Source organism: Rhinopithecus roxellana, chromosome 2, assembly GCF_007565055.1.
Source record: "Rhinopithecus roxellana isolate Shanxi Qingling chromosome 2, ASM756505v1, whole genome shotgun sequence".
Taxonomy (NCBI): Eukaryota; Metazoa; Chordata; class Mammalia; order Primates; family Cercopithecidae; genus Rhinopithecus; species Rhinopithecus roxellana.
In genome coordinates this window covers 169,881,074-169,953,162 of record NC_044550.1, presented here as the reverse complement: position 1 = coordinate 169,953,162, position 72,089 = coordinate 169,881,074, and the positions used below count along the sequence as shown (strand labels likewise).

Sequence of the window (72,089 nt, the reverse complement as noted above, 5' to 3'; positions counted from 1 at the left end):
CCATCTGAGACCACCTCAGCCTGGACTTCACTGTTCATATCACTGTCAGCATTTTGGTCAAAACGATTCAACAAATCTGCAGAAAGTTCCAAATATTCCCTCATCTTTCATCTTCCTGTCTTCTTCTGAGCCCTCCAAACTGTTCTAATCTCTGCTGGTTACCCAGTTCCAAAGTCACTTCCACATTTTTGGATTATCTTCATAGCAGTACCCCACTATCCCAGTGCCAATTTTCTGTATTAGTTTTGATCTCACACTGCTATAAAGATATACCCTGAGACTGGGTAATTTATAAAGAAAGGAGGCTTTGTTTTTTTTTTGGAGATGGAGTCTTTCTCTATTCCCCAGGCTAGAGTGCAGTGGCGCAATCTTTGCTCACTGCAACCTCGGTCTTCCAGGTTCAAGTGATTCTCCTGCCTCAGCCTCCCAAGTAGCTGGGGTTACAGGCACCCACCACCATGCCCAGCTAATTTGTTTTTGTATTTTTAGTAGTAACGATTTCACCATGTTGGCCTGACTGATCTTGAACTCCTGACCTCAAGTGATCTGCCCGCCTTGGCCTCCCAAAGTGTTGAGATTATAGGCGTGAGCCACCATGCCTGGCCAAGAAAAGAGGTTTAATTGATTCACAATTCTGCATGGCTGGGGAGGCCTCAGGAAACTCATGATCATGGTGGAAGGGGAAGGGGAAGCAAGCACTTTCTTCACAGGTATCAGTAGAGAGAGAGTGAGGAAACTGTAAAACACTTTAAACCATCAGATCTCACTCACTGTCATGAGAACAGCATAGAAGAAAATGCCCCCGCCAGGCGCGGTGGCTCAAGCCTGTAATCCCAGCACTTTAGGAGGCCGAGATGGGCAGATCACGAGGTCAGGAGATGGAGACCATCCTGGCTAACATGGTGAAACTCTGTCTCTACTAAAAATACAAAAAAAAAAAAACTACCCGGGCGTGGTGGCGAGCGCCTGTAGTCCCAGCTACTCGGGAGGCTGAGGCAGGAGAGTGGCGTGAACCCAGGAGGCGGAGCTTGCAGTGAGCTGAGATCCGGCCACTGCATTCCAGCCTGGGTGACAGAGCGAGACTCCGTCTCAAAAAAAAAAAAAAAAAAGAAAATGCCCCCATGATCCAATCACCTCCCACCAGATCCCTCCCTCTACATGTGGGGATTACAATTCAAGATGAGATTTCAGTGGAGACACAGAGCAAACCACATCAAGCAAAGAAGGATTTTCCCCCAGAGCCTTCAGAGGGAGCATGGTCCTGCCAACACCTTGATTTCCAACTGTGCGGGCATAAATTTCTGATGCTTTAAGCCACTCGATTTGTGGTAATTTGTTATGGCAGCCCTAGGAAACTAATATAGGTTTCAAGGGTTGAGCCACAGGCCTTTCTGCAGGCCCAGACCTGTTCACTCCATTCTTTCTCTCTGCCACAGGTTTAGGGATTTGGCTTATTTTCCTTTTACTTCAGCAACTGCCATCACTCACTCTTTCCTCTCACCCAGTCCAGCAGCAGAGTGGTACACGTTGTTTCTGAGAAAGGATCTCACTCTGTTGCCTAGGCTGCAGTGTGGTGGTACAATCACAGCTCACTGCAGCCTCAACCTCCCTAGGCTCAAGCCATCCTCCCACCTCAGCCCCTCGAGTAGCTGGGACTACAGGCATGCACCAGCACATCCAGCTAATTTTTTTTTTTTTCTTTTTGTAGATACAGGGTTTCACCATATTGCCCAGGCTGGTCTCAAACTCCTCAGCTCAAGTGATCCTCCCACCTCAGCCTCTCAAAGTGCTGGGATTATAGGCGTGAGCCACTGTGTCCAGCCTATATAACTTGTTAAACCTCAGTTCCTGCACTCTAGTTCCTGAATTTGTCCAGCATATGAAATTAAATTAGCCTTGGATATTTTAGTTTTCTGTTAAAATGAAAAACAAACAAAAATTGAATTATATACTTATATAGTTATAAAATTTTAAAACGTCCTTAAAAATAATATAAAACAGCACAAGCTGTATAATACCAATGCATTATAATTAAGTACATACATTTTTAATCACCACCATAGCCTCACATCCCATGAACCTGTTCTCATCACAGACCAGGATTTTGCCTGGCAAAGTCCCTGATACACAATAGGTGGTAGATACATGTTTAGTTCAGTGGAAAGAAAATCCTCCGCTTTAGCATTTTGGTACCCTTTCTCATAGTGTGGTTGATTAATAAGCCAATCAAACAGAGGACAGGTGAATTTTTTGTGCAGAGGGCAAATGGAAGGTGGAGAAAAGTCACATCGTTGAATATTGTCCAAGCAATGCAGCACCTGTGGGTATGTATGAAAATCAAAGTGCTCTGAGTTGATGGGATGTAACTATGTAAAAGCAAATTAATCATGGGCTCTGGAGGTATAAAGACACCTGGATTCAAATCCCAATTCTTCTGTTTACTGGCTATGGGAAGATGAGTGAGTTATTTAGCTCCTCTGAATCTCAGCTTCCTCATCTGTAAAATAAAGATGATAATTACCTGTCGGGGTTGGGTAAAGATGGAGGCAATATAACAAAGTGTGTGTTTGTTGTGTTGTAGGGTCTTTGTAAATGCTTGGTGCTGTCGTTCATAATTTCTCTTCTTCCTGCAAATCATTTTTCATATCAGAAGAACACATTCACTTTGTTGTTGAAGGTCATTCCCAGATTGTAATGATGGTAGATTGGATATCAAATATCTGGAAGAAAACAATCTAATTTCCCTATGACCAGGGAGTACATTGAGTTGACTGGTATTCCTGTTTCTTAGAAACTTCAGGTATAAATTAGCTAGGAGTGGTTGCAGGTGCCTGGAATCTCAGCTACTTGGGAGGCTGAGGCAGGAGAATCGCTTGAACCTGGGAGGTGGAGGTTGCAGTGAGCCAAAATTGCACCATTGCACTCTAGCCTGGGCAACAAGACTGAAACTCTGTCTCAAAAAAGAAAAAAAAGAAAAGAAACTTCAGGTATGAATTACCTTCAACTTTCACTAGCAAAGGATGTACAGTTGACCCTTGAACAAAGTGGGATTTAAGGGCACCAGCCTTCCTCACAGTTGTCAAGCTGAGTATAATTTTTGACTCTCCAAAAACTTAAATACTAACAGCTACTGTTGACCAGAAGCCTTACTGATAACAGTCAATTAGCAAATATTTGGTATATTATGTGTCATATACTATATGTATATGTATTTTATATGTATTACTGTATTCAGTACATTCAATACTATATGTATTACTGTATTCTTACAATGCAGTAAACTAGAGAAAAGAAAGTGTTATTGAGAAGAATCATAAGGAAGAGAAAATATATTTACTACTCTTTTAAGTGTAAGTGAATCATCATAAAAACTTTCATCCTTCTTGTCTTCACATTGAGTTGGCTGAGAAGGAGGAGAAAGAGGAGGGGTTGATCTTGCTGTCTCAGGGGTGGCAGAGGTAGAAAAAAATCCACATGTAAGTGAACCCATGCAGTTCAAATACATATTGTTCAAAGGTCAACTGCACTTTCTGATTAAGATGTTTGATTTTTAAAAAAAATGTATATTTACTGAGAAAAGAACCTACCTAGTTTCCCACATCTAACTGCATGAACTTTACTATTTCAGTGTCTTCACTGGTATAACTTTACTATTCTAGTAGACTCTTGTCTAGTCAAATCACTTAATGTTCATTATAGAAACTTTCTGAATGACCTACCAACTCTTCAATAAAAAGCATCGGAAGGCCAGGCACAGTGGCTCATACCTGCAAACCCAGCACTTTGGGAGGCAAAGGCAGGAGAATTTATTGAGCCCAGGAGTTCAAGATCAGTCTGGGCAACATAGTGAGACTCTGTCTCTAAAAACAAACAAACAAACAAAAAAACAAAACAAAAGAAAACAAACAAACAAAAAAGATAGTGTGAGCCCTAAAATTCTTTGAATCCTTTGTCTCAAAAATCCTTGCCTTGCTGTTTCCGTCAATCCTAATCTAGGCCTCACATTGAAAGACCTACCTGAACAAAACTCCCAATAACATTCTGACCTTGCCCTTTCTTCTCTGGGATGCTGCCAAGTTTTACCAAGATGGTGGTCTTCCTTACCATGGTAAGCAAAAACTCAGCTTGGCCTTATTGATAGGTTGTGTTGCAAAGAAAAGTTAACACAGCAGACCTGAGACTGCTATCTTTAGAAAGGCCAGCTTGGAAGGGTTGTCCCTGGCTGCAGTTGTGAACTTGAATTTTAGGAGGGTTCCCACCATTCCTGATAAAAATGGCAAACTGTGCCTAAACTGTGCAGATCTTATGATTTATGCTAAACACTTGCCTTGCTTCTGGGGGTCTGGAATTTTGGTACTGCTAGGTAAAGTGTGCCTACATTACCATCTACAATAAAAACCCTGGGTACTGAGTCCCTGATGAACGTCCTTGGTAGACATCATTTCACATATGTTGCTACAAATTGTAGTTTGGGGAATTAAGAGTGTCCTGTGTAAATCAAATGGGAGAAGACAACTGGTTTCCTCTGGACTTAGCTTCATGTGCCTTTTCCCTTTGCTGCTTTTCTTTGTATTCTTTCACCATAGTAAGTCACAGATGTGAATATGACTATATCTGAGCGCTGTGAGTCCTTCTAGTGAACAACCTTGTGGTTGTCTTGGGCACCTCCAACACAGCTTGTCTTGGTGCTATTTGGGCAGCACATATCAACATTACCAAAGAAAAGTTGGAGGTGGATGCTTTCACAATAAAATTTATTTACAGAACTCCTTTAAGTACAATTTTACTCATTATTCATTTTCTCATTCATTTAGTTATAAAACTTTTGTCAAACACACACTATATTCTGGTTACTCCCCTAGGAACTGAAGGAAATGAGACAGAAATACAGAGAGGAGAACATCAGATTCCTATTTACAAGGGGATCACAGTTTCAAGACACCTTCTGATAGGGAAATAATTAAACTTCAGTGGGAGAGTGTTCAATTAAAGGTCAGAACAAGAGTTTGCAGAGCACACAAGACAGAGACAAGATCTGCTTAGGAAACTGGAGACTGCATTCCAAAGAAATTGACATGAAACTAGGATTTAAAGACTAGGTAGATGTTAGTCAAGTGGAGAAGAAGGTAGGGTATCCTGAGAGCAAGAACAAAGACACAGAGACCTGAAATAACTTGTTCTGGAAATAGGGCATTTAGGGTGGCCTTGGTTGGAAATAAGTGAAACAAAGGGTTATATTAGAGATTAGCGTTAGAGATTTAGCGTTTAGACTGTACATTTTTAGATTTTTGGTTTTTTTGTTTGTTTGTTCGTTTTGTTTTGTTTTTTGGTGAGCAATGGTGTAACATTAGAATAAGTTACTGATAGCGATCAGAGTTGTGATTGAAAAACAACCTTCCACTAGTTTCCTAAGTGAAGGGTATAGCTGCCTAATAGAATGGCTAAGAGAATAGAGCCAGACCACCTGTGTTTCAACATTACCTTTGCCTCTTATATCAGGTTGATCAGGGACAAATTACTTAACTTTTACGTGCTTTAGTTTCTCTCTTTGTGTAGCGGGGTGTATTAGTCCATTCTCACACTGTTTATAAAGACATACCCAAGACTGGGAAATTTAAAAAGGAAAGAGGTTTAATTGACTCACAGCTCAGCATGGCTGGGGAAGCCTCAGGAAACTTACAATCATGGTGGAAGGGGAAGCAAACATGTCCTTCTTCACAGGGTGGCAGCAAGGGGAAGTGCTGAGCAAAGGGGGAAAAGCCCCTTATAAAACCATCAGATCTCATGAGAACTTACTCACTATCACAAGAACAGCATGAGGGTAACTGCCCCCTTGATTAAATTACCTCCCACCAGATCCCTCCCATGACATGTGGGGATTATGGGAACTACAATTCAAGATTAGATTTGGGTGGGGACACAAATAAATCACATCAAGGGGATAATAAGAACCCCTGTCTAAATAGATTGTTCTCAGGGTGTACATGCTAGTAAACTTAAAGTGCACAGAACAGAGTCTAGCTCTCAAGAAACTAGACTTCATCATTACTACATGCAGCATTTGTTTCACAGGCATTTTGTTTGCACCTAAGGATACTGCTTAAAGCAAGATCCAGTATTAGTGTAAAATAAATTCTGGAAATGACAGAAAACCAGGTATTAAGTTTTTTCTAAATGTATCTATATTTAAATCACAACACATACATGTAAATATTAAAAATAGGGCAGATATAAAGATTGGCAGGCTCATTCAGAGGACCTCTATAGTTTCTTCAAGAGCAAGGTAACAGTAGATTCCTATGATCAAAAGTCCACTGCAGCTAGCTGAACAAAGCCAATAAAGACATCATCCAAGGGGTATTATCAGATTTACTCAAAGGCTAGTGTTCTCTCTGCTCTCCCTGCTTACAAGTTGAATCACAGCCTTAAAAAAGCCACCACATCTGTCCAGGTACAGTGGTGCATGCTTGTAATCCCAGCACTTTGGGAGGCTGAGGCAGGAAGATTGCTAGAGATCAGGAGTTTGAGACTGGCCTAGGCAACATAGCAACACCCCCATCTCTTTAAAACAAATTTTTAAGTTTAAAAAAAAAATTAGTCAAGTATGGTGATGCACACCAGTAGTCCCAGGTACTTGGGAGGCTGAGGTGGGAGGATAGCTTGAGCCCAGGAAAAATATCAACCACATCTAATTAAGACTTTCGGCATAGTTAAGTAGTTCTTATTTCTTTTTTTCCCTCCAATGCTATAAAAACCTTTTACTAATATTATTTTTAGGCTGGGCATGGTAGCTCACACCTGTAATCCCAGCACTTTAGGAGGCCAAGGCAGGAGGATTGCTTGAGCCCAAGAGTTTGAGACCAGACTAGACAACATAGTGAGATCCCATACATAAAAAAAAAAAATAGCCGGGCATGATGGTGCATGCCTGTGGTCCCAGCTACTCAGGAGGCTGAGGCAAGAAGCTCACCTGAGCCTGAGAAATTGAGATTGCAGTGAGCTGTGACTGCTAGTGGACTCCAACCTAGGTAACAGAGACCCTGTCTCAAAAATAAATAAATAAATAATTTTGATGTGTTTTTTTTTTTTTTTTTGGTTAAAAAAATTAAGCACTGCGAAAATATATGCAGAAGTAGAACCTCCACCATTCCAATATAGAAGGGATTTAAAGGCAACAATGTGTGTGGAATGTTCTTCCCCCATGTAGCCTAATAGCCCACTTCTGTACTTATGTCAAGACTCTCTTCAAGTGCTTGACTATAGTAATGAGTTTCCTGTGGCTGCAGGTGCTCTTTGGCTTCCCTGGCTTGTGGCCATATCACTCTAATCTGTACCACATCTTCATATCCATCTCTGTGTGTGTCTTCTCCTCTTCTATGTGTCTCAAATCCCCCTCTACCTCTCTTTTATAAGGACACTTGTCATTGGATCTAAGGCATACCATGTTAACCCAAGATGATCTCATCTCAAGATTCTAAACCTAATAACATCTGCAGAGGTCCTTTTTTCAGATAACATTAATAGGCTCCAGGGATTTTACATGAACATATATGGATCTAAAATTAAGTTAAAATTGGCTAGGCATGGTGGCTCATGACTATAATCCCACCACTTTGGGAGGCTGAGACAGAAGGATTGTTTGAGCTCAGGAGTTCGAGACCAGCCTGGGCAACATAGGGAGACATAGTCTCTACCAAAATAAATAAATAAATAATCAAATAAATTAATTAATTTTAAAAAAGCACGGCATGGTGGCACATGCCAGGAGTCCCAGCTACTGTTGCAGGAATGAAGGAGGACTAGAGAGACCGTGGGGTGAGATAGGAGGATTTATTGAGTGCACTCAGAACCAGCAGATTAGCAGCCGAAAACTGGGTCCAGAACAAAGACGGCACTTGACTTTTATACACACTTCTAAAAGGCGGTGGGCTAGCTTGAAACAAGCTTATAGTGACACAAAGCGGCACAAAAGCAAGGATACAGAGGCAGAACAAAGGCAGTTAATCAATTGTGACAGTTGACTGTTGCTATGCAGCCCAGATGGCTGTTACCTAGGCTTGCTCAAAAGAGCCTTGCAATGGCTTATCGCATAACCTTTGCTATGGCACCCAGATGGCTGCAGCCCAGGCCTGCTCAGGTATGTCTTATAACCTTCACTGTGCTGCTTAGATAAAACGGAATACTTAAAGTTACTAGCTACAAAAAACAGGAATCTATAAACTCATAACACTTGCAAAGCAAGGTACAATCACATGGAAGGGGGTGGGATTCAAGGGGGAACTTCACTTTTTCTTATCCTTACGTTGAGGGAGTGCTGGGAGAGTCTCCAGAGCACATCTCTTTGGGCCCTGGCTTCTTTGAGAATGTTATTGAGACTTCGCCTGGATTCAGGCTTTGCCTGTTACTGCCTTTGGGATGAGTCAGCCTAATATAGAAAGTTCGTTTTTCTCTTCTTAATTTTATGTTTGTTTAATTTCCTGCCTCACTACAAAGGAGGCTGAGGTGGGAGGATCCCTTGAGCCCAGGAATTTAAGGTAGCAAGAAACTATGATTGTGCCACTGCACTCCAGATTGAGCAACAAAGTGAGACCCTGTTTCAAACAAACAAACAACAACAACAAAAAGTCCCACTGAATTTCCAGTTAAATCCAACCTCTGTTGACTCATATGTTCCAGCTCTGTAAATCCCCAAGATCTCTAACATCATCATTTTGTGCCATTTTTCACCCTATAGGTTCTAGCTAGTGGGTAGAGGGGTGATCAGGATCTTTAGCCAAAAGGCTGAAAATCTTGACACAAGAACTATATTAAAGATGTGAAAACAAGTAATAGAAAATTTAAACTGTTGGAGCCTTAATTTATTATGAGCCTTAAAAGAAAGTGATTATGGGAACTGGGTCACATTACAGGCACTTATAACCTAGGCAGCTGTAACTTTTGTTTCTCTGATTGTGGATTAGCCTTCTTCCTTACCTACATTGTGTTGTAAAATGTAAATTACTAAAGGGTGCCAGGGAAGACCCCTTCCATATTTACTGTTGTATTGGTCCATTTTCACACTGCTGATAAAGACATACCTGAGCCTGGGTAATTTAGAAAGGAAAGAGGTTTGACTCACAGTTTGATATGGCTGGGGAGGCCTCACAATCATGGCAGAAGGCAAGGAGGAGCAAAGTCATGTCTTACATGGATGGTGGCAGGCAAAGAGAGGGAGAACTTGTGCAGGAGAACTCTTTATAAAACCGTCAAATCTCATGAGACTTATTCACTATCACAGAACAGCATGGGAAAGACCTGCCCCCATGATTCAATTACCTCCCACTGGGTCCCTCCCAGGACATGTGGGAATTGTGGGAGCTACAATTCAAGATGAAATTTGGGTGGGGACACAGCCAAACCATATCAACTGTTAATCTTCATTATAGATTAACTTCCCATTTTTCCTCTCACATAAAAACTTCATGACTATTAGGTTGTCTTAAGATAGAAGATTAAATATTCTCTTTTAAATTAGAAAGGAAATGAAAACAAGCCATAAGAAAAAGAAAACAAACTGTAACTAATTAAATTGTTGTAGCTTATAAACATGCCTTTTATAGAAAGTATTATAATCCTACTAAATGTCTTTGTTTCCTGCCTATATAAGTAAGACTTTAACTTTTAACTTGAAAGCACTGACCCCATTCTCTTGGAGTGTGTGTTACCTGAATGACTATTCTCAGGTTTGCATTTGAACAACCTCTTCAAAACTGGATTCTAGGCTGAGCGCAGTAGCTCATGCCTGCAATCCCAGCACTTTAGGAGGCCAAAGCAGACAGATCACGTGAGGCCAGGAGTTCAAGATAAGCCTGGCCAACATGGTGAAACCCCATCTCTACTAAATATACAAAAATTAGCCTGGCTTGGTGGCTTGTGCCTGTAATCCCAGCTGCTTGGGAGGCTGAGGCAAGAGAATCACTTGAACCTGGGAGGTGGAGGTTGCAGTGAGCCCAGATTGTGCCACTGCACTCCAGCCTGGGTGACAGAGTGAGATTTCGTCTCGAAAAACAAAAACAAAACTGGATTTTAATCCTCTGGATTATTTCAGGTTGAGAAAGAAAACACAGTGAGGCCCTGGACCACCTCTTGAAGCTTATGCTTCCCGCTCTGGTCACCAGAGAGCTCCAGGGAGCACTCTTCAGAGCCTTTGGTCGTCTCTGCCAGGAGTACTCTTCCTTCTTTTTTTTCTTTTCTTCTTCTTCTTTTTTTTTTTTTTTTTTTTTTTCATAAACTGCTCTTTCTCATCCTTTAAGTCTCTACTTACATGTCATCTGCCCCTTGAAGCCTACCCTGACCATTTATTTGACCAGTAAAAAGCAACAACTGAATTTCTGAAAGAAATGATCCAAAATTTCAGGTGGAGTTTGACTTCAGTCACGTCCTTCCCCTACCTTTGTTTCATCTTTGTTAACTCTCTTTCCTGATCCTCCCAAATCTTGGTCCATCTTCTATGCCCTCTTGGCAGCCCCTACTTCCTCTACAGAGCATTTATCTTACTGTATTGGAATCACCTGTTCATTGGTCTGTAAATCCCATCTCATCGAAATCTTCATGAAGGCAAGAACCTTGAGATCTTTACTGCATTCTGTGAGTCATTCTACCAAATTGTCAAATCTGGGGGGGTCAGGCTTGATGCCTGAATTTGTATCTAGTTGTTCATAAGGGGAGGTGGCCAGGGGACCCCAGAAACATGGCTGGCATCTGAAATGAGGACAAACTTGTGGAGAACTAAATGCTTAACTTGTGGGTTCTGTACTAACTCTGGGTAGTTTGTGCCGGAATTGAATAGCAGGGCATGAGTTGGTGTCAGAACACCTGTTCTGAATCTTCCAATGGCTTTTTGCCCCAAGGTGTAAACAAACCCGAGGCTCCCACCAAAGGCTGGATTTGAAATACAGGTGTTGGCAAAGCCTCTTTAACAAAGGTTCCCTAAAGTAGCAGCAGTGTTTTCTTTCTTTTTTGTTAAATAAATATTCCTTTGTCTGTAATCCCAGCACTTTGGGAGGCTGAGGTGGGTCAAGAGATCAAGGAGGTCAAGAGATTGAGACCATCCTTGCCAACATAGTGAAACCCCCCCATCTCTACTAAAAATACAAAAATTAGCTGGGCATGGTGGCCTGTAGTCCCAGCTACTCAGGAGGCTGAGGCAGAAGAATCACTTGAACCCCGGAGATGGAGATTGCCGTGAGCTGAGATCACGCCACTGCACTCCAGGTTGGCGACAGAGCAAGACTCTGTTTCCAAAAAAAATTCCTTTAAAGGTGACAGTGGCATTGGACATTGTGCATTTAGGCCTATGTTAGGATGTTCTGAATACTAATATGTATTGTAGAGAGAGACTGAAACCACCTTTGCAAAATTATGACAGTGAGAGATATCTGATATAGCTAATTCCATCTTGCTTCTGACCTCCAAGCTGTCCTTGGTCATTCCTAGGGGTAGGCAAAACTAACTTTGGGAGGAAGTTGCTGTACAGTTTAACTTAAAAGCAAGGTAATAGTCCCTCCCTAAAACTAACTCCTTCCTTGCTCAGGGACCAAAACCATTTTAATAAGACTAATGAATGGCCACAAGAACAGGATTATGGGAGGGCCCTAAACTCTACTAATATGAAGTTTCTACATTCCCTTACTGCTCAGGAGTCACGTAAAATCCCTTTCTGCTCAGGACGTCACAAGATGTGTGACTTTCCCAATTGCACCTCTAGATAACATTACTATTGAAGAAACTGATATTGTTTTCTTGAAATATCTTTCAGACTGACCCCACCAGGACTCATGACTCATGACTCAACTGATCCGGTGGCCCCACCCAGAGGTGGACTCAGTGCATGAGGACTGTTTTCCATGCCCCTGTGAGTTCATTTTCAACCAATCAGCAATACCAGTTTCCTAGGCCCCTGCCCACCAATTTGTCCATAAAAACCCTAAGTTCTGAGCTTTCAGGGAGACTGGTTTGAGTGATAACTCCAGTTCTTCTACATGGGTCAACCTTGTGTCAATTAAATTCTTTCTCTACTGCAAGGCTGTGGTCTCAGTGGATTGATTTTGTCTGTGCAGTAGGCAGGAAGAAACCATCAGGTGATTACAAGGTTGTAGAAGTGATGACAAGTTTCATTTAAAGAGCTTGCCTCTTCTAAATCCTGACTATTATCAAAGATTGCACTCCTAGCAGAGTACCCCATGAGAACCAAGTGAAGAAAGTATCAGTAAGGCATACTGAAGGTGGTAGATCCTTAGAATTTAAAACCGAGATGTTGATACAATAATACATTTTAACATGTTTATGTGAATTGGAAAAAGTCTTCTTTGGCTGATGGATTTGATAATGAAACTGGGCTTTTCCAATTAACCTTTTTTTTTTTTTCTAGAGACAGGGTTTCACTCTTGCCCAGGCTGGAGTGCAGTGGCATGATCATAGTTAACTGTAACCTCCAACTCCTGGGCTCAAGCCTCCTACCTCAGTCTCTCCATAAGCCAGGACTACAAGTATGTGACACCATGCCCAGCTAATTTTTAAATTTTGGGTTTTTTTGTAGAGATGGGGTCTCACTATGTTGCCCAGGCTGGTCTTTAAAACTCCTGGCCTCCAGCAATCCTCTGGCCTTGGCCTCCCAAAGGGCTGGGATTATAGTCATGTGTCACCACGCCCAGCCCTGATTAATTTTTAAGTTAGATGTTTTACATACATTGAATGAGCCAAATCAGCAGTTCCAGGGCTTGACAAAAATAAACTTAAATCTCAAGATAAAACCATTTTAACAAAAAATATTTTATTGGCAAAAGATCTGTAGAAATGTTAATATTTCTATGTTCTCAACTCCAAGTTAAAAGGTGGCTTGAAATGAAAGAGTTGCAGTATAATTATTAACAACTTGGTAAGTCTTTTAAAATGCTTTTTGGTGTACTCCCCAGAAATGGAGAAAGTAGATAATTCAAATGTTGGAAGATCTAAATAAGGAGTCTGATAATAAATCATAAGGTGTTTGATGCTACAGTATTATATGATTGATGTTTTTAGCATATCTCTTGGAAAAAGTTCTAAGACTTGAGTGTCATTGCTATTACAAAATGTGTCCCATATCCATCTATTAATCTGAATAGGTTTTCTTGGTGTTTACATTTGTAAAAACTAAAACTACAAATAGAACTGATGATGAATCTTGTCTCATCTACCTATAAGTAATATGGCTCTACTAACAGATGAACTACTGAGAAAATACAGCATTATTCATTTCACTAAAAATGCATTTCCAATCAAACACACCATAGAAAACTATATTGAACTAATCTTATGTACAAAAATGATAAACGATATGGACAAAATACAAAAACACAAAGTACAAAAAACAATTATTTGAAGACATTGAAAAGCAATCAAAAGCAAGCAGATAGGAATGGAAGTCATGGCTACTCTTCAAAAAATGGAAATATAATGAGTGAGATTTATGTTTATACACCTTTTCACCTAAGGGCACTTCTGAATATTCACTGTGCAAGGCAGCTGGAACTCAATTAGAAAGCTACAGTCTTTTTTTTTTTTTTTTTTTTTTTTTGAGATGGAGTCTCGCTCTGTCGCCCAGGCTGGAGTGCAGTGGCCAGATCTCAGCTCACTGCAAGCTCCGCCTTCTGGGTTTACACCATTCTCCTGCCTCAGCCTCCCGAGTAGCTGGGACTACAGGCGCCCACCACCTCGCCCAGCTGGTTTTTTGTGTTTTTTTTAGTAGATACGGGGTTTCACCGTGTTAGCTAGGATGGTCTCGATCTCCTGACCTCGTGATCGACCCATCTCGGCCTCCCAAAGTGCTGGGATTACAGGTTCGAGCCACCGCGCCCGGCCTGCTGCAGTCTTAATGGCTTCAGAAGTTAGGGAATGGAATTAGGGAATGGACCCTAGAGCAGCTAAAATGGAGGACAGATGTCTTGAAAACAAAGAAGTCAGAAAGGAAGAGAACTCCAAAATATGCAGAGATACTCTGCCCAAATCCTTGGTTGACTCCTGCATGGTAGAGGCTTCAAGCAGCTCAGCAAAAAGTAACAGTTGGATTGCTGAAAGAAATGACCAGAAATTTCAGGTGGAGTTTGACTCCAGCCAAGTTAATTATCTTCTAGAACAAATCAACGTTCGTGAGAGGACTATAACAGAATTTAGAGGCTCTATAATATATCATCCACAATATTCAGTATACAACAAAAAATTAACAGATATGTAAAGAAACAGGAAAGCTTGACCCATAATCAAGAGAAAAAGCAGTAAATAGAAACTGACTATAAGAGGACCCAGATGTAAGAATTAGCAAAGACATTTAAAAGTTATATATATATATACATCTTTTTCAAGGATTTTAAAAATATATGTTGTAATGAGTTACAGATGGAAAATTTCAGCAGAGAAATAGAAGCTCTAAAAAGGAACTAAATAGAAATTGTAGAACTGAAAAGTACAGGTCTGAAATTAAAAAAAAAACGAGCAAACTGAGTGGGCTTAACAACTTATTGGAAATAGTCAAAAGATTGATGAATTTAAAACAGATAAAGACAAATTATCAAACCTGAAGAACAGAGAGAACAATTATTGAGAAAAATGAAAACATAGGTAGAGTTCCACTGCCCTTTGAGACAATATCAAAGAGTCTAACATCCATGTAATAGAAATCTCAGAAGGAAAAGAGAATAGAGCAGAAAAGAAATATTTGAAGAAATAATGACTGAGATCACAGAATAGGCTGATTGTCTTTGGGTTGCTTTGCAATGAAATGCATGGTAAAATTACTGCACTGTCTTGTTCCATAGCATTTCTTTTTTGGAGATCCAGGATCTAGTATGAAAAAGGGACCCTGAAGTTTTGGGGATCTGTTTTGCCTTCCAGCTGTGCATGCTTATTAGGCTCTAGAAACTGCATGTTTTCCTAGCCCTGTTCCTCTACCCTGAAACCAGTAATCCAATTAAGAAACTTAAAAACTGGCAAATGAAAAATCCTACAACTACTGAATCTTCTGTCTGTCTGTGTAGTTACATGTGTGTTATGTGTGTAATGTTTATATATGAAAGAGCTCTAATTAATGTTTTGAAAATATCAAATGCTTAAATCAAGTATTTTGTCGGAAAAATAAAAACTGTAATGCCTTTTAGTTGATGTTGTTCCTGGTGGAAGGTATCCAACTTACTAGCAGAGAATCTGCACTAGTCAGCGCCAACCTCGATTCTTGCCTCCTCAGAAGAAATAATCCCACTGAGGGGCATAAGGCAGAAAAAAAGACCAAGGCAAGTTTCAGAGCAGAGTGGAAGCTTATTTAAAAAGGCTTTAGAACAGGAAAGAAATGAAAGTATGCTTGGAAGAGACTCAAGCAGGCACATGGGCATGTGAAGGTCAAGTGCAGTGTTGAACCTTGATCCTAGGACTTTATAGGCTGGCTCTTTTCCCATGATTCTTTCCTTAGGGTGGGCTGCCCGCATGCACAGTGCCCTCCCTAGCCTTGGGAGGTGAGCACGTGCAGTGTGTCTAGGAAGTTGTACACATGCTCACCCAAGGCTTTCTTCCCTTTTCCCATGGAGTGCTATGGGAAGGTCATATTCTGTCATTTTGTCTCTTAATGCATATGCCTGGGAAGTTGCATTTCCCTGGCATCTGCATTCAATTAACACTTTAGTGCAATAGGTGTGGCCCATCAGGAAATGGCATCTCCCTGACCCTAGCTGCCAATGTATGACTTTTAGAAAGGCAATGTGATAATTGCTGAACCATCACCCAACATTCTTGGTGGGTGGGAGAAGAGCCCTTTCCTGCCCTGCTCATGCCGTCTAATGGCCTATAACAGCGTGACTTTAGTAAGCTTTGGGAAATCAAGAGTTTTAAAGATTATTGGTAAAATAAAGACATTTGGTCTAAATTAGGCAGGTCAGATATTAGGTTTGCTAAATGCTTTAAGGTAATAAACTGCTTCTAGAAAAAAAAAGAATGACATTTCTCCAAATTTTGTGGAAAACATAAATCTACAGATTCAAGAAGTAAAGCAAAACCTGAGCAAGATATTTGTAAAGAAAATCATACCAAAAACATCATGGTCAAACTACTGCAAATGAAAGAACCAAAGAACCAGAGAAAATTTTAAATGCAGCTAGAGAAAATGACATAGTACAAGTTGGGTGTGTAAGTGAAGGGTTATGATTCAAAAACAATGAAGGCAAGAGGACAATAGAATGACATATTTACAGTTGAACTTAAGATGGGTAAGGATAGCAATAGCAACCCAGAAGTCTGCACCCAGAGGATGTAGCATTTGAAAATGATGGTAAAATAAAGACAATTTCTGATAAATTAAAACTTAAATTTATCACCAGTGTGTTAGTCCATTTTCATGCTGCAGATGAGGACATACCTGAGACTGGGCAATTTACAAAAGAAAGAGGTTTATTGGACTTACAGTTCCACATGGCCGGGGAGGCCTCACAATTATGGTGGAAGGCAAAGAGGAGCAAGTCACATCTAATGTGGATGGGAGTGGGCAAGGAGAGCTTGTGCAGGGAAACTCCTGTTTTTCAAACCATCAGATCTCAGGAGACTCACCATCATGAAAACAGCACTGGAAAGATTTGCCCCCATGACTCAATCACCTCCCACCTCCCACAACACGTGGGAATTGAAGATGAGATTTGGGTGGAGACATAGCTAAGCCATATTAACTAGCAAATCTGCATTACAAGAATTTGTTTTTAATTCTTCAGAGGAAAGGGAAATGATACTAGATAGAAACTCTGAACTACAAAAGGGAAGGAAGAACACTGGAAGTTGTAACTATGTGGGTAATTTCTCTAAAAAAGCAATTAAGGCAAAAATTATTCACTGTATTTAAATATATAGGTCTAGTATGCATGACAGCAATAACATAAAGGATGGGGCATAAATGGGATGACACTTTTGCTAAGTTCTTACAGCTTATGTCAAATAGTACAATATCGGCTCTTAGTACATTGAGATATTTTAAGGATGCATATTGAAAACTCTAGTGTAAGCACTGAAAATTAATGTAAAGAAGTATAATAGAGGCTGGGTGTGGTGGCTTATGCTTATAATCCTAGAACTTTGGGAGGCCAAGGCCGGTGGATCACAAGGTCAGGAGATCAAGAACATCTTGGCCAACATGGTGAAACCCTGTCTCTACTAAAAATACAAAAATTAGCCAGGCATGGTGGCACATGCCTGTAGTCCCAGTTACTCAGAAGGCTGAGGCAAGGAGAATAGCTTGAACCCAGGAGGTGGAGGTTGCAGTGAGTCAAGATCTCGCCACTGCACTCCAACCTGGGCTACAAGAGTGAAACTCCATCTCAAAAAACGAAAAAAAAAAAAAAAAAAAAAAAAAAAAGAAGTATAACAGAAAGCCAATGATGGAATGAAAATGAAATAATCAGAATTATTGAATTAATCCAAATGAAAGCAGGAAAGGAGGAACAGAGGAACCGAAAAGGTTAAAGCAAATAAGACACAAATTGCAAAATAATAGATCTAAATTCAACTACATCATTATTACATTAAATGTAAATGGACCCAAAACTCAAATTAAAAGGCAGGTACAGGCCGGGTGCAGTACCTCACACCTGTAATCCCAGCACTTTGGGAGGCTAAGGTGGGTGGATCACCTGAGGTCAGGAGTTCGAGACCAGCCTGGCCAATGTGGTGAAACCCCATCTCTACTAAAAAATACAAAAATTAGCCAGATATGGTGGCAGGCACCTGTAATTCCAGCTATTCTTTCTTTAAAGTGGAGAAGGCATCAAGGAAGAGGGTTGTAGGTGGTGAGGCAAATGGTTACATTTTACTTTAAGTAGTGCCCAGTAACTCTATGCTATGCTTAAGGTGAACATTCAAAGAAAATGGAGTAAAGGAAGTTAATTATGCAGATATCTCAGGTGAAGGAATGATTGATCTTATCCTTGTTCTGCATCTGGGAAGATAAACTTGTAATTGAAATCATCCATGTGAAATTTAACAGACTTTAATTGTACCCGTTTGGTTTAGGTTGCAGACTTAAAGTTATACAATTGACATGTCCTTGTTTTATGGAAGGATATACATCTTGAAAGGTTTAATGGCCGGTAAAGAATTCACTATTATTAATTTGTTGAGGACAGTCATCCTGAGACTGAGATACATAAGGCTTGTTTTGCATTTTGAGGAGGGTCTGGCTAACGTATAAAGTTTTAATACAATGATGGGAAATAACAGCTATCCATTTGGGAAAAGGATTGTAGTGTTGGGTGACTTCAGTCTCCAGGCTTAAATCTCCCTCTGACATAACAAGTTGGGGGTGGGGGATGGTTCTGAGATTTTTATATTCCTTTACAGGGTCAAAGAGGAAATCATAAAGGAAGTTAAAAACTATTTTCTGCTGAAGGAAAATGAAAGCACAGTAGCAGGCCAGGCAAGGTGGCTTATGCTTGTAATCCCAGAATTTTGGGATGCTGAAGCAGGACAACTACTTGAGACCAGGAGCTCAAGACCAATCTGGGCAACAGTTGAGACCCCATCTCTAGAAAAAATTTAAATTTAAAAATTAACAGGGTATGATCATGCACACCTGCAGTTCCAGCTACTGTGTCTTCTACAGTTTAAAGGTGGGAGGATCTCTTGAGTTCAGGAGGTTGAGGCTGCAGTGAGCTATGATTGTGTCACTGCACTCCAGCCTGGATAACACAGCGAGACCGTCTCAACAACAACAACAACAACAAAAAACGGAGAATGCAGCTAAAGCAGTGCTTAGAGGGCAATTTATAGCCTTAAATCCTTGCATTGGAAAAGCAGATAGATTTAGAATCAATCATTTTCTACTCTAAGCAACTAGAAAAAGAAGAGGAAATCAAACTTCAAGTGAGGAATAAAGAGCAAAATAAGGCAATGGACTAGAAAACAGAAAATCAATGGAACCAAAACATGATATTTTGAAAAGATTTAAAAATTAATAAATTTCCACCTAGATTAGTAAGAAAAAAAAGAACATACAAACCCTCCTGGACGTCCAGTGGAGGAAAGAAATGTAGTACAATTAAATCTATTGTTATAGATTATGGTAAACTCTAAGAGAGAATTCTGTCGCGGAGGGGCCGATTTTGGTTGCATGAGGGAACCTCTTTAGAAACTACTCAGCTTCCCGCCCTCCACCGGGAGTAAAGCGAGCTGTGCTCTGCTTCTCTCCGCACTCACGGAGGCAGGTGGCGGCCCCGCCCCACCTGCCCCCCTCAAAAGCCCCGCCCTCTGTTCACTCCCCCGCGGCGGCGGCGCCGCCGCCGCCGCCGCCGCCGCCGCGCCACGGCCCTTCTGCGCAGGCGCGGGGGAGGTGCCCGGCGGAGGCGCGAAGTGGGGCGCGGCCCGCGACGGGGCGGGGCGGGGCGGGGCAACCGCTGGGCTGGCGCCAAGCGGGCTCGTGAGCTGGTGAGGTGGCGTCCGTTCTACCCGGTTGCTCCCGTTCCCCGCCATGCAGACCCCAGTCTCGGGTACCTGGCTGCTCTGATCTGGTCTCAGCGCGGAGGGAGAAGAGGGAGTCCATGGAGGATCCCTCCGAGCCCGACCGGCTGGCGTCCGCGGACAGCGGGAGCCCGGAGGAGGAGGAGGATGGGGAGCGGGAGCCACTGCTACCGCGGATCGCCTGGGCCCACCCGCGGAGAGGCGCCCCAGGCAGCGCCGTGAGGCTGCTGGACGCCGCCGGGGAGGAGGGCGCGGCCGGCGACGAGGAGCTGCCGCTCCCGCCCGGGAACGTGGGGGTCTCCCGGAGTTCGCCCGCCGACCTGGACCGGAGCCGCCCCAAGGTTTCAGGTGCGACCCGGCCCTGCCCCACTCCCCGTGCCCCTCCAGGCGGCTGCCCTTGTCGCCCGCCTCTGTCTTGTCTCCCGCGCGCGCTAGCCGAGGTGGACGGGCTTTCCCTGCTCGCTGGGCAGCGGCTCCCGAGTTCGGACCGGGACCAGCCGCAGCCGCAACGCGTGCACCTCGCTTGCTCGCTCTTTCTCCGGGAACTTGCTCTCCTAAGGCCAGTGGCTGTCATTAAACCGATTCTTTAGACCTCCCCGCAAAGTGAGTCTGAACTTCTAGAATCCGACACTGGGGAGAGGTTAACACTGTAAAATGACGTCAGTCCTTGCTCAAGTTTGGACTTGCCTTTTGAATTAAGAACCTTGAACTCTCAGGAAAGTTCCCGGAGTGGTGAATTTGCGAAGTGGATGACAGGAGAGATGGACGACCAGAATATCCAGTTGCCACTGGGGCACGTTTCGAAACCTTTTTCCATTAAATGTTGTTACTGTGACGTTAGCCACAAAGGGCAAAAAGCAGTTGAAAGTCTGTTCCTGCCCTCTTACAGTTTAGTTTCTCTTTCTTGATTTACTTCTAATACGTAAGAAAACGAAACGAAAAGCCTCTTTTCGCTATTAAGTGAACTGATACCCTCAGGTGAAACAGGGCAATTGAAACGATGTTGAACGTTAGTTAAATTTAGGTATGCTGTGCAGGCCTGGATATTTGTTAATAAAGTGAGTTTTTCTGGCGTGTTGAGTGGAGTTAGACTAATGTGATGGGAATAGCAGACTTGTAAGACTCTCAGCTAGAGGTGAGACAGACTTGTTTGTAAAAAGGCGATGGTAACACCTTCCTGCTGGTTGTGAGGATGGATTAAATGAGATGTTGTGCACCCCGTTGGTTTATTGCTTCACACATGACAGCTTAAAAGCCACAGAAAATGGAAGTTTCTTTAACAGTGCTTAGTTTTTTTGGAGTTGTTAGATTTTAAATGTACTGTTAGTGGTACACTAATGTGTCCTCTACAGTTTAAAGAATTTTGGATAGAATCGGTCATTCAAGTTCTAGCTGGAAGTTACATTCAGGCATATTCTAGAGTAAATAAATCAGAGAAGCCCAAGGGGAGCCGTTTGTCTGATTGTTTAAGCTTTAACCAAAGTCTGCTCCCGTTATAATGTTTGCTGATGGATGCATTGACGTTTAACCAAATAACGTGAAGCTCGAACCAGATCACAAACGGGCCTGCATTCGCCTAGCTACATTGGCAATTTGGGCATATATTACTTAGAATTTAATCTGTAAAATAGCTAGCTTGCCTTTTTCCGCCCCTTACCTTGTGTAAGATACCTTGTGTACCTGGATTTTTAAAAGAGCCTAAAGCCTTCAAAATGCACTTATTCTGTGAAAGTGAGGTATTTTATAAACAAACAGTATTAAGGCTAGAAAAAAATCAAAGCGAGAGGCCAACGAGATGGCAGTCCTGTAATCCCATCCCAGCATTTTTGGAGATCTAGGCAGGAGAATAGCTTGAGGCTGGAAGTTCAAGACCCACCTGGGCAGCATAGCGAGATCCCCATCTCTATTACAAATAAATCAACAACAACAATAAAAAAGTCAAAGTGAGGATAGAGTATGGTGTTAGAATGCAAATGGATTCTACCTCAGAATTCCTACCTTTTTTAAAGGTAGTATCTTACCTATATCACAGCTTACAATTTGCTAAGATCTTTTTTAAAAAGTATTTTATTCTCCACTGCACTCCGGCCTGGCTCTGTCTCAAAAAATAAATAAATAAAAATTTTTTATTCTCTGCCAGGTGCCATGGCTCACGCCTGTAATCCCTGCACTTTGGAAGGCCTAGGTGGGTGGATCATTTGAGGTCAGGAGTTTGAGACCAGCCTGGCCAACATGGTGAAACCCCACCTCTACTAAAAATACAAAAATTAGCCGGGCATGGTGACGGGCACCTGTAATTCCAGCTGCTCAGGAGGCTGAGGCAGGAGAATCGCTTCTGAATCTGAGAGGTGGAGGTTGCAGTGAGCAGAGGTGGCTCCACTGCACTCCAGCCTAGGCGACAGAGTGAGACTTTGTCTCAAAAAAAAAAAAAAATTATTCTCACAACAGCACAGCAAGTTAATTGTTATTCACCCTTATTCTCGTTATGAGGATTCAGAATTAATAAACTGGTAATGACTGGTAGCTCATAGGACTTCAGAGGTAAATGGTTTGCCCGAAGTCAGATACCCAGGAAGTGATAAATCACCCAGGAAGTGATAAAACAGAAAAAAGCCTAGTTTTTTTTTCATATTCTGCCCTTTTTCCATTTTGCCGTGGGTCCATAAGTGTTATAAAATAATTGTGTCTCTGGTTATTTTGGAGGTTTTTACCTTTAGTGGGACTTTAAAATAGTTTCTGTGAAAACTTTAAAAGAATTTTAAAGACTGAAATGTTCATGATTGAGTAATTTAACTCGATTTTTAAGTTTAGTTATTTTTTAAGTGACTCCATTAACTTCATTTGTCCTTTACCATCTGATTTCCATGAAACTACCTCACTAGTTCCAAGAAATTCTTGCCTTTAGATTAATATGAACATCATTTATGATGCTTAACTCTTGTTTATATAAGCAAGAGGTTTATGTACTTTAACCAGTGGAAGAATGTCATATGTCTGTTATCTTTAACAAGGCATTTAACAAAATCTACAAACAGCATAAACCATAGTGTTGTTGGATCAGTGTCAAAGTGGAAGGATTAGTGCATTCCTTGTTCTAGTTATTTTAATCAGTGAATTGGGTAGTAATGATAGCTAATGCCTACATAGCAGTTAATATGTGCTAGGCATACTTCTATATGCTTCATATATGTTAATTCATAACCAACCCTGTGATGTGAGTACTGTTTTTTTGGGGGGGGGCAGTGGGTGGCAGTGGGGGGACAGAGCTTCACTCTTGTTGCCCAGGCTGGAGTGTAATGGCATGATCTTGGCTCACTGCAACCTCCACTTCCCGGGTTCAAGTGATTCTCCTGCCTCACCCTCCCAAGTAGCTGGGATTATAGGCACGCGCCATCATGCCTGGCTAATTTTGTATTTTTAGTAAAAACGGGGTTTCACCATGTTGGTCAGGCTGGTCTCGCACTCCTGACCTCAGGTGATCCACCTGCCTCGGCCTCACAGAGCACTGAGATTATAGGTGTGAGCCACCATGCCTGGCCTTGTTCTCATTTTAAGAAAGTACAGAGAGAGGCTGGACATGGTAGCTTATGCCTGTAATCCCAACACTTTGGGAGGCCTCTCTGATGCACACCTGTAGTCCAAGCTACTCAGGAGACTGAGGCAGGAGGATTGCTTGAGCCCATGAGTTTCAGGTTACACTGAGTACAGTGAGCTATAATTCCACCACTATACTCCAGCCTGGGTTACAGAACAAGATCCTGTCTCAAAAAAAAAAAAAAAAAAAAAAGCACAAAGAAGTGAAGTGACTTCTCCAAGGTCCCAATTAATACAAATCAGACGCACTTAGCTTCTGTTAGAGAGCCTAACAGTTAGAAAACAGTGTTAGAATTCACAAGGAGCTGTCAAAGTAAAAGAAAATGAATTTGTAAGTCATTTAATGATTCATGGTGGCTTATAAATATGTGAATAGAATAAGAAAATCATTTAAAAGGAAGAAAGATGAGAAGATGGAGCCTGGAATAAGAGTACATAAGATGCACCTCAGATGCTTAATGCAGGCAACCCATAAATTTGATTTTTAAGATTACTGATCAGCTAACTTGAGAGAAACACAATCACGAGGTCTATAAAGTTAAAATAAACTGGTTATTTGAACCAAAACAGAATGGACAAAGGATAGCCTGTCACAGTCTCTTGGTGAATGCTGTATGCTAAAGAATATCTGTGATAAAAGTGATTAATTTCATAGAGGTAGTTCTTAAAACTTCCCTGAAGCCCATTTCAGCAGAAATAGTTTTTAACTATTGGTGCTATTTATATTGCCTCATCTAGGTTCAATATACTGATAATCTTGTTTAATTTAGAGGAAGATTTTAGCAGAGTAGATGTTCCATGTGTTTTGACCATTTTCCATAAGTGAGCTTTTGAAAGACAGTGAGTGGCAGTGTGTTGGAGAGTATTTCTCAACCAGTGCATAAAGTACATTGTTTTCCATCCATTGCAGATGTGCATCATTCATCAAATATTCTGAGTGCCTACTGGGTGCAGTGGAAATCAAGGCTTTGGGGAAACAATAGTGACCTGTATTAGATAGATGCCTGTTAACCTGCCCTATCATCTCACAGCTTTATAGCCTAATGGAGGAAACAGTCAAAACGAACAGCCCTAACAGACTGTGTATATGTGCTTGGATGGGGAAAGCTGTGCATTGAGGCATGGAGCCATGCCGTAGATGTAGGGGCCAGGGAAGACTTAGAGAAAGTGGCATCCAATTCCAGACCTGAAGGGTGAACAGCGCCAAAAGCCCTGAGGCTGGGTTCAATGCACTAAATTTGTGAACACCTCAAGTTTCCTTTTTTTTTTTTTGAGACAAGAGTCTTATTCTGACACTCAGGCTGAGTGCAGTGGCATGATCATGGCTCACTGCTGCCTTGAACTCTGGGCACAAGTGATCCTCCCACCTTAGCCTCCTAAGTAGCTGGGACTACAGGTAAATTACACTGTACCCAGCTAATTTTTCATTTTTTACAGAGATAGGGTCTCACTATGTTGCCCAGGCTGGTCTTGAACTCCTGGACACAAGTGACCCTTCTGCCTCAGTCTCCCAACATGCTGGGATTACAGGCGTGAGCCACTGCACCTGGCCAGTGAACATCTATTTTGTTCTAGAAAATATTCTGGTTAGTGGTAAGATATGGTAAAGATGGGCAGGTTTAGGTTTATAGTTCTAATCCTCAAGAGAGAGTTCATTTTGATTTATTTGTTTGAGATGGAAACTCGATAAGTTACTTACATACTTAATACATACTTACTTCATACATACTTCAACTGTGCTAAATAAAAAAGGTTATACAATGAGTTCTCTTATTTTTAGTTCTCTACTTTTAGTCTCTGCATTTTAAAGGACCAGTAATAACCCTTAGGTGTGGTCAGGGCAAGGTCATTCAGCAAGTGTTTATTAAGTGCTTATTATGTTCCAGGAACATAATAAGTTCTGTAAGTTCTGGGGATACAGTGGTGAAATAAATCCTTGTTTTGAAGTTTCTCTTGTCTTGGAGTTCACTGGTTTCTTGGAGCACCCAAAATAAATACATAGTAGATTAGATGGTAAGTGCTAAATAGAAAAATAAAGTGGAGGTTAGAGATTAGATAAGGTCTTGGGGGTCATAATGACTTGGAGTTATTGTGAGATGGGAAATAAATGGGCTGGTTGGTCCAAAAGAGTGACATGATGTATGTTTTAAGAGCCATAAAAAAGAACAAGATCATGTCCTTTGCAAGGACATGAATGGAGCAGGAGGCTATTATCCTCAGCGAACTAACACAGGAACAGAAAACCAAACATCACATGTTCTCACTAATAAATGGGAGCTAAATGATGAGAACACATGGACACATAGAGGGGAACAACATATACCAGGGCCTTTCGGAAGGTGGAGGGTAGGAGGAGGGAGAGAGTCAGGAACAATAACTAATGGGTACTAAGCTTAATACCCGGGTGATTGCTTCTTGGTCTTTTGGCTAAGATCAAGTGTAGTATCTCTTCTTACCAGTTTAATATCTGGGTGATGAAATAATCTGTACAACAAACCCTCAAGATAGAAGTTTACCTATGTAACCTGCAGTTGTACCCCTGAACTTAAAAGTTACAAAGAAAAAGGATTCCTAGCTCCACTGTTAGGTATAGAGGGGGCATGGGTGAGAGAGGGAGACCAGTTAGGATGCTCTTAGAATAATCGAGGTGAGAGCCAATGGTAACCTGAATCATGTGGAAGGAATGGAGATGGCAAGAGGTGGTTGGATTTGGGGTATTTATTTAAGGTAGAGCCAATACAACTTGCTGATTGGATGTAGAGGGTAAGAGCGTGAGATCATGGATGATTATAAGGTTTTTGGCCTAAGCAACTGGAAGATTTGGAGGTGCCAGCAACTGCAATATGGGAAACATAGGGATGAAGCCTTTGGGAGGTGTGGCAAAGGTGAAGAATGAAGTTTTGGGTAGTAAAGTTTGAGATGTCTATTAAGCATCCAAGTGGAGATGTTGAATACAGTAGTCGAGTTTAGGGCAGAAGTCCAGACTTGAATTAGAAATTTGGGAGTCATCAGTGTTGGTAACAAAGAGAAGAGGACCGTGAATGGAACCTGGGCCATTCCAAAGTTAAGTAGCGGGTAGATAAATGCAGTGCTGGGGGCTGGTCATGGTATTTTGTGATTGCTGCTTATTAATGAAATAGGAAGCTAGATCCTCTCCTGAGAGAGAGGATGGAAGAGGAGGTGTTGGGAATTTGAGGAGAGGAATTGGCTTGTGTGCATTTCTTTAACTCCGCTGCCGTGGTGCAGGCATGGAGTTGGTAGACTGTTGGGTTTTACTGGGACTGGGAGTTTTGCAGGTGACCATGATGAGGGGAGGAAGAAAGAGTGATTCTGTGAAGACCCAGCATAATTTAAGCTGGCCAAGGAGGCGGGAAGCAAGGACTTGAAGGGAGAGAATTCCAGTGACGTGGGGGAGCAGTCCTTTGTAGGTTCTAGTAGGGCAGAAGAATATTTGGACTTGGAGTGCCAGAGGGACTGAACTGGGAAGACAGGAGGTGCTTGACATTGAAAGTGTGGTGAGGTTGCAGTTACTGGTATTGACAAGATCTGAGGTATGATTGGGGAACTAGAGGATGAAGTAGGATGGAGGATAAATCATTGCAGTACAGAAGTTCAAGTAAATGAGAGGTATTAGTATTATTTTAATGAACAGTGAACTTCCTCCCATGTTATTATTATTTATTTTTATTTATTTATTTATTTATTGGACAGTGTCTCACTCTTGTTGCCCAGGCTGGAGTGCAGTGGTGCAGTCTCTGCTCACTGCAACCTCCACCTCCCAGATTCAAGGGATTCTCCTGCCTCAGCCTTCCGAGTAGCTGGAATTACAGGCGCCCACCACCATACCTGGCTAATTTTTTGTATTTTTAGTAGACACGGGGTTTGGCCACGTTGGCCAGTCTGGTCTTGGACTCCTGACCTCAAGTGATCCACTCGCCTCAGCCTCTCAAAGTGCTGGGATTACAGGCGTGAGCCACTGCACCTGCCCCCGCCCCCATGTTATTTGGAAATTGAAGAGAAGTGGGGGTTGTTAGGCAGCGGAGAGGAAGGAGGATCGGAGCAGTCTATACAAATCTTGATTACATTTTTCTGTACCTTATGTCCTGATACCAGCAAGCTAATCCATATTGCAGGTCCATATCATGAGCATTCTCATAGCTGGTATTTCTTCTTAATGCAGTAACTACTGGTACTTCGGAGATGAATGCATTCTTGGATGACCCAGAATTTGCAGATATTATACTGAGAGCAGAGCAAGCAATAGAAGTTGGAATTTTTCCGGAAAGGATCTCTCAAGGTTCAAGTGGAAGTTACTTTGTGAAGGATCCTAAGAGGGTGAGAATTTCACAAACCTATTATATGTAATAGAAACTTTGGTAAATACTAGTTTAAATATGAAATCATTGTGAGTTTCTAAAGATATTTTCCTCTTAAGTCTGATTGTAACCTCTTTTCCAAAATAAAGGTCAATTTTTGTTTGTTTTTTGAGACAGGGTCCCCCTCTCTCACCCAGACTGGAGTGTGGTGGTGCAATCATAACCTCACTGTAACCTTGACCTCCTGGGCTCAGGCAATCCTCCCATCTCAGCCTCCTGAGTAAATGGGACCACAGGAGTATGCCACCACACTGGGCTAATTTTTGTAATTATTTGTAGAGACAGGGGTCTCCCTATATTGTCCTGGCTGGTCTTGAACTCCTAGGCTCAAGCAGACCTCAGCTTTGGCTCCCAAAGTGTTGGGATTACAAGTGTGAGCCACTGTGCCCGGCCTCAGTTTTTTGCTTTTACTAAAGCACTCTGGTGTTTAGAAACAGAGCTAATCATTTCAAGTCACAGTTTGCTATTTTGTTATTTTATACTTGGTTTGAAGCATTTATTGAATACCCATATTCCGCTGTAGCCTTATTGCGTATATATATTCACAAGTCCTTATCTTATGGAAGTCTGTAACCTTGTTAGCCAAACACAGTGGAAGTTTAAACCTTCAAAACTTGTTTAATGTCATTTCCAAAGTACTTGATTTTTTTTCAAAGGTAGTGTATGCCTTTTCTGGCATTTTACCAGGGGAAGGAGGCTCAGCAATCTGAAGTTTGAAAGTATTGGAATGTGAAAGTGAAATGAACCACAGGATGATTCTAGAGCAGAAAAGAGAAGTTGATGTGGCACTTTGCTCCACTTAGTCTAGAATTTTTCAAAAATACGTTGTTTTTTCTAAAAGCTTTCTGAATGATGCATAATGAGCAGTTCTTTTCTCTGGGAGAATAACATTTATAATTTCACCCCTAACTTTTTTTTGCAGATTGAAGTTATATTTTTAAAATGATTTTAAAGCATAATCCTTTTTTGAGATTAAAATGTATTTGTAGGTACTGTCAATCTCTCAATCTTTATTCTAAGCTTGATTTCTTAATTTGATCTTGCTGACTTTTTTACTAGTGACTCAGACTGTATTGCATTATATTTATTGTATTATAAAGCAATTATATACTTATAATAAGATTTGTTCTTGTCTAAGGATAATTAAGCTTCTAAATTGAATATGAATATATTGTATCAAACAATAAGAGTATAGAGACTTTTAGACATTCATGAGCAAATAAAGATTCTTTAATAGGAGAGAGTTTATTTTATTTAATTAATCAATTTATTTTTAAGATGGATTCTCGCTCTGTCACCCAGGCTGGAGTGCAGTGGCGCAATCTCGGCTCACTGCAATCTCCACCTCCCTGGTTCAAGTGATTCTCCTGCCTCAGCCTCCTGAGTAGCTGGGATTACAGGCGCACGCCATCATGCCCAGCTAAGTTTTGTATTTTTAGTAGAGATGGGATTTCCCCATGTTGGCCAGCTTGTCTCCTGACCTCAAGTGATCTGCTCACCTCCCAAAGTGCTGGTATTACAGGTGTGAACCACCAGGCCTGGTCAAGAGTTTACTTTAAGTTGGTTCCTGAAAAAATAACTGGAAAATTAGGGTAGGAGAATCTGACAGCATGGATGTGTACTAGATCTTATCATCTTTGTATTTTAGAGGTGGTTTTTGTCATTGGATTAATTTAACAAATACTTGGATGTCTACTGTGCATCAGGTACTGTTCTGAATACTGGAAATGCAGCCCTAACAAACCAAGTCCCTGCTTCTTACAATGTACTTTAATGTGGGGAAAGTAAACAGCAAACATGTAATGTGGATATGTAATCGATATTGAATAATAACATTGTTTGACCTAGAATGGTGGTTTTCAAACATTTAAAAATCAGTGAAACTCTTTTTCTTTTTGTTTTTTTTCTTTTTTGTAACAGAGTCTCGCTCTGTCACCCAAGCTCCACCTCCCGGATTCATGCCATTCTCCTGCCTCAGCTTCCTGAGTAGTTGGGACTGCAGGCGCCCGCCACCACGCCCGGCTAATTTCTTTGTTATTTTTAGTAGAGACGGGGGTTACACAGTGTTAGCCAGGATGGTCTCGATCTCCTGACCTTGTGATCCGCCTGCCTCAGCCTCCCAAAGTGCTGGGATTACAGGCGTGAGCCACTGCACCTGGCCCAGTGAAATTCTTTCTTAACTTGGAAAGCCAGCAATATAAAACAGGTGAAATTAGAGTTAATCTGGTTAAGTGGCATGAGGTCTTAGAGCCTTGCCCTCACCTTCCCAGGGTTTGTCAGAGCACAGTTTGAAAACTATTGGTCTTGATTTTAGATTGTTGAATGAGAATGAATATGAAAATGTGATTTGAACTAAATATCTTAATATTTGAGGTTTATAAATCCTCTTAATAGTTTGAGGATTTGTGCCTATATCTTTGGTGGGAAGCAGTAGAAAATAATTTATTAGAATACATTTTATAGATGATTATCTATATATATATATAAAGTCTAATAAGATTTTTACTTTTTGCTATAGAAAATTATTGGTGTGTTTAAACCCAAATCAGAAGAGCCTTATGGTCAACTCAATCCAAAATGGACCAAATATGTCCATAAGGTCTGCTGCCCTTGCTGCTTTGGGCGAGGCTGCCTGATTCCTAATCAGGGGTACCTTTCCGAAGCGGGTGCCTATTTTGTGGACAACAAGCTTCATCTGGGCATCGTACCTAAAACAAAGGTAAGCCAGACTTTATTTCTAACCATGGACTTTTAATTTACAACCTGCTTATATCTGAATATTTCAGTATTTGTTCCTAATGATGGAACCTAAAGTGGAGCCCCTTTTTTGGTAGTAGTCCAAGAGTCATGAGTGACTGGTAACTAGTAAATTGATTCTGGTGTAGATCCACAAAGTATTGAAGGGAATGTGTCTTGTCCCTGTGAGATCTGACAATGCTAACAAAAAGGGGATAAAGACCTAGCATTCAGAAGGCAGGAAAATATCAGGGGATCCAGAGATCCTGTTGAAGGCAGAGATAGCCAATGCGCTCAAAGACTACTATTGTGCTTTCAGCCTTTTTACAAAGTGTTTTTCTTTTCTTTTCTTTTCTTTTCTTTTCTTTTCTTTTTTAAGAGACAGAGTGTTGCTCTGTTGCACAGACTGGCCTTAAATTTCTGTGCTCACGCAGTCCTCCTGCCTCAGCCTTCTGAGTAGCTGGGACTACTGGCACATACCATCATGTGCCTGGCACCCACATCTTTTCTGTTTATCATGGCTCACTGTAGCCTCGTCCTGCTGGGCTCAGGTGATCCTCCCACGTTAGCCTTCTGAGTAGCTGGGACGACAGGCACATACCATCATGTGCCTGGCACCCACATCCTTTCTTTTCTTTTTTTTTTTTGGAGATAGGGTCTCGTGCCCAGGCTGGAGTGTAGTGATGCAATCATGGCTCATTGCAGCCTCGTCCTGCTGCGCTCAGGTGATCCTCCCACCTCCGCCTCCTGAGTAGCTGGTAATACAGGCGTGCACCACCACACCCAGCCAGTTTTTGTATTTTTCGTAGAGATGGAATTTCTCCATGTTGCCCAGGCTGGTCTCAAACTCCTGAGCTCAAGCAGTCTACCTGCCACAGATCCCCAAAGTGCTGGGATTACAGGCGTGAGCCACTGCACCCAGCTAACTTGGCATCCTTTCTAAATTTTTACTTGAAGTCTTCTTTCTTAAAATGTTTATTCCTAAGTCTACATTTTAATGCTGTTACTTTTACCACTGGCAAATTTTAGGCCTCTGAAAGGCCTTTATACCACTCTCAGAAGGAAATATGTGCCATTCATGTAACAAGGCTTTGCAAAATTCCCTGACTTTTCTGTTTTAGATTATCTAGGGCCTTTATTACAGGGTTACACTTTGCTAATTTTCATCATTAGAGTGAATTTCATGGTGTATATGAATAGAGATTCTATAATACAAATTCCAACCATTTTTCTATATTGTATGTTTCTAGGTGGTTTGGCTTGTCAGTGAGACATTTAACTATAATGCGATTGACCGTGCAAAATCAAGAGGCAAAAAGTATGCTTTAGAAAAAGTGCCAAAAGTGGGTAGAAAGTTTCATAGGATAGGACTCCCTCCTAAGGTAAGTTTCTCTGATAAGCTTTATTTAGAGGGCAATCGGGCACATACACCCTGAGCTCTAGGAGCTAGGCATTGTGCTGTTAGCTGTGGATATTATTATAGCACAGATTTTTCATCTTCCAGGAGCTTATAGTAAACAGGTAATTTCAGTGTAATATAAAGCTGTTGAGATGATGGTAAGCTCAGGGAGCTCTTAGAGGATAGATGGACGCCTAACCCAGTTTAGAGGGATGGGAGGTGTTTCCAGGAAGAGGTTGCATGAAAGGCTTATAAAATAATGGGTAAAAGCACAGGTCTGAAATCAGACCTAATCCCAGCCTCTCTGCTAGTTTGCTCTGAGACCTTGGGCAGGTTCCTTATTCACTCTCTCTTTCTCTTTCTCTCTCTCTCTTTTTTTTTTTAATAGAGGGTCTTACTCTGTTGCCCCATCTGGAGTACAGTGTTGTGAACAGGGCTTTCTGCAGCCTCAACCTCGTGGGCTCAAATAATCTTCCTGCCTCAGCCTTCTGAGTAGCTGGGACCACAGGTGCACACTACCAGCCTGGCTAATTTTTAAATTTTTTTTTGTAGAGATAGAGTTTCACCATGTTGCCTAGGCTGGTCTTGAATTCCTGGGCTGAAGCAATCCTCTCGCCTTGGCCTCCCAAAATGCTGGGATTTCAAGTGTTAGCCACTGTGCCTGGCCAAGTTCCTTACTCTTTAAGCCCCAGTTTCCATAAAATGAGAATGATAAAAACTACCTCTTAGGTTGTTGTGAGGATAAAACTAAGAAATTCATGTCAAGTACTTGGTACATAGTAAAGGTTAAGTAAATGGTAGCAGCTATGTTTACTTACTGCACATAATATTTTCTTTCTTCTTATCACCTTTAAATAAACCTGAGGGATGGTAAGCAGCCAGCTAAACAACGGTAGAGAGGGTTAATGGGAAAGGCATTCTAGAAAAAGCTTTAAGATTTATTTATTTGTTTTATTTTATTTATTTATTTATTTTTTGAGACAGTCTCGCTCTGTCGCCCAGGCTGGAGTGCAGTGGCGCTATCTCGGCTCACTGCAAGCGCCACCTCCCAGGTTAATGCCATTCTCCTGCCTCAGCCTTCCAAGTAGCTGGGACTACAGGTGCCCACCACCACGCCCGGCTAATTTTTTGTATTTTTAGTAGAGACGAGGTTTCACCATGTTAGCCAGGATGGTTTCGATCTCCTGACCTCATGATCCTCCCACCTCGGCCTCCCAAAGTGCTGGGATTACAGGCGTGAGCCACTGTGCCCGGCCAAGATTTATTTTTTAGAAATGTATTTGGCTTATGATTTTCTTGCTTCTGTGCATTTATCTAGATAAAAAGAATTTCAGTAGGAATTCATCGTTAACCTAACTTTTAAGATAAATTTTACTCAAAGTGGGCAGGGAGTTTGAAAGTTTTTAAAAAGCCTGTTCTTCCTTGGACATGCTGAAATAAGTGTGACTAAAGGAGGATGTTATTTCCATATTTATGACTACTGGTTCTTAGTTATAAGTATTTTAAAGAATACCTTTAGGAAATCATGAAAATTTTATGCCAATAACAAAAACATAAAGTGTTAGAATAAAAAGCAGATTTTCTTTGTGGTGATTTGTTTGTATTTTTGAAGGAAACTAGGGTTACCTATTACCTGTTTGTCACATACTACTTAAATTTGTATTTCCTTCTCCAACAAATTGTTTACTGTTAACTAGTAATCTTATTAACAAAAATGCCTTTTTAAATGGTCATGTCTTAAAGGAAAGGACTTTTTCAAAGCCACTATCAATATTATGATTAATAGATTTGTTCTTTAAAATTTTAGACAGGGTATTTAATCTGTGAATCTGTGTGGTTGAGGAATCTGTCCTTTTTTTTTTTTTTTTTTTTTTTTGAGACAGAGTCTCGCTCTGTCACCCAGGCTGGAGCGCAGTGGTGCCTCTTGGCTCACTGTAACCTCCGCCTCCCAAGTTCAAGCGATTCTCCTGCCGCAGCCTTCTGAGTAGCTGGGACTACAGGTGCATGCCACCACACATGGCTAATTTTTTGTATTTTTAATAGAGATGGGGTTTTACCATGTTGGCCAGGCTGGTCTCAAACTCGTGGCCTCAAGTGATCCACCTGCCTCAGACTCTCAAAGTGCTGGGATTATAGGTGTGAGCCACCACACCTGGCCTCATCCTATTTTTAAAATAAAATGATTTATTTAGAATTCAAAGAAAGAGTCTAACAGCTAAAAAAAAAAAAAAATGAAAAAAGAAAAAAATTTACTGTATTTTATGTCAAAAAAAGAATCTGGAAAAGTTTATTCAGTAAGATAAAATTGCACTGTTATTGAATAAGCAGAATAGGTTTAAAATTTGGGCTCCATAATTACATTCATCTTAATGAATATTTTTAGAAAATGGCATTCTTTTTCAGAGTGTCACATTGGAGATACATGTTTATTCTTTTTTAAAATTTTCCCAAAATAGCTGCTATGCTCCTTGAAAGTCTAGGGGTAAGCATTTTTTATCTGCTATGTATTCTTTATGCGATTATTTAAAATTAGTGTATAAAAATAGTTTTCTTGATAAATGTGGCTTATCTAAATTAGTGGTAAGTCTTCTTTCTTATTGTGTTTACATGACGTATTTTTTGACAGTACTGCTGAGAAATATAAATATTAATCCCCTTGTTCTTGTACTTTCTTTTCTAACTATAGTTCTTAAAATTATAGATTGGTTCCTTTCAGTTATTTGTTGAAGGTTACAAGGAGGCTGAATATTGGCTTAGGAAATTTGAAGCTGACCCTTTGCCTGAGAATATTAGAAAACAATTTCAGTCACAGTTTGAAAGATTAGTTATTTTGGATTACATCATCAGAAATACAGGTATTGAAGTTCTCTTATTTGTTTACTCAGATCTTGTTCATTTTCAAACTATATTCTTGTTATCTAAATCAAAGTGGTAAACTTTTGTTGCTGAAGTCTTGAAGCCACTTTCTCTGTCTACCTTGGTGAACAGATGTAGTATTGACTGTCCTGGGCAGAAGTCATCCTGTGTTGGATAGATTCTGATTCATAGCAGGCTCTTAGATCAGTTCCTGTCCCCTAGAGAGGAATTTCCTAGGGGCAAGGCAAAGTCAGATATTGGTTATCTGCATAATGTGAGTAATTAAGGCTTCGTTGTATAAATTATGTTAGCTTATTTTGACATTATGTAACTGTTAGTGTAGTCTATAAATACACTAAACTCTTAATTTTTCCTGTGCTATAAAGGGGCAATGATGTAAACCAGGGGTGTCCAGTCTTTTGGCTTCCCTGGGCCACACTGGAAGAAGAATTGTCTTGGGCCACACATAAAATACAGTAACACCAATGACAGCTGATGAACTTAAAAAAAATAATAATTTTGAAAAGTCTCAAAAAAAACCTCATAATGTTTTAGGAAAGTTTACAAATTTTTGTTGGGCCACATTCAAAGCCATCCTGGGCAGCATGTGGCCTGCAGGCCTCGGGTTGACTTTGATGTAGATTATCCAAAGCAGGGGCTCCCCATTGTGGGTCCCTGGACTCTCGGGGTCAGCATTATGTGAGAATTTGTTAAACACGTATCTTCTCAGACACTACGCCAGACCTTTTGGAACAGAAATTGCAAGTGGGTGCTGGCAGGCTGGGTTTTAAGGTACCCTCCAGGTAATTCTGATGCATTCTGAAGTTTGAGAACCACTGGTTCAAAATGTTTTCTTATTTAGTTTTTCGCAAAGCATCAGATAATTTTCCAGATTTACTGTCTTAATTTATATATGTATATATATATTTACAGTCTAGACCACTTCTATGCTGACATGAGGTGAGCCTGCTTAGAAATTTGCCTAGAAATAGGGGTTAATCCTTTTCTTCCTAAAGTGAAGAAAAGCTCTTTGATTTTAATAACCTCGATTTAATAATTGTATCACCTCACAGGGTAGTAGTTTTGAGGATTACATGGATTATTACATACTAAGCACTTAAAACAATGTTGGTCGAGAGAAAATATTCAATAAATGTTAACTCACATTTATGGGATTGTTTTTTTTTAAGTTTCTTTGTGTTAAATTGTGACCTCTAATATGCTATGGATAACCAGTGAAAGTCTCAAAAATCAGGAGATCACTAGATTTTTCTCATTGATACTAAGCCATGATGTCCATAGAAATGAAGTAACAGATTTTGTTTGTTTTGAAAGACAGGGGCAATGATAATTGGTTAGTCAGATATGAAAAGCAGAAATGTGAAAAGGAAATTGACCATAAGGTAAGGAAATTTACAATTTTATATGTTTTTATATATACACCCACACACACATATGTATATAATTGTGTATAACTTGTGAATATATATATATATATTCAATTTCTGTAAAAGATTTCTTTAAGTTATTCTTCACCATTTCCTCCTTCTTTCACTTAATCTTTGGTTTTTACATCTACTTTTTCTTTTTTTCTCACACTTCTTATTTTCGTCACTTGTTTACATTGCATTCTTGATTCTTGATGTTTTTTTTTTCTTTTTTTAAATAGAGACGGGGTTTTGCCATGTTGGCCAGGCTGGTCTCGAACTCCTGGCCTCAAGCAATCCACCCGCCTCAGCCTCCCAAAGTGCTGGGATTACAGTCGTGTGCCACCACGCCCAGCCAGTTCTGTTTTTTCTTTTGTCAACTGTTGGGCAGCTTTATTTTATATTTCGAATTAGAAGAATAATACCTGCTTAGTAATTTTTTAGAGTTTGAGATATTTATAGAATCCCCATATTTTGCTTTTATGTAATAAAGGCTTCTGGGATGTTTGTTCACCATGTTTGTATTTTACTAATTCACTTTCTTCTGAGTCCTTTCATTCAGTGTTAAATAATACAATATTATCTAATAAATGGAACGTGTGTGCGTAACCTGTGAATCACGTCCACTGAACTTCAAAAAATTATTAAATACTTTTACTGTTTATAAGAAGCTGGTTTTAACATATATAATAGACTGCATAGAGCCTCAACACTGATATCAGAGTTATAGATTTTAAGGTCATTGCTATCAACTTTGAGTACCAAGTTCAAGTTTTAGATATTTACATAAGATTTTTTTTTTCAAAATACTTTTACAAGTTTAAAACAGTTTGTACATTTGGGAAAGTTTTAAGTGATTAAAAATATTTCTTCAATATTTATAATTTATGTTCTCAAGTAATGACTTAAAGCTGTTGCATCATTTTTAAAAGTTTGTACTTTTAAATGTTTATCAAGGATATTTAAATATATATATTCATAGCACTTAGCAATAAAAAGGAACAAACTTGATACACACAATAGCATGGATGAAACTTAAAATTATACTGAGTGAAAGAAGCTACACATAAAGGGAACATATCGTATGATTATATTTATATTTAAAAATTAGAAAATGCAAACTAGTTTCTAGTGACAGAAAACAGACCAGTAGTTGCCTGGTCTTGGGGTAGGGGGAAGGCTGGACTGCAAAGGGACACAAGGAAACTTTGGGGTGAAAGTTACACATATGTCAAGGCTCATCACATTGTACTTGTTAATATAGGAAGTTAATTGTATGTAAATTATACCTTAATAAAGTTGTAAATAGGAAAGAATGATAGAAATAAAAATAAATGCCAGTTGTAGCAGAAATGGGCTTAAAATACAAACATAAATGCACATATGTATAAGCTCCTGGGCCAGGCACAGTGGCTCATGCCTGTAATCACAGTACTTTGGGATGCCAAGGCGGGCGGATTGACTGAGTCCAGGAGTTTGAGACCCTGTGTCTACAAAGAATTAAAAAAAAAATTTTTTTAAAGCACCACTTAAGGATAAAAGACTTTAAGAGAGTAGAAAAAGTAAAATGAAATAAATTAGCCTGACATGGTGGCAAACACCTGTGGTTCCAGCGATTCAGGAGGCTGACGTGGGAGATCGCTTGGGCACAGGAGGTCAAGGCTGTGGTGAGTTGTAATTGTGCCTCTACACTCCAGCTGGGTGACAGAGCAAGACCCTGTCTCAAAAAAATAAAAAAATTAAAGATAATTAAATAAACGTAAGCTCCCGAAATTATTTTATTTGTATATCTTGAGCAGTTAGATTTTGCTGAAAATTCTTTTGCTCGAGTATTTTGTGCACTTTCAATGAGGTGTAAGACATTTGATATAAACTAAAAGAAATAAAGTTGGCATACCTCACATCAGCCTTCACTGTAGTGCTTTTAACTTAAAAAATTTGTTTTACTTTTTGTTATTTTATCTAGGCCACTTAATAGTAATGGCCATCTGTCTTTAAGTAATCAGAATACTCTTTTTTTCCTTTAAAAAATGCACACATTTAACTTTAGTCTGTTTTAATTTCTAAGTAAAGCAATTCCAAAAATATGAAGTTAACATCAGAGCCATGTGAACCACCATGATAAAATAAAACAGATATTCACAATAATTACATCTAAAGATAGTTCAGCTTGATAAATCACCTTCCACAGAAATACTCTTTAACATGAAAACCCTCTTTCTGCTGAGATCTTTATTTCTGTTATGAAAGAATACAGAAGTTAGGAACAGCCTACTGTATTAGTACATTCCCCCACTGCTATGAAGAAATACCCAAGGCGGGGTAATTTATAAAGAAAAGAGATTTAATTAACTCACAATTCTGCATGGCTGGGGAGACCTCAGGAAACTTACAATCACGGCAGAAGGCACCTCTTCACAGGGCGGCAGGAGAATGAGTGCGAGTAGGAGAAATGCCAGACTCTTACAAAGCCATCAAATCTCGTGAGAACTCACTCACTATCATGAGAACAGCATGGGGGAGACCGCCCCCATGATCTGATTACATCCACCTGGTCCCGCCCTTGACCCATAAGGATTACAGGGATTACAATTCAAGATGAGATTTTGGGTGGGGACACGGCCAAACCATAACACCTACATTCAAGAATATCTTGAGGTTCCTTCTACTAGATCTTATTATATTTAATTATGGTCTTTGGAGGAATTTCATTTAGAAACAATTTGTATTTGACTTATTTCTTTGGGACCCTAAGAAAGACTAGGTCTTAATAAGGTGATTTTATTAAGGTGTTTAAAAAAATCAGTAATATTTTACATCATACATTTAAGCAATGAATCTAGCAGTAAATTAGCTAGAACATCACTTTTTAAAGTCACAATATTTTCAAGCCTTTTAAAGAGAAAACCATTACTGAGTAATGGTATAATATCAAATTTTAAAAAACGGTGGTTAGGAAATACATGTTTTTTCAGACAGTCTCTTCCATTCCTGTGTGAATTTGTATTTTTTCTGGTAGCATTGTTAATTTTTGTAGGTTTTTCAGAGAGAATATGTTCTTAAACATCAATAATTATTATAAATAATTTATCCTTTGGGAATATTTATGTAGGTTCTTTTATCAACATATCATTTTTCTCCTCTATAGGAATCAAAATGGATTGATGATGAAGAATTCCTTATTAAAATAGCTGCAATTGATAATGGTCTAGCATTTCCTTTTAAACATCCTGATGAATGGAGAGCATGTGAGTATTTAGAACCTTCTGTGGATTCTGTAATTACCTTTTTTCCAGAATGAGAAGGGAAAAAAATTTACAGATACCATAGAGGAGGAAAAAGCAAATGAAATATGATTATTCATTAAGGCTCAGTTTTAGGCATTAGGGATGCAAATATATATTACAGGGTCTTGCTATGAATTGTTTGCTTAGTTTGGGATGACTGGTTTTGATTTTTAGGCTTTGTGTTATCCTTGGAAAATGAGTTCAGTAGTGTTCCAGTTTTAAAAATATATATAACGTTGAAATTATTTTAATATTTTGGTAGAACTATATTTTAAGTTTTTGCTTGTATTAACTTATAAAACAATTTAGGCCTGCCCTCCATCTGACCTCATTCTTAGGGAGTAGTGCTTTAATTGCCTTCCCAGTCTCTCTTGTGGTAAATGATTACATTTTGTACATCCTCTTGAACCAGTTTTAGACACTTTTATTTTGCTTAAAATTTTCCATGACTTCTTGAGTTTTAAATTTATGAGTATAGCATTTTATTAGAATTCTCTTATAATTAAAAAAAATTCCCTCTGTGCATATTGAGTATTTAGGGAGTGAAATGAAATGATGTCTGAAATTTGCCTTAAAATACTTGTGGTGGTGTGGACAGGAGGGATAAATAAAGCCAATTTTGCAAAAAATGTGGTAATAATTGAATTAACATGGGAGTTTATTATAGTCGTTTTCTGATATTTGTATGTGTTTAAGATATATGGGCCAGGCATGGTGGCTCACACCTGTAATCCCAGCACTTTGGTGGCTGAGGCTAGCAGATCGCTTGAGCTCAGAAATTCAAGACCAGCCCGGGCAACATGGCGAAACCCCATCTCTACAAAAAATACAAAAATGGGCCAGGTGTGATGGCCCATGCCTGCAGTTCTAGCTACTTGGGAGGCTGAGGTGACAGGATTCCTTGAGCTTGGGAGGTGGAGGTTACAGTGACCCAAGATGGCACCACTGCACTCTAACCTGGGTGACACAGTGTAAGGCCCTGTCTCAAAAATAAAATAAAAAATATATAGTATGTTTTAAAAATCTTTATATCCATGATATGTCTCTTTTAAATTCCTTCAATTTATTAGTGAGCCTTTTACTCATTAGGCTTGCCAAAGATTTGTCTGTTGTTAAGCATTGGCCCTTCTATTTATTTAATTATTTATGCTTTTTTCCCCCAGATAATTGCCTATTTATTTTATAGATCAGGCTTTTAGTTTGTTTGCTTTTTCTTTTATAGATTTATATTTTCCGTCATTATTCTTTTTTCCTATTATATTCATACTATATTGCTTTCCTATAAATGCATATTAGGCCTCATATTTTCCTCTGGGTATAATTTTGGCTAAACCACGGATTGCACAGGTGCTACTCTATGACTCTGCCTTACATACTTATATTTTCTGATTTTCTTTTTGACAGGAATAATTAGAAGTATTTTGTCTGATCTTGAAATTTCTATGTCAGCTTATTTTAATTGTACATTATTACTATTTCTAAGAAACTGTTCATTATTGTTATTTTCCAGCATTATTGCATTGTGATCTGTGAATATGGCCTGTGTAAATTCTGTTTTACAGTTTGTTAGTAATTTCTGTATGATCCTATATATGGCCTATTTAGAGGATAGTATTTGAAAAGAATGAGCACAAAATTCTGTCTACTAACCTAAAGGTTGTTAGTCATATCATATCCTTTACTTATTTCCTGACTATATAATCTGTTAATTTTCAGAGGAAATTAATGATCACTGTGATTGTGATTTTGCCAGTTTTTTCTTCAATTTCTATGCATTTTTTGCTTTGTATTTCACATGTGTAGAGGTCCAGTGGTTTATCTTCCTGGTGGTGTCTTCTTTTTTTTTTTTTTTTTAAATTAGTGTGACATATATCCCACTTTGTGTATACCTCAGTGGTTTTTGCTTTTCTTATTTGGTTTTCGGTAACATTGTTATACCTCTGTTCATTTTGTTAGCATATACCTGGTATTATTCTCTACATTAATATATGTGTGAATGAATTACAAGGTCCCCCTCTGTCACCTAGGCTGGATTGCAGTAGCATGCTCATAGCTCACTGCAGCCTCAAACTCCTGGCTCAAGCAATCCTCCTGCCTCAGCCTCTTGAGTAGCTGAGACTACAGGCACACGCCGTCACACTCAGCTAATCTACTTTTATTTTATTTTTAACTTTTATCATTTTGTTCTAGATATATGACTTATGAAGGATACTTAGCTGTTTTTTTAACCCAGTCTGCGTCTTTTAATAGGTGCACTTTGTAGTTTAAGTCTCAATAAACTACTAATATGCTTAAGCTTTTTCTGCCATCTTATTTTTTTCCTCTTAAACATGAATTGTAATTTGTTCTTTTTTGCTTGTCCTGTCTTTTGTTGAACTGATTTGAAATGTCTTGGTTCCATTTTATGATTTTCTCCTAATGGTTTGGAACCTTTATGCAAATTGCATTTTTAAAGGGTTTAAAGGGTACATCTAGGAAATTTTTATCAAACATGTAGTTGGGGATTAAAGGTTGGAGCTTGAAAAGGAATTGGTAGTGGGGATATAGTTTTTATTTATTTATTTATTTATTTTGATTCCTGGGATATGAGAGAGAGGAAACAGCTTTTAAACTGTCATCTTGGCCGGGCACGGTGGCTCACGCCTGTAATCCCAGCACTCTGGGAGGCCGAGGCGGGCGGATCATGAGGTCAGGAGATCAAGACCATCCCGGCTAACACAGTGAAACCCCATTTCTACCAAAAATACAAAAATTAGCCGGGCATGGTGGCGGGTGCCTGTAGTCCCAGCTAGTTGGGAAGCTGAGACAGGAGACTGGCATGAACCTGGGAGGTGGAGCTTGCAGTGAACCGAGATCATGCCACTGCACTCCAGCCTGGATGACAGAGCAAGACTCTGTCTCAAAAAAAACAAAAACAAAAACAAAAACAAAAAAAACCCTGTCATCTTGTTGGTGGAAGCCATGGTGTGTTTGCTATTACCCAGGAAAATCACAGAGAACAAACACTATTGCCTAGCACAATGCCAGGTACGTAAGTATTCAATAAATGTTTTATGAATGCTTAAACAAATAGAGAAGAGAAAGGACTAAGTGTGGAATCAGGGCTAACAGTGACATTAAAAGAGGGGAGGAAAAACTAGCAAAAGAGAGTAGGAGTAGCTTACAAGACAAGATAAACTTAGAGTGATATCTCCAACGCCACAGAGGAGAGAATTTCATAAAGGAGATGATAGAAAACAGTGCTACATACTACAGAGAGATTAAGTAGCATGACAACAGCAAGTGAGCCTTTGGACAGACCCTTGGGTCTGGCGACTGGTGGCCTTCGGAGAGAGAGTTTAGATGGTAGTACTAGAAGTTGAGTGTTGGGATTAAATGTAGAGGCAGATGAAAAAAAAAGGGCCTTTCTTCTATGAAATTATTCAGGGAAAACTAAAAAGAAAATTGGACATATCTACAAGGAGATGTGAGCCAGGGGAAAGACTTTCTTTAGAATGAAAAGTAACCTTCCTACTGTGTGCAGTGAGATAGATCAAGAAGTGAGAGCCAGGCATTGAGGTGAGCTGCTGTAGTCCTAGCTACTTGGGAGGCTGAGGCGAGAGAATTGCTTGAGCCCAGGAGATTGAGGCTATAGCGAACTATGATTGCGTCACTGCACCCCACCTAGGTGACTGAGGAGAAATGACTCCAAAGGCAGATTTCTTCTTCAGGGCTTTCAAAGTGGTAGGATCCACCAAAGCTGGTGATTCTCACTGGATATGCTCACGGTAGCTCTGTGGATGATCATGTCAGAAAGCTTACACTCTTGCAGGAATCTGAATATGCACCCTCTCTAGAAGATTATACCTGTACAAATCTCTCTAGTCCTGGCACGGTGTGGATTTAATGGTCTTTTTGAGGGAGAACTAGAATTAGCTCAGAATCGTGGATCTTTTGTCTCTTAAAGTGACTCACCTATTTACCTTCTAATGATTTCAAAGTTTAGAACATCTGTGTACAAGTAAGTGCTTAATTCCTGATGATTTGTAGCTGTGGAGGGCAGGCAGCCCTCAGCCGTGGTATTCAGTCTGTGCCTGGGTGTGGTGATACGCACCTGTAGTCCCAGCTACTTTTGAAGCTGAGGTGGGAGAATCCCTTGAGCCCAGAAGTTCGAGGCTGCAGTGAGCTATAATCATGCCACTGCACTTCAGCCTGGGTGACACAGTGAGACCCATTCTCTTAGAAATATATAATAATAAAAACAATCTGGGGCTGTGTACAAGGTATAGGTATTCATCAGTTTCTGAAATGAGGAACCAGATAGATTGAGATACATTTAGAACTATTTGAGATAGATTCATTATCCAAACTCTTACTCTTGACTGTCTAAAACTCAGAGACATTATGAGTTTACTATCTGAATTGACTGTCCAAATCTGAGTAATTTGGATTGCAGTGTGTAGTTTTACTCTGATTAAGTTCTTATCCTGTCCTTTTTTGGGGAGAACCTAGGAGTTGTAGGAAAGAACCAGGAAAAATGTGAGTCTAAATAAACGATTTCCTACCACTGATGAGGAGAATGTTTTTTTCTCTATTAGATCCATTTCACTGGGCTTGGCTTCCTCAAGCAAAAGTTCCTTTTTCTGAAGAGATAAGAAGCTTGATTTTACCATATATTTCTGACATGAACTTTGTGCAAGATTTATGTGAAGATCTCTATGAACTTTTTAAGGTAAGTTAATGCTTAGTTTGATTATTGCAGAAAATGAAATCTTAAAATAGAAGAGACTGCTTAATAGAGCTAATTTGCAATGTACTATTTCTTGTATTGCTGCTTGCCATAAAACCTGACAGGACGGAGAGGAATTAGCAGTTTTATTTACAGGAGCATACATTCATAAAGCTATACTTACTATGAGCATTCTTTGAAGTGAGACTACATTAAAACTTAATTTGCTGTTTTCTTCAGAAGTTGAATTTTTACAAGAAGACTCTATAAATTATAATACATCTTTGGTGACCTGCTATGATTTAGTTCTCTTAAAAAGCCTAAATTCATTGGCTGGAAAGTCATCTTAAATCCTTTCTGGAACAAGTTAGGGTACAAATAAATAAGTCTATTCGTGTCATTCTGGGAGTATACAAAAATACCTCCGATAAAAATATTATTTTTGTTTTATTTTATCGATTAGGAAAGCTTTTTAATGGCCTTATTTGCTGAGTTGAAGAGTTCATCTGTTTTCAGATATTTATATCAAAGTCTTTATTTTGGGAATTTTTTTTTCCTTTCTGTAATAGACTGACAAAGGATTTGACAAAGCCACTTTTGAAAGTCAGATGTCTGTGATGAGGGGTCAGGTAAGTTACCTTTTTATTTGTTCATAAGGAAAAAAATCTCTGAAACAGTAGTCAACTGTTTTCTCCACTGTGACCTGGAGATGGAATTTTTAATACTACCTCTTATGCTGAACCAAAATAGCCCAGATGATTAGAAATGAAGTTGATTTGGCCTAGTGTGGTGGCTCACGCCTGTAATCCCAGCACTTTGGGAGGCCAAGGCGGGTGGATCACCTGAGGTCAGGAGTTCAAGACCAGCCTGGCCAACATGGTGAAACCCCATCTCTACTAAAAATACAAAAAAAAATTAGCTGGGTGTGGTGACGGGCACCTGTAATCCCAGCTACTTGGGAGGCTACTGCAGGAGAATCACTTGAACTTGGGAGGCGGGGGTTGCAGTAGCTGAAATCATGCCACTGCACTCCAGCCTAAGCCACAAGAGTGAAACTCCATCTCAGAAAAAAAAAAAAAGAAATGAAGTTGACTCAAATCATTTCTCCCCTCTATTATCTTATAAATGAGGTAGTTTTGACCTTGTTGTGTACTGTTTATTTAGCTCAGTGTTTCCCCTGCTGGGAATTGTTGGTCCCCGTTTTGATAGCTATTTTCTTGGGCATCACTACCTTTTCCCCCTCAGATCCACTCACTTAGACATTTCAGTACCAAGTTCTGTTGCCAATAGATTACTATTATTATTATTATTTTGCAGAATATGTTTGGCTTTTGCTAGAGCAGTCACTAAATAACCATGTCACCAAGATGGAGTGTCGATTGTAACATGAAAAAACCAATTGTAACTCAGTCCTCTCCCTGATCCCCCCTCCTCACTTTTGTGTGTGTGTGTGTGTGTTGGGAGACCTAGTCTTGCCCTGTTGCTCAGGCTGGAGTGCAATGGTGCGATCTCGGCTCACTTCAACCTCTGCCTCCCAGGTTCCAGGGATTATCCTGCCTCAGCCTCCCAAGTAGATGGGATTACAGGTGTGCACCACCCCGCCCGGCTAATGTTTTTATAGAGATGGGATTTCACCATGTTGGTCAGGCTGGTCTCAAACTCCTGACCTCATGATCAGCCGCCTCAGCCTCCCAAAGTGCTGGAATTACAGGCGTATGCCACCGTGCCCAGCCCCTCCTCACCTTTAGTTAAAGGTTAGAAGTACAAGGCATTAAGTCTACTGATGTGGACCTGCAGGCTGGGCTCACTCTCAGATGACTTCTGCTTCTTGGACTCTGAATGGTATTTCTATTCCAAAAGGAAAGCTTGAAACAGAAATAAGTTGTACTGTAAACCTTGTCTTTTAGTGTCTTATAAATTAACATTCTCTTCCTAGAATATACTTTTAATTTAAGGTAGCTGTTTGCCACAATACCTGTAGTAAACAAAGTGGGTCAAGTTTTTGCACTGATTATTATATTATACAACTTTAACAAGTACGTATAATTACATCAGAGAATCATTCATTCATTCACCACGTATTTATTGACAGAACTAGTGCTGGCAACTAGTCACTGGAGATAAAGCAGTAAGCAAAACCAAGTTTCTGCTGTCATGGAGTTTTGCTCTGCAGAGAAGGCCAGAGCTCGGTGAAAAGGGACAGGTGATTATCAGCTCATGTATCTCTCTGCTCTGTCACATTTATGCAGTGCTTAATGCAGTTGTGAGTTTCAAGTAGTTAAGTGAAGGCTCGAGAAATAAGATGGAGCCAGAGTATAGAGGGCCTTAAACACCAGAATGTAGATTCCACAAGGAAGGGATAGGAGCAGTTAGAAATTCCGTATTAAAGAAGGGCTGTTATGAGACAGAAGTTTTTGAAAAGGAGATCTTAATTCTGGGGTTCTTCTATGAACTCCTTGAAACTATGTATAAAATGTTGTTAATATGTGCATTTTGGGTTGGGTGTGAGAGAAGATAGGATTTATATCTCAGCAAAAATATTTATATCCCTCAAAAAAGTTAAGGACTGCTGCAGAAGGCTGGGCTGGACAGTGGGGTACAGATTTGCTTAGTAGATGAGGAGACGACAGCCAAGCAGCCTCACTAAGAGGCTTTTTCTGGTAATTCAGGCATCAATGAAAGGATTTGGTGATCAATGATTATAATTATGTTGCAGAGTTTTGCCATCCCAAAACTTATTTGAGCTAAATTTTTAGGAATAGATAAGTATGCCTTGATTTGACCTTTTTGCTTGAAACAAATTGACTTGACATATCAATATGCTTCGTCTTCTGGAACTTTCTTATCCCTAAAGGTTTATTTTTATTTTAGGAATCTGATTTAAAATAAAGAAGTAAATAAAAGCTGTAAATAATTTTGTAAGCTTTAATTGTGGTTTAAAATTAACACCCGAGGAATTTAAATAAAATAAAAAAAAAATGCTTGTCTGGGTGTAGTGACTCATGCTTGTAATCCCAGCATTTTGAGAGGCAGAGGAGGGCAGATTGCTTGAGCTCAGAAGTTCAAGATCAGCCTGGGCAATGTGGCGAAACCGCATCTCTACAAAAAAAATACAAAAATTAGCTGGGCGTGGTGGCATGTGTTTGTAGTTCCAGCTGCCAGGAGCCTGAGGCAGGAGGATCACTTGAGCCCCAGAGGTAGAGGAGATTGCAGTGAGCTGAGATTGCACCACTGCACTCCAACCTGGGCAGCAGAGCAAGACCTTGTCTCAAAAAAAAAAAAGCCTGTCTAAGAAGCTGTGGGAGTGTACCAGTTCTGAGATCTGTTACAAAGATGTGTCCGTGGCTGTCTTCTATTTTAGTTACTTATATCCTATCTCATGCACAAAAGAAAATGGCATTATAAAAATGAATGTAATAAAATATGAAGATGACAGGGTCAATAACTTAGGAGAAAGAAATAAAATGATGATACTTTGGTTATTACACATTGTCATTTGATTTTGTTTTGTTTTTTAATTTTAATTTGATTTTGAACTTTCTGATAGCCAAAAAAGATAATATGTCCTGACTATGTACATGATTGTGTAGCTCTCTGGTTTTGGCTGTTTTTTACTTACTTAAAAATAAGTTGGTCTAAGGCCAGGTGTGGTGGCTCATGGCTGTAGTCCCAGCTGCTTGGGAGGCTGAGGCAGGAGGATTGTTTAAGCCCAAGAGTTTGAGGCTGTACTACACTGTAATGACACCTGTGCATAGCCACTGCACTGTAGCCTGGGCAACAGACCAAGACCTCATCTCTTTTTTTTTTTTTTTTTTGAGACGGAGTCTCGCTCTGTCGCCCAGGCTGGAGTGCAGTGGCCGGACCTCAGCGCACTGCAAGCTCCGCCTCCCGGGTTTTACGCCATTCTCCTGCCTCAGCCTCCCGAGTGGCTGGGACTACAGGCGCCCGCCACCTCGCCCGGCTAGTTTTTTGTATTTTTTTAGTAGAGACGGGGTTTCACCGTGTTAGCCAGGATGGTCTCGATCTCCTGATCTCGTGATCCACCCGTCTCGGCCTCCCAAAGTGCTGGGATTACAGGCTTGAGCCACCGCGCCCGGCCCCTGACCTCATCTCTTAAGGAAAAAAAAAAATCTAAAAAAATCAGGTATTGGGCCAGGTGTGTTGTTGGCTCATGCGTGTAATCCCAGTTTGGGAGGCCAAGGTAGGTAGATTGCTTGAGCCTGGGAGTTCAAGGTTGTAATGAGCTATGATCACACCACTACACTCCAGCCTGGGCAACAGAGTAAAACCTTGTCTCAAAAAAAAAAAAAAAAAAAAAAAAAAAAAAAAAAAATTAACCTGTATTCCAAACAACAGAATAATTACTTCAGTGAATTCCTGGAGTCAAAATACTTGTGTTATTTCTGTCATTTATAAATATCATTTAAATCCCTCTCCCTTCCAGTTTTACCTATTAACTTAATGATTTGTGCTTTCTACAGCCAAGTCTTTTGCCCTAGTTTGTAGTAAGCCATGAGTTTTACACATATAATCAATGGCATGCTCTAATTCTTCACATAAAGATGTGGACTGAAACAATATGAAAGTTTTTTTTTTTTTTTTTTTTTTAATTCAGAGCTGGTAGCAATGTTTATGAACGTTAAAGATAAACCATGTTTTGATTTTTATATTAAATAGCAATAGGTGATAATCAGGGTAGGTAAAATTCATCTTATATTCTAATTTGGAACACTGAAACTGAGACTATATTTACTTACAAGCAATGTGAAATATATTTTCCATGTGACCTGAAAAAATGCAGAAATAATAACTAAAACTTTTTCTGAAAACACAATGAACTTATATTCAGAGATTTATATACCAGAAACTCATTTATAGATTCAATAATAGTTGGTGTTAAAGAAAGTGAAACTAACCCTTTAGTTCCTTCTGGTGCTTGACCCCTTACTGGACACTTTAATGATGCTTATTATTGTTTATCCTCACAACACCTCCACAGAGTAATCTACATTTTAGGTGGAATGACTGTGGCTCAAAGGGCTTGAATAACATGTATCTGTGAAATAAGGGGGCCTGCCAGCCTGGCCAGTCGGCAGCATTTAGGCATTGCCTCTGCCCGGGGCCCTTATCATCTCTTCTCCGGATTTACTGACGTTCTAAGTTGACCTTACCTCTTCTCCCGTTCCTCTTCCACATTGAAACAAGAAAAATCTCTAAAAACAAATCTGAGCCTGTCTTCTGTTATTTAAAACTCCTATAATTTGTCCATGTATACAGGCTCAAGTCCAGGCTTTCAGCACAGTCGACAACACCCTTCACAGTCAGGCTCCAAACAGTGTGTCTACCTTTATCTCTTGCCATTTTGCCCCTCTCTCTGGCCTTGGCAAATCTGAACTGCTCTTCCTTCCCCTTTCTCAGTGGTGCCCTTGTGCATGCAATTCTCTCCCCTTGATGCCTTTCCCTCTTTATCTAGGAAACAGTTTTTCCTTCAGCCCCCATATCAGTCTTCCTAAACTCCTCCTGCCAACAGGGAGTTGTTCTGATTTTTGTAGCACTCCCTGGGAATATGCTGGTGTCACATTTTACTCAGAAATTTGATTTTAAATCATCATATGGGGTACATTGCTATAGAGAGCTTAAAATCTACAATTAAGTAGAATATATGTGGTTTGATGTATATAGTGCAGTAATTCTCAGGCCCCTTGAAATTTAAAGACCAGCGAACTAATCTAAAGGAAAGCAAAGTTGATATGTAGAAGCCCACAAGTTTATGCCACCTGCCTGGACCACAACTGTCAAATCCCTATCAAGCTGTCATTATGGCATGGGTGGAGAAGTCTAGTGTCTCCCCTGGCCTGCAGAATTTGCTCCATTCTGTTTTTTTAAATAATCCTCTCTGATTTAAACAGAGAGTAATAGATTGGTTATTCTTTGAGAAATGAAAAATAGGTGGTATGTGGGGGAGGGGATCAGATTTTAAAGTCAGGGCAGAGGTCCTTTCCATCACACTATATTGCAATTACTTGTTCATGTGGCTGCTTCTAGAACTTGAGTTCTTTAAAGGCTTACATAGCTTTTCCCTTATTTGGTTGCCTCTTCTCCCCAACACAGTGAGTGCTCAGTAAGTGTTTCCTTAGTAAATAAATGCAGGATTATTGTGTCTTCTGAATTCCCAGAGAAATATTAATAGGTTAACTTCAGAATTTAATAATTTATGCAATTTCTGTAACTATTTGAAAATTGATAATTTGTAGGGCAGTTTTTCGTTTTCCTGTACTTTTTTTTTTTTTTTTTGGAGACAGAGTCTCCCTCTCACCCAGGCTGGAATGCAGTGGTGCAATCTCAGCTCACTGCAACCTCTGCTGCCCGGGTTCAAGCGATCCTCGTGCCCCAGCCTCCCTGATAGCTGGGATTACAGGCATGTGCCACCACACCTGGCTAATTTTTATTTTTTGTATTTTTGTGTAGAGTTGGGGTTTCATCATGTTGGTCAGGCTGGTCTCAAACTCCTGGCCTCAAGTGATCCACCCACCTTGGCCACCCAAAGTGCTGGGATTACAGGCGTGAGCCACCACACCTGGCCAACGTTTCTGTTTTCCATATTCTCTGCAAGAGTCACATATTTTTCTTAGAGTCAGGAAAATATTAGCTGTTACTTAAATTGGCATATTTAGACTTAGACTAACATTTTTAGAATAGAATTTTTAAAACCCAAAGAGGAAACTAATCAGAACGTTTCCTTCCTTAACTGTGCTGGTGCATACTTTTATATTCATGGTAGGAACAATGCTTATAATAAACTCAAATTTCATAAATTACTTTTTTCTTGTTACCCAAATGTAGTCAATTTAGAAAATTTTAAGGGAAGGCTGGGTGTGGTGGCTCATGACTATAATCCCAGCACTTTGGGAGGCTGAGGCGGGTGGATCTCTCGAGCCTAGGAGTTCAAGACCAGTCTGGGCAACAAAGAGAAACCCTGTCTCTACAAACAGTACAAAAATTAGCTGAGGTGGCGTGTGCCTGTAGTCCCAGGTATTCTGGAGTCAGGGGTGGGAGGATCGCTTGAGCCTGGGAGGCAGACGCTGCAGTGAACTGAGATTGCACACTGCACTCCAGCCTGGGTAACAAAGCAAGACCCTGTCTCAAAAAAAAGAAAATAAAGAAAAAGAAAATTTTAAGGGAAGAACTTAAAAGTGATCCTAAAACATAAATATAACCTATAACCCTGTAACACCTTACTAGTAAAGATCTATTTTCCTGATATGTTAAATACTCCAAATATTCTACAAACTGAAACCATCTAGTTTGGCCAGCTATAGTGACTCACACCTGTAATCTCAGCACTTTAAGAGGCAAAGGTGGGAGGATTACATGAGCCCAGAGTTCAAGATCAGCCTTGGCAACATAGCAGGATCCCATCTCTACAATCATCAATCAAATCAAATCAATCAATCAATCAATAAACCATCTAGTTTATACTTAAAGTATTATGAAGTTTATTTATTAGTATGGCTTTATGTGAAAACATTTGTGCTTGTCACTATTGACTAGTCTTTACAAGAACCAGTGAAATGCATAGAATGTATATATTAGATATTTTCAAACACCTGAAGGAGAAATCTGTATTTCTAAAATATACAATAAAGGACATTTTTCCTAATATGCAGTGAAAAAAGAAAACGAATTGCTATAATTTTATTTTACCTGAACAGAGAACAGAATAAGCTATAATCTATGTATTGTGTTTTATAACCTTATTTGCATGCTGAAGTATAAATTCTCAGAGTATCTTTGAACATGATATATAATTTACTTTCCCTAATTTTATTTTTCTTATTAAGAGTAAACCCTTAAATGTACCTTTATTTGAAATGGCTCCCTTCCCAATTTGTCTAACCTATTTGCCCTGCTTCATGCTTTCCCATAGCAATTTCCCCTTCTAATACATGGCATAATTTACATATTCATGTTTATTGACTCCTCTCCCTGCTAAAGTGTAAGCTCTATGAAGGCAGTAATTTTGCTTGTTTTTTTCTAACTATTGTATGCCTAGCACTTAGAGCAGAACCTCGCACATAGTAGGCATGCAATAAATTTGTTGAATGAATGGATGAGGCAAGTATTTAGTTAAAACCAGACTGTTTAAACAAGTATTTGTTGAGGTTTTATGTTAAATTGAATATGTATGTAGACCTCTTCACTTACCGTTCTTTGATTCCATTGCTTCTGGACTTAGGCAGGATATTCTAGAATATTTTTAAACTTACCATCTGGCAAAAGTTAATGCTAAGTGTGTGTGTGTGTGTGTGTGTGTGTGTGTGTGTGTGTGTGTGTGTAAACAGACACATTCATATAATACATATTTATAACAGGTACTCATCATCACAGTCTCTGTTGCTCATAAATGGATGAAATAAAAATTATAATGAAAAAATGGTTTAAAAAATGTCAGTGAAGTGAAGCTTTTTATCTTCTTTAAATTGGTAAAAATCTCTCTTCTTCCCACAGATCTTAAATCTTACTCAGGCATTGAGAGACGGGAAGAGTCCTTTCCAGCTAGTACAGATGCCTTGCGTGATTGTGGAACGCAGTCAAGGTGGAAGTCAGGGTCGGATTGTCCACCTGAGCAATTCCTTTACCCAAACTGTCAATTGCAGGAAGCCATTTTTTTCCTCCTGGTAGTAAATATAAGAGTAAGATAAACTGTTTAGAATTATTGTGTTGTAAAAACATTGTAGTAATATAAATCTGCTGTTAGGCGCTCCAGTTGCTAAAACCTCAAATAATTTAAGTCTTTAAAAGGTTATATTTTGAATGTAACCAAAAGTTTACAGTTTTTTCTCCAAATATTAAATTTCTATTTCAGGGAAGAAGTGCTATATCTCCAATATTGTATTTTTGTAGAAAATTTGTATTTTATGTTGTTAGTTTAAAAGGTAATTTTACACATGCTGGAATGACTGTAATTACTCTAGAATTCCAAGTAGAATACAGTAACTTTTAATATTAGAAGAATGTTCATGTTAACTCTTCTTATATTACAAAAGGCCTTTGAGGATGCCTATGTCTGAAATTGCTCTTATGAATTTTAATAGTTAGCTAATAGAAAAACAGGTAAGAATAAAGCAACGTTGCCTTAATTTTAAAAGCTGCTATTTTAGAATTTGAATAAGTACTCCTAAAGTGACCATTATTAGGGACCAGAAAATTTTATCTTGGCTAAGTAATAGAGGACCGTTTTGGTTTTTGTACTTGAGAATATTTTTGGTGAATTACTTCGTTGTAGTGAGGAAAAAATCTAAAGAAATCTCCCCTTTTTTAAAAAAAGTGGAAACACTTAATTGAGACTTGAGGGGAATAATAGAAAGTTAAGGTAGATCCCCAATATTTTGGAATACCAAAATTGCCTTAAAAATTCCCTTCTGTTTCTTACATGGGATCAAGTACTTGAAATTAGTACTTCAGAGTACTGGCCTCATTCAATTTAGTACTTCAATTAGTATTAAACTTCACTAAAAAGGAAACCATGCTCCAGATTGTATATTGGATTGCGTTTTGGGGTCCTAGGTCATACGTTCTTCAAAATTATTATTATTGTACTATTGTACTTGAAATTACAGATGTTATTATAATTACAGTCAACTGTAGACTATCAGGCCAAATTAAAGGGGAGCATGGCAGATAACCATAAAGTCATTTTTAGTTGATTTTGAAATGTATTTATGTACTTTATTTTGAATATCATCCATATGTCTGACATTATTGGAATTTGTAACGTTGTTACTGCACTAAGTGATTTAAATTGAATTGATGAAGACCTGATTTTACAGAAGCAGAAGTTTCATTTTCTTGAGGCTTGAAACCAATATCACCACTCGGGCTTAACCGGGCAATTTGTGGTCTAGGCCTTTTGTTTTCTAAGCTTACTGTCTTGTGTTTGTTTATTTGCTTTTAATGAAGTATTTTGTGTAGAAGGTTAAATTAGGATGCAAAACAGGTCTGCCATTCCCACTTCTGTTACATCTTCCTTTTGCTCTTCGTGGATGAGATGAATGAGGATTCTGCTGCCCTGAGGGAGTTCATTGGAAACCTGCGTTTTCCTACCTCTTCCAACCCTCCATTAGCTCGATTTTGAGATAATGGAAAATTGACTGGAAATTCAAAACTCAAACTATTATCTTTGGGTAAACACTGGTAATTAAAATGTGCCTTTTGAAGATGTTTTCTAAGAGAAAGGAAATACTTTGCAGTGATGTGGGTACTCCTTTCATCAGTTTTTTCAGTATTTTGATAATTGCCATATTAATTTTTATAATGGAAAACTTAATAAATTGCTACTGTTTTATATCATAAAATTAAAATACCATGGAAATATTTGCAAAAGATCTGACCATACCAGAAAAGTAAAGTTGAGATAGTTAAGCTATAACCACAAGTCAGAGTACATCGGTTGTATTTTGTAAACTTTCATGAACTGAATTCTTATTTAAATAGTATGGTTTTTTTTCAATGAGTATATTTATAGTGTCAAATGTGATAGACTAAAGGTAATAAAAATCATAAGATTATGTTCTTCTGTATATATGTGTTTGGAATATTTAGAATGTTTGTGAACACATTTACTATAAATGATCCCAAACTGCCATTTTCTTCATATATTAAAGGTATAATTTAATTTTTGTCTTGTTTTGTTTTTTGAGAGGGAGTCTCACTCTGTTGCCCAGACTGGAGTGCAGTGGCGCGATCTCAGCTCACCACAACCTTCACCTCCCGGGTTCAAGCGATTCTCCTGCCTCAGCTTCCCGAGTAGCTGGGACTACAGGTGTGCGCCCCTATGCCCGGCTAATTTTTGTATTTTTAGTAGAGGTGGGGTTTCACTATATGTTAACCAGGCCGGTCTTGAACTCCTGACCTCAAATGATCTGCCCACCTCGGTCTCCCAAAGTGGTGGGATTACAGGCGTGAGCCACCACGCCTAGCCTAATTCTTTATAATTCCAAAAGATATTTAACTGAAACCTTTATAATTAAAGACATTTTAATTGTACTTAATTAAATATGCCAACACCTTATCACCCCAAAACTGGTCAGCAATTGAAGACTGTTTGTGGAGACATGGTTCTGGCATACTTGAAGATAATTTGATTCACAAAACTTTTCCAAAATTTGAAATACTTTGGGCAGCCGAGGTGGACGGATCACCTGAGGTCAGAAGTTCGAGACCAGCCTCGCCAAGATGGTGAAACCCCATCTCTACTAAAAATACAAAAATGACCCCGGTGTGGTGACACACACCTGTGATCCCAGCTACTTGACAGGCTGAGGCACGAGAATTACTTGAACCCGGGAGGGAGGGCCAAGGTTGCAGTGAGCCGAGATCGCACCACTGCTTCCAGCCTAGGTGACAGAGTAGATTCTGTCTCAAACAAACAACAACAACAACAACAACAAAAATTGAAGTACTGTATTATATGGAATTAAAACTTTTTTAAAAACGATGGCACCACGTTCTTTGATCAAATTACATCTTAAATCCTTGTACAGCTGTTTGAAGAGACAGGCAGCATCCTAGGTTTTATAGTCTGCCTTCTTTCACCAACTTGCTTGGGCAACTATCAAGCAAGATCATGGGGCAATAGTGGCTTCAGAGGATCAAGCAGAGAGAAGGGAAGGAAGATTTGTGATGGTCCTAAGAGCTAAAGAACCCAGAATTTGCCACCATGTACCAAGCCCCCACAAGAAGGATCCCCAACAGTAGTGGGAATTTCAATTGGTAAAACCAAAAACCATAATCAAAATTGTAGAAGGCTGTCCAGCATTCACCTAGTAGCTAGTAAAAGGGCCTGCAGAAAGGTATGAAGGTACTAAGGCAATCTGGTCTTCGTAGTTTTCAAAAACAACCAGTGAGAGGACATAGGGCTATACTGAGAAAAACTACTGGGAATAGAACATGCACAGATGAGGGAAGGACCCCAGGGGTAAAGGAGAGTGGCTCAGATAATGAGGGAAGAGGGGACCAAATGAATGAGACAGAACTCAAAAGTACTGAAAAGGGAGAAACACACAAGACCGTCTTGTCTAATATTCTGTAGTAACGACAGAAGAGAGCCCTAAGAGCCAGGAAGCTCAGAAACTGTTCTGGCCCACCCTCACTTCCTACACAGGAATCCTTTAAAAATACAGGAGGAAACATACAGGAAAATCCATCTGATTTAAACATCTTACAAAATGTAAGACTACATCTTACAATGTGCTCAAAGAAAAAAAGATTTACAATCTGCAATAACATACCCACAGAAAATGAAGATATCCCAGAAACATCTCTCTAAAGCAGAGGAAAACAGTAATCTAATGTTTTGTTTTTTGTTTTTTGTTTTTTTTTGAGACGGCTCTGCCGCCCAGGCTGGAGTGCAGTGGCCAGATCTCAGCTCACTGCAAGCCCCGCCTCCTGGGTTTACGCCATTCTCCTGCCTCAGCCTCCCAAGTAGCTGGGACTACAGGCGCCCGCCACGTCGCTCGGCTAGTTTTTTGTATTTTTTAGTAGAGACGGGGTTTCACCGTGTTAGCCAGGATGGTCTCGATATCCTGACCTCGTGATCCGCCCGTCTCGGCCTCCCAAAGTGCTGGGATTACAGGCTTGAGCCACCGTGCCCGGCCTAATCTAATGTTTTAAAACATGCCGAAGGAATTTAAGAAGCCATGGAAGCTAAGAAAGAACAACAAAAATTGGAAAAACTCTGATCGGGTGTGGTAGTTCATTCATGCCTGTAATCTCAGCACTTTGGGAGGCTGAGGTGGGAGGATCCCTAAGGCCAGGAGTTGGAGAGCAGCCTGGGCAACATGGCAAGCCCCCAATCTCTACGAAAAAAATGTAAAATTAGGTGTGGTTGTGCATGCCCATAGTCCCAGCTACTAAGGAGGCTGAGGCAGGAGGATCACTTGAGCTCAGGAGTTCGAGGCTGCAGTGAGCTATGATCACACCACTGCACTCCAACCCGGGCGACAGAGTGAGATCTGTCTCAAAAAATAAAAATAAGGCCAGGCCTGGTGGTTCACACCTGTAATCCCAGCACTTTGGGAGACCAAGACAGGAGGATCCTTTGATCCCAGGAGTTCAAGACCAGCCTTGGCAACATAGGAAGACCCCCATCTCTACAAAATAAGTAAACTAGAAGGGACACAAGTGCAAATAGACAACATATCTGCAACCACCCAACAGCAAACATCGTACTTAGTGTTGAAAAATCAAAAGCTTTGGGTGTTCGTTCTCTATTGCTGCTCTAATAAGTTATAATAAACTTACTGGCTCAGAACAACATAGATTTATTATCTTACGGTCTGTAGGTAGAGGTCTTGATGCAGGTTTCACTGGGCTAAAATCAAGGTGACAGTAGGGCTGCATTCCTTTCTGGAGGCCTTCAGGGAGAATCCATTTTCTCTCCCTTTCCAGCTTTTTAAGGCCACTCACATTACTCAGCTCTGTTTCTCCTCCATCTTCAAAGTCAGAGGCAGTGGGTTAAATCCTTTTCTTATTACATTGCTCTTAAACAGACTCTTCTGCCTTCCTCTTCCACTTTTAAGGGCCTTTGTGATTACATTGGGCCCTCCCAGATAATCTAGAATAATCTCCCCATTTTAAGGTCGGCCGATATACAACCTTAATTCTATTTGCAACTTTTTAATTCCCCAGATAGAGACGTCTTTGGGAACCATTATTCTGGCTTTGCACTTTCCTCCTGAGATCAGTAATGTGACGAGGACACCTGCTCTTGCTATTTTTACTCAAGTGTTATACTCTAGAGCCTAACCAGTGCAGTAAGACAACAAGGAGAAGTCAAAGGAAGAAAGAAAATTGTCATTATTTACAGATGGCATAATTATGCATGTAGAACATTCAAAAATATCTACAGAAACCTTTTAGCCTTAATAAGTGAATTTTGCAAGGTTTACATGTGAGCAACGTTAGTCTGAAAATTTAAAAAGATATCATTTATGGCAGCATCAAAACACATTAGATTCCTTGAAATAAGTCCCACGAAGATGTGTAAGATCTCTACACTAAGCCATAAGAGAGCATTGGAAAAACTGAAAGATTCTGATAAGCGGAAGGCTATACGATGCTTAGGTATTGATAATATTAAGACCTTGATTCTCCCAAATTTATAGATTCAACTCAAAATCCTATCTGAATTTATTTGTAAAAATTGATAGCTAATTCTATAATGTATATGGAAATGTTTTGCCCAAAACAGCTGGACAAGAAGAATGAAGTTGGAGGATTTATTCTACCTGATCTCAAAACTTATAAAGCTACAATAATCAGACATTGTAGTATTGGTGTATAAACACATAGATCAATGAAACAGAATAGAAAATCCAGAAATAAACCCAATACATGTGGTAAACTGATTTTTTAACAAAGGTGCCAAGGCAATTCAATGGGAAAGGATAGTCATTTCAACAAATGGTGCTGTAGGGGGAGATAGGCAAAAAAATCAAAGATGAATCATCACCTTCACCTCATAGACTTAAAAGAGTTAATAAAAGCTAAACTTTCAGAAGCAAAGAGCAGAAAATCTAATGGTTTTGGGTTTGCAAAGATTTCTTAGACTACAAATGGCATAAACCATTTTAAAAAAAAAAGGAAGTTGGGCTTCATGAAAATTAAAAACTTCTCTTCAAAAGTCACTTTTAAGAAACTGACATTTCTAGCTACAAACTGAGAGAAAATGTTTGCCAAACATATCTGTTAAAGTACCTGTATCCAGAATTCCAGAATGTATGAAGTCATCTTGCAACTCAAGAATATTCCCAGGCCGGGCGCAGTGGCTCACGCCTGTAATCCCAGCACTTTGGGAGGTCAAGGCAAATGAATCACCTGAGGCCAGGAGCTCAAGACCAGCCTGGCCAACATTGCAAAACTCTACTAAAAATACAATTAGCCGGGCTGGTGGCACATGCATGTAATCCCAGCTACTTGGGAGGCTGAGGCATGAGAATCCCTTGAATCTGGGAGGCGGAGGTTGCAGTGAGCCAAGATCATATCACTGTACTCCAGCCTGGAAGACCAAGCAAGACTGTCTCAAAAAAATTAACAATAATAAAATAATATTCCCAATTAAGAAACAAAAGATTTAAATAGACATTTCACAAAAGAAGATGTAGGAATGAATGTCCAATAAGCACATGAAAAGATATTCAACATTGTTAAGTCATTAGGAAAATGCAAATAAAAACCATGAGTAAAATTAAGCATATGCTTATCATACCACCCAGTCATTCCACTTCTTTGTACTTGCCCAAGATAAATAAAAGCAAACATCCACATGAAAATGTTCATAGCAGTCTTGACCCCGAACTGAAAATAACCCAAGTGTCCACAGATAGGTGAATGGATAAGCAAAATGCTGCATATCCATACAGTAAAGAGATATGAACTACTAATACACAGTGACATGGATGAATTTCAAAATCATTACAGTAACTGGAGAAGCCAGACACAGAACATACTGTATGAATTCCATTTATATAAAATTCTCTAAAATGAAAACTATTGTTAAAACAGTCCAGTGGTTGCTTCGGCATGGACATTGAAGGAGGGCTAGATTGCACGCAGGCATAAGGAAACTTTGGGAGATGATGGAAATATTTTTACTTTTATTTTATTTTAATTTATTTTGATTTTATTTTATGTTCCAGGATATATGTGCAAGACGTGCAGGTTTATTACATAGGTAAACGTGTGACATGGTGGTTTGCTGCATCTATCAACCCATCACCTAGGTATTAAGCCTCATATGCATTAGCTATTTATCCAGATGCTGTCTCTTGTCCCATGCCATCCCTGCAACAGGCCCCAGTGTGTGTTGTTCCCCTCTCTGTGTCCCTGTGTTCTCACTGTTCAACTTCCACTTGTAAGTGAAAACATGTGGTATTTGTTTTTCTGTTCCTGCACAGTTTGCTGAAAATAATGGCTTCAAGCTCCATCCATGTCCCAGCAAAGGACATGATTTCATTCCTTTTTAAGGCTGCATAGAATTCCATGGTATACATCTACCACATTTTCTTTATCCAATCTATCATTGATGGACATTTGGATTGACAATAATAATAATAATTCCATGTCTTTTTTATTGTGAATAGTGCTGCAATGAACATACACATGCATGTATCTTTATAATAGAATGATTTGTATTCCTTGGGTATATACCCAGTAATAGGATTGCTGGATCAAATGGTATTTCTGGTTCTAGATCTTTGAGGAATCCCCACACTGTTTTCCATGTGGTTGAACTAATTTACATTCCCATCAACAGTGTAAAAGTGTTCCTATTTCTCCATACCCTTGCCAGTATCTGTTGTTTCTTGACTTTTTAATAATCACCATTTTGACTGGCGTGAAATGTTATCTCGTTGTAGTTTTTTTGTGTGTGCGAGTGAAGGAGTCTCGCTCTGTTGCCCAAGCTGGGGTGTGATCTCAGCTCACTGAAACATCTGCCTCCTGGGTGCAAGCGATTCTGCTGCCTTAGCTTCCCAAGTAGCTGGGACTACAGGCACACACCACCATGCCTGGCTAATTTTTGTGTTTTTAGTAGAGACAGGGTTTCACCATGTTGGCCAGGGTGGTCTTGAACTCCTGACCTCAAGTGATCCACCTGCCTAGGCCTCTCAAATGCTGGGATTACAAGCATGAGCCACCGTGCCCAGCCTCACTGTAGTTTTGATTTGCATTTATCTAATGATCAATGATGTTGAGCTTTTTTTCATATGTTTGTTGGCCGCATAAATGTCTTCTTTTGAGAAGTGTCTGTTCATGTCCTTTATCCACTTTTTAACAGGGTTGTTTTTTTCTTGTATATTTGCTTAAATTCCTTGTAGATTCTGGATATTAGACCTTTGTCTAGCTTCAAAATGTTCTCCCATTCTGTAGGTTGTCTTTCTCACTGATAATAGTTTCTTTTGCTGTGCAGAAGTTCTTTAGTTTAATTAGATCCCATTTGTCAATTTTTGCATTTGTTGCGATTGCTTTTGACCTTTTCGTGATGAAATCTTTGCCCATGCGAATGTCCTGAATGGGTATTGCCTAGATTTTCTTCTAGGATTTTTACAGTTTGGGATTTTACCTTTAAGTTTTCAATCCATCTTTAATTTTTATAGAAGGTGTAAAAAAGGGGTCCAGTTTCAATTTTCTGCATATGGCTAGCCAGTTCTCCCAGAACCATTTATTAAATAGGGAATTCTTTCCTCATTGCTTGTTTTTGTCAGATTTGTTGACGATCAGATAGTTGTAGATGTGTGGTCTTATTTCTGAGATCTCTATTCTGTTTCATTGGCCTATGTGTCTGTTTTTGTACCAGTACCATGCTGTGTTGGTTACTGTAGCCTTGCAGTAGAGTTTGACGTTGAGTAATGTGATCCCTCCAGTATTGTTCTTTTTGCTTAAGATTGTCTTGGCTACACGGGCTTTTTGTTGTTGTTGTTGTTGTTCTATATGAATTTCAAAGTAGTTTTTTTCTAATTCTGTGAGGAAGGTCTGAGGTGGTTGAATGGGAATAGCATTGAATCTATGAATTAATTTGGGCAGTATGGCCATTTTCACAATATTGATTCTTCTTATCCATGAACCTGGAGTGTTTTTCCATTTGTTTGTGTCCTCTCTGACTTCCTTGAGCAGTGGTTTGTTGTTCTCCATGAAGAAATCCTTCACTTCCTTGGTCAGCTGTATTCCTAGGTATTTTATTCTCCTTGTAGCAGTTGTGAATGGGAGTTCATTCATGATTTTGCTCTCTGCTTGTCTATGGTTTTTGGACAAGAATGCTTGTGACTTTTGTATATTGATTTTTTTTTTCTGAGACTTTGCTGAAGTTACTTGTCAGCTTAAGCTTTTGGGCCAATTCGATGGGGTTTTCTAGGTATAGGATCATGTCATCTGCAAACAGAGACAGTTTAACTTTCTCTCTTCCTATTTGAATACTCTATTTTTTCTCTTGCCTGATTGCCCTGACCAGAAATTCCAATACTATGTTGAATAGAAGTGGTGAGAGAGGGCATCCTTGTCTTGTGCCAGTTTTCAAGGGGAATGCTTCCAGCTTTTGCCCATTCAGTATGATATTGCTGTGGGTTTGTCATAAATGCCTTTTATTATTTTGAGGTATGTTCCATCAATACCTAGTTTATTGAGAGTTTTTAACATGAAGGGATGCTGAATTTTACTGAAGGCCTTTTCTGCATCTATTGAGATAATCATGTGGTTTTTGTCTGTAGTTCTGTTTATGTGATGAATTATGTTTATTGATTTGCATACATTGAACCAGCCTTGCGTCCTGGGGATGAAGCAAACTTGATCATGGTAGGTAAGCTTTTTGCTTTGCTGCTGGATTTAGCTTGCTAATATTTTATTGAGGATTTTTGCATCAATGTTCATCAGGGATATTGACCTGAAGTTTTCTTTTTTTGTTGTATCTCTGCCAGGTTTTGGTATCAGAATGATGCTGGCCTCATAAAATGAGTTAGAGAGGATATTCTACTTTTCAATTGTTTGGAATAATTTCAGAAGAAATGGTACCAGCTTCTCTTTATACTTCTGGTAGAATTCAGCTGTAAATTCGTCTGGTCCTGGGCTTTTTTTGGTTGGTTGGCTATTTCTTACTGCCTCAATTTCAGAACTTGTTATTGTTCTATTCAGGAATTCAACTTCTTCCTGGTTCAGTCATGGGAGGGTGTATATATGCAGAAATTTATACATTTCTTCTAAATTTTCTAGTTTATTTGCATAGAGGTGTTTATAGTATTCTCTAATGGTTGCTTGCATTTCTGTGGGGTCAGTGGTGATATCTCCTTTATCATTTTTTATTGTGTCTATTTGATTCTCCTCTCTTTTCTTGTTTGTTAGTCTAGCTAGTAGTCTATTTTATTAATTTTTTCAAAAAACCAGCTCCTGGGTTAGTTGATTTTTTTTTAAGGATTTTTCGTGTCTCCATCTCCTTCAGTTCCAGTCTGACTTTGGTTATTTCTTGTCTTCTTCTAGCTTTAGGGTTTGTTTGCTCTCAGTTCTCTAGTTCTTTTAGTTGTGATGTTACAGTGTCAATTTGAGATCTTTCTAGCTTTTTGTTGTGGACATTTACTGCTATACATTTCCCACTTAACACTGCTTTAGCTGCATCCCAGAGATTCTGGAACGTTGTCTTTTTGTTCTCCTTGGGTTCAAAGAACTTCTTGATTTCTGCCTTAATTTCATTAATCACCCAGGAGACATTCAGGACAGGTTGTTTAGTTTTCATGTAGTTGTGTGGTTTTGGGTGAGTTTTTTAATCTTGAGTTCTAATTTGATTGTGCTTGGTCTGCGAGACTGTTCGTTATGATTTCAGTTCTTACGCATTTGCTAAGGAGTGTTTTTACTTCCAATTATGTGATCGATTTTAGAGTTGGTGCCATGTGGCACTGAGAAGAATGTATATTCTGTTGTTTTTGGTGGAGAGTTCTGTAGATATCTATCAGGTCCACTTGATCTACAGCTGAGTCTAAGTCCTGAGTATCTTTGTTAATTTTCTGTCTCAATGATCTGTTTAATATTGACAGTGGGGTGTTAAATTCTCCCAGTATTATTGTGTGAGAGTCTAAGTCTCTTTGTAGGTCTCTATGAACTAGTTTTATGAATCTGGGTGCTCCTGTGTTGGGTGAATATATATTTAGGATAGTTAGCTCTTCTTGTTGAATTAAACCCTTTACCATTATGTAATGCCTTTCTTAATCTTTTTTGATCTTTGTTAGTTTAAAGTCTGTTGTGTCAGAAACCAGGATTGCAATTCCTGCTTTTTTCTGCTTTCCATTTGCTTGGTAAATTTCCCTTCATCTCTTTATTTTGAGCCTATATGTGTCTTTGCATGTGAGATGGGTCTCTTGAATACAGCACCTGATGGGTCTTGACTCTTTATCCAGCTTGCCATTTTGTGTCTTTTAACTGGGGCATTTAGCCCATTTACATTTAAGGTTAATATTGTTATATGTGAATTTTATCCTGTCATCATGATGCTAGCTGGCTCTTTTGCATAATTATTGATGTATATGCTTCATAGTGTCATTGGTTTTTGTACTTCAGTGTGTTTTTGTAGTGGCCATTAATGGTTTTTCCTTTCCATCTTTAGTGCTTCCTTCAAGAGCTCTTGCAAGGCAGGCCTGGAGGTGATGAATTGCCTCAGGATTTGGTTGTCTGAAAAGGATTTTATTTCTCTTTCACTTATGAAGCTTAATTTAGGCAGATATTAAATTCTGGGTTGGAAATTCTTTTCCTTAAGAATGTGGAATATTGGGCCCCACTCGCTTCTGGCTTCTAGGGTTTCTGCTGAGAGGTCCACGGTTAGGCTGATGGCCTTCTTTTTGTAGGTGACCTGGCCTTTCTCTCTGGCCGTGCTTAACATTTTTTCCTTCATTTTGACCTTGGAGGTAAATAAATGCGTGTCTTGGGGTTGATCTTCTCATGGAGTATATTACAGGAATTCTCTGGATTTTCTGAACTGGAATTTTGGCCTGTCTTGCTAGGTTGGGGAAGTTCTCCTGGATGATATCCTGAAGTAAGTTTTCCAACTTGGTTCCATTCTTCCTGTCTCTTTCAGGTACCCCAGTCAGTTGTAGGTTTGGTCTTTTTCCGTGATCCCATAGTTCTTGGAGATTTTGTTTGTTCCTTTTCATTCTTTTTTTTTTTTTTTTTTTTTCTAATTTGGTCTGCCTGTCTCATTTCAACAAGATAGTCTTCAAGCTCTGAAATTCTTTCCTCCACTTGCTCTATTTGGCTATTGATATTTGTGGCTGCATTGTGAAGTTTCTGTGTTGTTTTTCAGCTCCATCAGGTCATTTATGTTCCTCTCTAAACTGCTTATTCTGGTAACAACTCCTGTATTGTTTTAGCATGGTCCTTAGCTTCTTTGCGTTGGGTTAGAACATGCTCTTTTAGCTCAGTGAAGTTTGTTATTACCCACCTTCTGAAGCCTGCTTCTGTCAAATTCATCCATCTCAGCCTCTGCCCAAATCTGTGCCCTTGGTGGAGGGGTGTTGCAATCATTTGAAGGAGAAGAGGCACTCTGGATTGTTGAGTTTTCGGCAATTTTTCATTGATTCTCATCTTTGTGAGTTAATCTAGCTCCGATCTTTGAGGCTGCTGAACTTGGGATGGGGTTTTTGTGGGGACTTTTTTGTTGATGCCATTGTTGTTATTTTTTTCTGTTTGCTTGTTTCTCTTTTAACAGTCAGGCCCTTTTTCCAAAGGGCTGCTGTAATTTGTTGCGGGTCCACTCCAGACCCTATTTTCCTGGGTCCCTCCTGGACCTGAAGGTGTCAACAGTGGAGGCTGCAGAAGAGCAAAGATGGCTGCCTGCTCCTTTCTCTGAGAGCTCTGTTCCAGAGTGGCACCAACTTAATACTAACAGGAATGCTCTTGCATAAGGTGTCTGGCAACCTCTGTTGGGAGCTCTCACCCAGTCAGGTGGTACAGGATCAGAGACCTGTTTAACAAAGCACTCTGGCTGCCCCTTAGCAGAGATGGTGCACTGTGCTGGGGGGAATCCCACTCATCTGGACTGCCTGGATTTCTCAGAGCCAGCTGGCAGAAAGACTGAGTCAGCTGATCCAGAGACCACGACCATCCCTCTCCACATGGGGCTTCATCCCAGGAAGATCAGAGTTTTGTCCATAAACACCTGGCTGGAGTTGCTGAAATTCCCGCAGGGAGGCCCCACCTAGTGAGGAGGGATAGGTCAGGGGTCCTGCCTAAAGAGGCAGTCTGACCACAATCAACCACAACCACTGTGCTGCATTGTGGAAAATTCCTCATGGATCCAAACTACAGACTAGAGCTGCAGTGGTGACTGCCGCCCCTCCCCCAAGCAGCTCAGTCATCTTAGGCCAAAGGCAGCCGCAGTGATGATGGCTCCCCGCCTCCCCCCACCCCGGAACTCAGTAGCTCAGTAGTCTTCAGCAGTCTCCAGCTGAGTGGTCACTGAGAATCTGCACAGCTCTGTGCTTGGGACCCAAGGCCCTGGTGGCATGGGCTCACAAGGGGGACCTTCTGATCTGCAGCTTGCACAGATCCATGGAAAAAGTGTGGTTTTCTGTGATAAAATATTTTAAATGGTCCATTCTCAAGGCATGATACATCTAAGTATGGCAGCCAGTCTGCAAATGTGACAAACCGCATAGTTCATGCACCTAGAAGGTCACAATAAGCTAACAGAATGTAGAGGAGGGTCAACCCATAAGAGAGAATAAAGTTTCCTTTCCCCTGGCTGGCAGCGCGGAGGCCGCACGATGCCTGGAGTTACTATAAAAGACGTGAACCAGCAGGAGTTCGTCAGAGCTCTGGCAACCTTCCTCAAAAAGTCCAGGAAGCTGAAAGTCCCCGAATGGGTGGACACCATCAAGCTAGCCAAGCACAAAGAGCTTGCTCCCCATGATGAGAACTGGTTCTACACACGAGTTGCTTCCACAGCGCGGCACCTGTACCTCCGGGGTGGCTCTGGGGTTGGCTCCATGACCAAGATCTATGGGGGACGTCAGAGAAACGGCGCCATGCCCAGCCACTTCAGCCGAGACTCCAAGAGTGTGGCTCGTCGGGTCCTCCAAGCCCTGGAGGGGCTGAAAATGGTGGAAAAGGACCAAGATGGGGGCCGCAAGCTGACGCTTCAGGGACAGAGAGATCTGGACAGAATCGCCGGACAGGTGGCAGCTGCCAACAAGAAGCATTAGAACAAACCATGCTGGGTTAATAAATTGCCTCATTCGTTAAAAAAAAAAAAAAAAAAAAGAGAGAGAGAGAGAGAAGAAAGTTTCGTTATTGGGAAATCAAAACTGAAGCGGAGAAGGGGACGGAGTATAACCTTATAAGAGGGATAATGAAACTTAGGTGACATCTGGGAAGATTGTAACCCCATAATACTCAACAAATGAGGAACTGGGGGAGGGGCTTGCGTGCTAGGAGATAAATTACCTGTTGCGACTGCCCTGGATGTGCCTGCTCACCAGACACCCACTCTTCCAAGATTGTTATTAAAAGTCTCACTTTCGCTGTTCTTCATGCCTCTTAAGTCCATTCTTTGGGTTTAGACGGGTGGGAGCTCCCCTCACCTCATGTGGCTCCCAGGTGGGCTGTGGCACCACCCTGCTTTTACCCGCCTCCATGGGTCCCACCAACCTCCTAGCCAGTCCCAAGGGGAGAACCTGGATACCTCAGTTGCCGTTTTTCTTCTTTTCAGTGGGAGCCTCCGACTGCAGCTGTTTCTAGTCAGCCATCTTGACCCCTGGAAATGTTTTTTTTTCTTGATCATGGTTCTGGTTTCACAAGTGAAGACATTTGTGAAAGACCATCAAATTGTACAGCTCATTGTATGTGGATTATCCTTCATACAGTAATAAAAAATGATTTAGCATTTCAAATGGATCAAATTTAAACCCTGACAATTGGTACAGTTTTTTTGTTTGTTTGTTTGTTTTTTGTGTTTGAGGTAGGGTCTCACTTTGTCACCCAAGCCGGAGTGCAGTGGTGCAATCTCGGCTCACTGAAGCCTCAACCTCGCAGGTTCAAGTGATCCTCCTGCCTCAGCCCCCAAAGTAGCTAGGACTACAGGCACACACCAGCACACCTGACTAAGTTTTTTGTATTTTTAGTAGAAACAGGGTTTCACCATGTTGCCCAGGCTGTTCTCAAGCTACTGAACTCAAGTGATCTACCTACCTCAGCCTCATTCTGGAGAGCAATATCTGGTACAACTGAAGGTGCAAATACCCTGTGGTACTAATGCATGCAAGCAGACATATGCAAGGTTGTTCAATGCTGTGGTGTTTATAATACTGAAACGTTGAGAACAACCTGAAGATCTGTCAGCAGGAAAATGGATAAGTAAATAGTGTGCTCATACAATGGAAGACTATAGAACAGTGAAAATAAATCAACTATAGCTACATGTATCAAATTGTGTACGTAAACCTCAAAACAATGTTGAAGGAAAAATCTTGCACAAATATTTAACCATATCACTCATGTAAATACAAAGCAGTACTATCTGTTGCTTTTTGACATTTGCATATATGTAAGTACATAAATACGTGGACAGGAATAGTTTCCTTCTTCAGAATTGTGATTACCTCTGGGCTAGGATAGTATGGAAGCAGACCCAAAGGGTACCAAAATATAAAGTTTTAAGTATGAAAGTATAAAATATTATTTCTGGGCTGTACGCAGTGGCTCATGCCTGTAATCCCAGCACTTCGGGAGGGAGGCAGGCAGATCGCTTGAGCCCAGGAGTTCAAGACCAGCCTGGACAACATGGTGAAACCCTGTTTCTACCAAAAATACAAAAAATTAGCTGGGCTTGGTGGTGCGCACCTGTGGTCTGAGCTACTCAGGAGGCTGATATGGGAGAATCACCTGAGCCTAGGAGGCAGAGGCAGAGGTTTCAGTGATCAGTAATTATGCCACTGTACTCCAGCCTGGATGACACAACAAGACCCCTTCTCAAAAACAAAACAAAACAAAACAAAAAACCCACAAATGTCCAGCTTGGTCAACATGGTGAAAACTTGTTTCTACTAAAAATACAAAAATTGGCCAGGTGTGGTGGCACATGCCTGTAATCCTAGATACTTGGGACACTAAGGAGAATTGCTTGAACTGGCGGAGGATATGGCAGTGAGCTGAGATTGCACCACTGCACTCCAGCCTGGGCAACAGAGCAAGACTCCATCTCAAAAAAACAAAAACAAAACCAAATTTATTTCTTAAAGTTAAAAAAATATCTGAAGCAAATGTGACAAGATGTCCACATTTGTTAAAATCCGAGTGGTAGGTAAATGTTTTTATATTCTGTTATTTTCCAAGTTGCAATTATTTTACTGTTTAAAGAAGCCTGTATAATATGAAAGAGCACATTTACCTGACTGTTTTGTTTGCCAGCTTTATTAGGTTGTGAGGACTGCCATTACAAAATACCACAGCCTGGGTGGCTTAAACAACAGAAATTTATTTTCTCACCGTTCTGGAGGCTGGAAGTCCAAGATCAGGCAGACAACTGCCGTACGTCTGTATCCTCACAGGGTCTTTTCTCTGCATGCACATCCTGCTGTCTCTTTCTCTTCTTATAAGGACCCCAGTCATATTGAATTAGGCCTCCACCCTTCCAACCTCCTTTAACTCTAAAGGCCCTGTCTCTAATTACAGTCACACTGGGGATTAGGGTTTCAAAATATGAATTTGGGGAGGACGTGACTCAGCCATAACACCACCCAAAGTATTATATAAAGGTTGTAAGCACCTGTGTATGCATTAGCCAGTACCCCTTCTTAGTCATAGCCCAGATGGAAGATTGAGATAGGACAAGGATCTTGAAACTGCTGAGTCTTCAACCCACCTATAAACCCTTCCTAAAGTGAATCTGAGAGGTTTTTACTTAAGCGTAGGAACTTTTCAACCTGGATTTGCAGTACCTATTTTGACTATTGAGATCAAGTTGTTTCTTATTACTGGGCTCATGGTTCTGTTCTACAGAGCTGTGAACCAGAACAGCTCATTTTTCAATTATGACAGATAGATGAATTTGCTGCAGCCCTTGTGTATTTCCTAAAATTCCCACTCCTGAATGGATAACAGTTTGTATGATAGATACAATTCACTCATTGAATTCAACAAACATTGGGTGCTCATTGTGTGCCAGATTCTTAAAACATTGGTAGGAATGCAAAAATCAGTAAAATACAGCTTCATTTCTGGGATTCACTCCTCAAATACTGTTCAAAGTGAGGGAAGGGAAGCTGAAAATGGTAATAGATCTAAAGTCAGATATTTTCTAGGGAATAATATCCTAATCCTTGCTCCTACATGTTTTATACCTGTATATTTCTACCTTTGCCTCGTAGATGATAAATTCCTTGCATATAAGGAAAAGAACCTAAATGTTCTATACACCAAATGCTTATTGACTCTCTTTAATGTGAACTCTCTACATTTTTCTTATTTATAATAGAAACATATTTTCAGTGTCTGGATTTCTCATGTATTGTGGAGGGCGAAGCTTTCATTCAACCTCTTGATATGTTTAATCAGGTCCTTGGCACTGGGGAGTAGATAGTCTCCAAAGATGACCCCTATCAATTCCTTACCTTTTTGTAAGCATGAGTTGTTCCATTCATCATGCAGTGGGATCTACCTCTGCTCCCCTTCCACTTGGGCTGGCCTTGCAGCTTGCTTTAGCCTTATCCTTTAAGAAACCACGGAGCCTCCACTGTCACCCTGGGAAGTCAGCAGCCATGTATGAAGTCTAGTTACCCAGAGCCCACTGTGCTAGGAGGAAGTCCAGACTAGTCTCATGGAGAGGCCATGTTGGAAGAGAAAGAGAATGTCATTCTCCACTTACTACATCATCATCTCTACTAAGAAAATTAACACGCCGGGCGCAGTGGCTCACACCTATAATCCCAGCACTTTAGAAGGCTGAGGCAGGCGGATCATGAGGTCAAGAGATCAAGACCATCCTGGTCATCATGGTGAAATCCCGTCTGTACTAAAAATACAAAAATTAGCTGAGCGTGGTGGCACTAGCCTACAGCTCCAGCTACTCTGGAGGTGGAGGCAGGAGAATCACTTGAACCTGGGAGGTGGAGGTGGCAGTGAGCTGGGATCATGCCACTGCACTCCAGCCTGGCGACAGAGCAAGACTCTGTCCAAAAAAAAAAGAAAGAAAATTAACAAAAAATTCCCACTCCACTATATAGACCATATTAAAATTTCTTCAGTTATTCACCAAATATATATTTTACAGCTAGATTTTTTTGTGTGTGTTGGGATCCAATGAAGTTTTATACAATGCATTTTGTTTGATCTTTTTCTTTTTTTTCTTATTTTTGAGATGGAGTCTCACTCTGTCACTGAAGCTGGAGTGCAGTGGCGCAATCTCAGCTCACCGCAACCTCCATCTCCCGGGTTCAAGCCTCCCAGGTTCAAGCGATTCTGCTGAGTAGCTGGGATTACAGGCACGTACCACCACATCTGGCTAATTTTTTTGTATTTTTAGTAGAGACAGGGTTTCACTATGTTGGCCAGGCTGGTCTTGAACTCCTAACCTCAAATGATTCACCCACCTCGACCTTCCAAAGCGCTGGCATTATAGGCATGAGCCACCGGACCTGGCCTTATTTTATCTTTTAATCTAAAACAGTTCCTTTGCTTTCTTCTGACATTAACATTTGGAATATTCTTGGTTCTGGATTTGTATAATTATCTCCTCTTGATGTTCAACTTGATCCTGTAATCTATATTCTATAAACTGGAAGTGACATCTAAAAGCTTAAATAGGTACAGGTTAAATATTTCTGGCAAAGTATTTCATTAATAGCCTTTATATCAGGAGTTAGATAAAAGATCTTTAATTTTGATTGAGTAATTCAACATGGTAGAGAAGTCCCAAAGGATCCAGAGAGCTGTGGCAGCAGGAACTCTGTTCACAATCATAAAATATTCTTGTCTGTGTAGTACTGTTAGATCTTTCCCCCACTTCTTTGAAAACTTAATTCTCGTCCCAGCTTCACCAATGAATTGTTTTTATTTAGCTCTTTTTAAATGATGATGGTGTTTTGATTTTCTCTTTTTAATTGACAAGTTAAAATTGTATATACTTATGGTGTACAATATTATGTTTTGGTACATGTACACGTTGTGAAATGGCTAATTTTTTTTTTTTTTTTTTTTTTTTTTTTGAGATGGAGTCTTGCTCTGTCGCCCAGGCTAGAGAACAGTGGCACGATCTTGGCTCACTGCAACCTCCACCTCCCAGGTTCAAATCACTCTCCTGCCTCAGCCTCCTGAGTAGCTGGGATAGCAGGTGTGTGCCACCAAATTCGGCTAATTTTTGTATTTTTTTTTTTTTTTTTTTTTTTTTGAGACGGAGTCTCGCTCTGTCGCCCAGGCTGGGGTGCAGTGGCCAGATCTCAGCTTACTGCAAGCTCCGCCTCCCGGGTTTACGCCATTCTCCTGCCTCAGCCTCCCGAGTAGCTGGGACTACAGGCACCTGCCACCTCACCCGGCTAGTTTTTTGTATTTTTTTTAGTAGAGACGGGGTTTCACTGTGCACCGTGTTAGCCAGGATGTCTCCATCTCCTGACCTCGTGATCCGCCTGTCTCGGCCTCCCAAAGTGCTGGGATTACAGACTTGAGCCACCGCGCCCGGCCTTA

General features: G+C 40.0%; 1 protein-coding gene and 2 pseudogenes across 4 annotated transcripts; all 3 read left to right on the top strand.

Moving 5' to 3' along the window:
* Positions 1-19,378: 19,378 nt before the first annotated feature.
* On the top strand, positions 19,379-54,460 carry PI4K2B (phosphatidylinositol 4-kinase type 2 beta). Of its 3 annotated transcripts, XR_004055173.1 has the most exons (11): positions 19,379-19,845; positions 27,272-27,426; positions 29,986-30,186; positions 31,454-31,585; positions 34,304-34,457; positions 35,794-35,861; positions 39,034-39,133; positions 43,750-43,883; positions 44,450-44,509; positions 45,973-46,083; positions 52,389-52,490. XR_004055173.1 is itself a non-coding variant. In XM_030924168.1 (10 exons), exons 1-10 carry the CDS (start codon positions 19,578-19,580, stop codon positions 52,560-52,562), a joined length of 1,431 nt encoding a protein of 476 aa, XP_030780028.1. In that variant the 5' UTR covers positions 19,379-19,577; the 3' UTR covers positions 52,563-54,460. The 3 variants fall into 3 exon arrangements, 2 of the variants coding, with proteins under 2 accessions (XP_030780028.1, XP_010361284.1); XM_030924168.1 differs by lacking the exon at positions 45,973-46,083 and having other exon boundaries at positions 34,319-34,457; positions 52,389-54,460; XM_010362982.2 differs by lacking the exon at positions 45,973-46,083 and having other exon boundaries at positions 52,389-54,460.
* Positions 25,499-25,593, top strand: LOC115896297 (annotated as a pseudogene).
* Positions 54,461-59,606: 5,146 nt separating the features above from the next.
* On the top strand, positions 59,607-66,653 carry LOC115892374 (annotated as a pseudogene). The gene is made up of 2 exons (XR_004052256.1): positions 59,607-59,662; positions 65,122-66,653. The product of XR_004052256.1 is annotated as a 40S ribosomal protein S19 pseudogene (transcript).
* The last annotated feature ends 5,436 nt before the right edge of the window (positions 66,654-72,089 follow it).

Coding starts and splice junctions, on each gene's coding strand:
- PI4K2B (XM_010362982.2), top strand. CDS start 19,578: ATGGAGGATCCCTCCGAGCCCGACCGGCTGGCGTCCGCGGACAGCGGG. Junction 31,586..34,303: donor GGATAGGACTCCCTCCTAAG/GTAAGTTTCTCT, acceptor TTAAAATTATAG/ATTGGTTCCTTTCAGTTATT. Junction 39,134..43,749: donor TCCTGATGAATGGAGAGCAT/GTGAGTATTTAG, acceptor TTTCTCTATTAG/ATCCATTTCACTGGGCTTGG.